Source organism: Daphnia magna, unplaced genomic scaffold (genome assembly GCF_020631705.1).
Source record: "Daphnia magna isolate NIES unplaced genomic scaffold, ASM2063170v1.1 Dm_contigs289, whole genome shotgun sequence".
Classification (NCBI taxonomy): domain Eukaryota; kingdom Metazoa; phylum Arthropoda; class Branchiopoda; order Diplostraca; family Daphniidae; genus Daphnia; species Daphnia magna.
Genome location: NW_025533225.1, coordinates 8422 through 80510, shown reverse-complemented (window position 1 = coordinate 80510; position 72089 = coordinate 8422). Strand labels below are relative to the sequence as shown.

The window sequence follows — 72089 nt, the reverse complement described above, 5'->3', positions numbered from 1 at the left end:
TACTTGTATTCAATGTTAATACACTGTGATACCATGAGTTTTACTTTTATATCAATGTGAATACACCCGTTATACCATGAGTTTTTAATTCTATATGTAAACAGGATCAAATATACTTCTGTATTCAATGTGAAGATACAATGTTATATTATAAGTTTTTACTTCTATATGTTAACAGGATCAAATATACTTGTATTCAATTTGAATATACTGTTATATTATGAGTTTATATTTCTTCATGTAAACAGAATCAAATATACTTGTATTCAATGTGAATACAGTGTTATATTATGAGTTTATACTTCTACATGTAAAAGAATAAAATATTCTTGTATTCAATGTGAATACCCTGTTATACCATGAGTTTTTACTTCTATATGTAAACAGGATCAAATATACTTGTATTCAATGTGAATACACTGTTATATTATGAGTTTATACTTCGACATGTAAACAGAATCAAATATACTTGTATAAAATGTGAATACACTGTTATATTATGAGTTTATACTTCTACATGTAAACAGAATCAAATATACTTGTATTCAATGTGAATACACTGTTATATTATGAGTTTATACTTCTACATGGAAACAGAATCAAATATACTTGTATTCAATGTGAATACACTGTTATACCATGAGTTTTTACTTCTATATGTAAACAGGATCAAATATACTTGTATTCAATGTGAATACACTGTTATATTATGAGTTTATACTTCTACATGTAAACGGAATCAAATATACTTCTATTCAATGTGAATACACTGTTATATCATGAGTTTTTACTTCTATATGTAAACAGGATCAAATATACTTGTATTCAATGTGAAAACACTGTCATACCATGAGTTTTTACTTTTATATGTAAACAGGATCAAATATACTTGTATTCAATGTGAATACACTGTTATATTATGAGTTAATACTTCTACATGTAAACAGAATCAAATATACCTGTATTCAATGTGAATACACTGTGATACCATGAGTTTTAACTTCTATATGTAAACAGGATCAAATATACTTGTATTCAATGTTAATACACTGTGATACCATGAGTTTTTACTTCTATATGTAAACAGGATCAAATATACTTGTATTCAATGTGAAATGTGGCGCACCAGCGCTAAAGAAAAGAGAAGCGGCACCGTGGCAGCGAAGCAGACGAAAAAAAGGACTTGCCGGCGACATTCTAAAAAGTGTAGTCCTGTCTTTTTCGCTGAGCAACAAAAAAAATATAAATTCTTTTTCCATATTCAATCTAAAGTCGTTCTGTGTCTTATTTTCTTTCCGTGAAACAATATTGCGGATTCCCCATCCGTCACATTGGTGCCGAAACCCATTTGACGAACAATTCAGGTGACAAGTGGAAACAGAAGAAAATCTCTCAAGGTATGTCCCACTCTACTTAACGGCAGGCGGCCGTTTTCTTCTGTATGGTATACTGCTACTAGCCACCGAGTTCTCAATCGTAAATTATGAAATTTGTTAAAATCTAAGTGCAATTATCGAAAAAATGCATGAAAATGTCGGTTCCAAAAAATCCATTTTGAGCGGCCATGTGCAATGCGGTACATTTCGAACGTACCTCCACCCGCAAACCAAATTTTACCATTTTTGCAATCGGGCGCTAAAGAAAAGAGAAGTTTTTCAAACCCTGCCTCTTCCACTCTCCTCTTTTCCCCCCTCTCTCTCCTCTCCTCTCTCTCCTCTGCCCTCTGCCTCTTTTTCAAACCCTGCCTCTTCCCACTTAACCTTTGCGTTCCCTTATTCATTCCATTTTTTGTTCTACTGCGATTATGTTTTCCTATTTGTTTAAATTCTAAAAAAAAAAAAAAGTTTTCTTGTTGAAATCATTGAATGAAAAGGTAGTGGTAGGCGTACTAAACTAGAGGTATATAACTATATACCTCTAGTTGAGGTAATCTGCCACGCGGCGTTCTAGTGATCAATGCACTTAATTACAAAGTAACGCATGCTTTAATTTACAAGTTATGAGGTAAGCATCGAACGTGAACTTTTAATCCAATCGAACTAATATTTCCGGAATCGTTATTTTACCAATTACCTATTCGAACAATTTATACGAACTCGAACTTATCGCACTACAATTAATCGAAATTTACTATCTATCGGACAAAACATCAATCCTATTCTTTCGGTACTACTCTTTACAACCAAACTAACGAATCTTTTACTCATTTACAGGTTTTTCGAACAAATCGAAAAACATATTCCCGTCAATTACGTGAGTCCAGCAAACATTCACTGGCCAGTTCGGATAGTTGACACTTTTCCCCAATCTCATTGATTCGTATACTCGCCGGCTGTTACACGAAAGAACTACGCCACCAAACGAAAATTACGCTATCGTATAAGACGAACTCCCAATACTGCTTCATACTCGCTAATTTCCCAGCATGGCCGACGAGGGCCAAGATCACATGGTCGACGCTCAGGCCCTGTTTGCCGCGCGGACGACAGCAAAGCGCAAACACACCAACGCCGTAAAGCGAGCCCGAACTTTAATAGGCAACGCCGCGTCTCGCGCCGACCTCGACGACTTTATGCCAACGCTAACTGATGCCTTCAACGAGCTCGTCGATATACACGAGCGTTTCGTGGCTGCTGCTAACCTTGACACTGAAGAACTGGAGGCCGCCCAAGCGTACTTGCAAAGGATCCAGCAGCTGCATAACACTTGCGTCGAAGCACTCAATCGCGTCCGTCAAGTGAGGGTTGGTCGTCAGGGATGGAATGTATCCAACAGCGGCCATGAACCTAATCGTTCTAATCCACGCGCCGACCAAACGGAATCGCTCAGCAATACCATTCAGTCTTACGATTCCTCAGGTGCTATTCAACAGCCTGAACCGCAAGATACCCCCAGCCATCTAAACGTACCTGATGAGAAATTTGACGCTACTGCTCAATTAACGGCAGCGAAAAAAACGAAAGCTCGATCTCGAGTTCTTGTTGGTCCAGAAAAAGTTCAGCAAGAACGAGAAGTCAAAGATTTGGCGACAAAAAACGAACGAGAACAAGAGGATCTTATGATGCGAATCCGTCGCGAATCGCAACTTCTTGCGGGCCTCGGAGCTGTAGCGTTCGAAGATTACCACTTAACTTCGTCTCCATTGCAAACTTATCAGAACAATCTGCCTAAGGCATTCGTGCCAACAAACCCTAACATCAGCGATATGAGTCATCAAGTTCCTGTTACGCCGCGTCATCATTCATCCTATCGCGAACCAAGGCTAGTAGTAGCTAAGTTTGACGGCGATCCCCGTAGATGGCCGAAATATGCGGCTGGTATTAAAGCCACTCTAGCCGACACAGACTTCGCGGAGTCAGTGAAACTGCTTTCGCTCCAAGAAACTTTGCTAGAGAGTATCCAACGAAGAATGGCACATATCTTCACTGGCGGCTATTCGTTCGAATCAGCGTGGGCTCAGCTCCAAAGCAAATACGGCGACCCAGCCTTCATTATTCAAGCGCATAATCAGTACCTCCTACAGCTTCTACCTTTCAAGAACGGTGACTTTGATTCCCTTTTTCACATGGCAACTGCCGTGCATGACGCCGTTTCGAGCGTAGGCCCTGAACACATCGATTTGTTCACTTACTTCACGGTAGTTGGCTCCCTCCACGTCAAGCTACCGATTAATCTTCATACTGATTGGGGCAAGTATGCCTACGAATTGAGACGAGTTCCATCACTAAAGGACTTTGACAGCTGGATCGACGCAATTGTTGGTGCGGAAGAGCTTCGTGGTGCCAAACTATCTTCGACGGGTAATGCGAACGCAGCAAAACCACCCGCTCCCGGTTCGACAAATAGAAACAACAGCAATCAAAATCAATCGGGCAGCAGCAACTATAACAACCGCAACCCAACTATCCTTGCGCAATCGTTATAGGATGTAGCAGTCTTCCCAGAATGTCTTGCCTGCAAGGAGAATCCAGGCCACAAGCTCGAGATGTGTAACGTTTTCAAACGAATTATTGTCAATGCTCGCGCCGCATTATGCGCCTCCAACAACCACTGCTTCAAATGTCTAATTCGCGGCCATTACACGAAAATGCAGAAGACTAAACGCTGGTTGCAAAGAATGTGGTGGGCCCCACCATTCGTTATTACACGGAGCTGATCGGCAGTTTCCGGAATCATCAACCAATAAAGGTAACAAGCCTCACGTACTTCTCGTTAAATCCATAGATAGCGGTGTACGGCCAGTTTTATTGGGTATTGTTAAACTGTTGGTTGAAACATTTGACTCAGTTCGCACAACCTATGCTGTCCTTGATCCGGGTAGCGAAGCAACCCTCGTAACACGCAACTTGGCAAACTCGCTAAATCTGAAAGGTCCAACTTTGCTCGTTCGCTTCGGTTCGTTCTACGACTCGCTTTTAATCGAATCCAATGTATTAACGTTCAAACTTAGCTCACTGGATGGGAAACAAACCTTGGAGGCGTCCAACGTCTTAGTCGTCCCAAAAATTACTCTGTCCCGGCGTAAAATTGATTGGCCCAGTATCAAAACTAATTGGGAACACTTGTCTGGCCTCGAACTTCCTAGTATCGATTCGTCCAAAGTCGAAGTTTTAATCGGAATGGATTTTCCATCCGCTCATCGAACGCTCCGAGTCGCCTTACCGATCGAAGGTGAAGATGGCCCTACAGCGCACCAGACTTGCTTCGGTTGGGCCGTTGTTGGCAAAATACCTCGATGTCTCGTTACCGGCCCTAGTAAGAAGCGAAGCGTTAATTTAGGTTACGTACAACTCCACTCGTCGGCTTTCGAAGCTTCGGGAAACTCGCAATCAGCAAAGCCATGCAAAAATTCACCCGAGCCTCCAGCTGCTAACTCCATTTCCGACGAAGACGATCAAATGGTAGCCATCATCAATCGGTCTATGACGCGCTTAAAATGTGGTTACCAGATCGAGCTGCCAGTAAAACCGAACCACCCGTTAATTCCCAACAACAGAAGCCAAGCTCTTTTGCGTTTCTATGGACTTGAACGTCGCCTTCTTGACCCGAATATGCGTGGCCTCGCCAAACAAGACGAACAAAAGATAGATAATCTCATCGCTTCCGGCACTGTAGTCCTTGTGGATCGGTCAGAAATCGACAAACCGGCGGGTTTTATTTGGCATTTACCGCATTTCTTCGTCGTAAACAACAACAAACCGGATAAAGAGATTCGAGTCGTTTTCGACTGCGCCGCTCGTTACAAGGGAATATCTCTCAACTGTTTTCTATTGCGTGGACCCCAATCTATTCCTTATCTGGTTGGTATCCTACTTCGAGCGCGCCAGCATTCCGTCGCCCTTTCGGCCGATATTACTTCATTTTACCATCGTATCGGTGTTGACAAAAAACATCAGTCACTTAAACGCTTCGTTTTTCGCAAATTTGGCAGCAATTCTCCGATCCTCACGTACCAGTTCACGACGTTAGTATTTGGTGAAATTTGTGCATCATCTGCCGCCGTTCAAACCTTGCAACGCGCAGCGAACGACAACGTCCGTTTTCCCCACGTTGCCACCAGATTAAAAGACAATTTTTACTCCGATAACTTTTGTGACTCTTTCGAAACTGAGCAGGAGGCTTTAAATTTTGCGAAAGATGTGACGGAATCTCTCGCGTCTGGTGGTTTCGCGTTAACCGGTTTTGCTTCATCTTCCTTGCGAGTTATCAACAGTATACCAGCGCATCTTAGATCGACACCAATAGCGGATCTTAACCCGAACGCCTCGCCGGTTGACTTTATTTTTGGCATGGAGTGGCATCTCATCGACGACTCTTACAGAATCAGGGTAAAGCAAATGCCCGAAGTATCTACAAAGCGGGAATTGCTATCAGCCATTTCCTTGACTTTCGACCCTCTCGGTATTTGCCTTCCAGTGATGTCAGGAGCGAGGCTCCTGTTTCAACATATCCATCGATTAGAGCGCGAGAAGAAAATGCCTCGTGGCTGGGACCACCCATTGCCTGAAGAAGTTCTGGCAAAGTGGAAAGAATGGACGAAAGGACTGAACAAGCTGTCTCTTATGTATGTCAGCCGCTGCTTCCGCCCGACCGAATTTCCTCTCGACAAATCAGTGTTTACGCTAATTATTTTTGCAGACGCCTCATCAGTAGCATACGGAGCCGTCGCTTATCTTCACGTGAAGTACGGAAGCAGAACGCACGTCAGTTTTATTATGGCAAAAGGCCGCCTCGCGCCTCTCACCCCTATTACGATTCCGCGACTCGAGCTAAAAGCCGCCGTCCTGGCCGTTCAAATCTCAGCAATTATCAAGAAGGAGCTTCGGCTCATCATCTCCGCGACGGAGTTTTATTCGGACTCAGAAATAGTGCTACATCAGTTGCGCACCAGCCGCCCTCGTCAAACAGCGTTCGTCACGGCAAAAAGAAATGAAATTCTTGCACACACGTCGGCAGACCATTGGCATTATGTCTGCAGCGAAGACAATCCCGCGGACGCTTGCACACGGGGCGTTGTTCCAAAAGATTTTGGGCCAGACTGTCAATGGATCACCGGACCTAGGTTTTTGTCGGATCCAGCGTTCGTCCCAGTAGCGTTCCATCCGCCTTCCGTTTTTGATGATGATGAGACGGAGCAAGTCGTTAGTGTCGGTCAGCTAAGCGTGGTATAACCATCTCGTACCCGTCGTTTCTCGTAGTATCTAAACTAATTGCTCAAAGTACCCAGCTCAACATCTTGAAACGTGATGTCGCCCAAGCGCTACGGACTGACCCGGATTCCGTCAAGGAACCAACCGCCGATGAGCTTGCTAATGCCTTTCGCCTCTGCCTAGCCATCTCGCAAGAAGAGGCATTTCCGCGCGAGACCGATGCTCTGGCAAAGGGCGCCTCGATTCCCAGAAATTCGACCCTGAAGCGAGTGGGGCCATACATCGACCCCGTCGACGGTTTATTGAAGGTAGACGGGCGGCTTCAACACGCAGAGCTCCCTGCTCGTACTCGTCATCCAATCATCATAGCAGCAGACCACCACCTCTCCAAACTGATAATCGAAGATTGTCATTTCAGAGTCCACCATTCTGGCGTGGAACATACGCTGAGTGTTGTGAGGCAAAATTTTTATCTTCTTCAGGGACGAAGAGCGATCCGCCGAACCCTTGGAAAGTGTGTGAAATGAAGAGTCCTTCATGCGCTGCCACAGGCTCCTCGAATGGCCAGTCTACCGAAAGAACGCCTCCAGGCATTTACCCGCGTATTTACTAACATCGGCTTGGATTGTTTTGGTCTCTTTCAGGTCGTCGTCTGTCGGCGAACTGTTAAAAGATATGGTTTGCTAATAACCTGCCTCTCCACTAGGGCCGTGCACCTAGAGGTACTAGACACAATGGATGCCGACTCTTTTATAATGGCACTGCGCCGCTTCATCTCCCTCCGCGGTCACCCTAAAGTGATATTCAGCGATAATGGCACAAACATCGTCGCGGGAGAAAAGGAGCTGCGAGAAGGAATCAACAACCTAAATTCTGTTCGGGTTACAACTGAGATGATTGACCGAGGGATCGATTGGCGTTTTTCGCCACCGTCAGCACCATCGTTTGGTGGCATTTGGGAGAGACTAATTAGTTCAAGCAAGAAGGCCATGAAGGCCATTCTGGAAAATCGATCCGTCACCGACGAAGTTCTGCGGACAGTTTTCGCAGAAGTCGCGTCCTTGTTGAACTCCCGCCCTCTAACGAACGTCCCGACCGACCTGGCAGAACCAGAGCCTCTCACTCCCTTTCACTTTATCTTGGGCTGTGCAAATCCACACCAGGCCCCTGACTCTGAAAGCGCCTTTGACGGACTCTCAAGAAGAAAATGGAAGCAGGCGCAATTCATTACCGACCAGTTTTGGAGACGCTGGATGCGTGAGTACCTGCCCAGCTTGATTGAAAGGAAGAAGTGGGACAAATCGGTCCGACCGCTCCGTGTCGGCGACAACGTCTTGATAATGGACGAAAACACTCGAAGAGGAGAGTGGCTTACTGGACAGATAACAAAAGTCTTTCCCAGTAGCGATAACGTTATAAGGAAGGCTGCCGTCAAGACCGCTCGATCCGTACTAATCCGCCCCGTTCTTAAATTATGCTACATTTCAGGTCCTCGCCCGCAGGATTGATTCCGCCGGCCGGCCGGACTGTGGCGCACCAGCGCCAAAGAAAAAGAGAAGCGGCACTGTGGCAGCGAAGCAGACGAAAAAAGGACTTGCCGGTGACATTCTAAAAAGTGTAGTCCTGTCTTTTTCGCTGAGAAACAAAAAAAATATAAACTCTTTTTCCATATTCAATCTAAAGTCGTTCTGTGTCTTATTTTCTTTCCGTGAAACAATATTGCGGATTCCCCATCCGTCACATGAAAACACTGTGATACCATGAGTATTAACTTTTAAATCAATGTCAATACACCGTTATACCATGAGTTTTTACTTCTATATGTAAACAGGATCAAATATACATGTATTCAATGTGAATACAATGTTATATTATGAGTTTATACTTCTATATGTAAACAGAATCAAATATACTTGTATTCAATGTGAATACACTGTTATACCAGGAGTTTTTACTTCTATATGTAAACAGGATAAACATACTTGTATTCAATGTGAATACACTGTTATATTATGAGTTTCTACTTCTAAATGTAAACAGAATCAAATATACCTGTATTCAATGTGAAAACACTGTCATACCATGAGTTTTTACTTCTATATGTAAACAGGATCAAATATACTTGTATTCAAAGTGAATACACTGTTATATTATGAGTTTATACTTCTACATGTAAAAAGAATCAAATATACTCGTATTCAATGTGAATACACTGTCATACCGTGAGTTTTTACTTCTATATGTAAACAGGATCAAATATACTTGTATTCAATGTGAATACACTGTTATATTATGAGTTTATACTTCTAAATGTAGACAGAATCAAATATACTTGTATTCGATGTGAATACACTGTTATACCATGAGTTTTTACTTCTATATCAATGTGAATACACTGTTATACCTTGAGTTTTTACTTCTATATATAAACAGGATCAAATATACTTGTATTCAATGTGAATACACTGTTATATTATGAGTTTATACTTCTACATGTAAACAGAATCAAATATACTTGTATTCAATGTGAATACACTGTCATATTATGAGTTTAAACTTCTAAATGTAAAAAGAATCAAATATACTTGTATTCAATGTGAAAACACTGTGATACCATGAGTTTTAACTTCTATATCGATGTGAAAACAATGTTATACCATGAGTTTTTACTTCTATATGTAAACAGGATCAAATATACTTGTATTCAATGTGAATACAATAATATATTATGAGTTTATACTTCTACATGTGAAAAGAATCAAATATAATTGTATTCAATGTGAATACACTGTTATATTATGACTTTATACTTCTACATGTAAACAGAATCAAATATACTTGTATTCAATGTGAATACACTGTTATATTATGAGTTTATACTTCTACATGTAAATAAAATCAAATATACTTGTATTCAATGTGAATAATCTGTTATACCATGAGTTTATACTTCTATATGTAAACAGGATCAAATATACTTGTATTCAATGTGAATACACTGTTATATTATGAGTTTATACTTCTACATGTAAACAGAATCAAATATACTTTTATTCAATGTGAATACACTGTTATACCATTACTTTTTACTTCTATATGCAAACATGATCAAATATACTTGTATTCAATGTGAATACACTGTTATATTATGAGTTTATACTTCTTCATGTAAACACAATCAAAAATACTTGTATTCAATGTGAATAAAGTATTATATTATGAGTTTATACTTCTAAATGTAAACAGAATCAAATATACCTGTATTCAATGTGAATACACTGTGATACCATGAGTTTTAATTTCTATATGTAAACCGGATCAAATATACTTGTATTCAATGTGAATACACTGTGATACCATGAGTTTTTACTTCTTTATGTAAACAGGATAAATATACTTGTATTCAATGTGAATACTGTTATATTATGAGTTTATACTTCTACATGTAAACAGAATCAAATATACTTGTATTCAATGTGAATACACTGTCATACAACGAGTTTTTACTTCTATATCAATGTGAATACACTGTTATACGTTGAGTTTTTACTTCTATATATTAACAGGATCAAATATACTTGTATTCAATGTGAATACACTGTTATATTATGAGTTTATACTTCTACATGTAAACAGAATCAAATATACTTGTATTCAATGTGAATACAATGTCATATTATGAGTTTATACATCTACATGTAAATAGAATCAAATATACTTGTATTCAATGTGAAAACACAGTGATACCATGAGTTTTAACTTCTATATAAATGTGAATACAATGTTATACCGTGAGTTTTTACTTCTATACGTAAGCAGGATCAAATATACTTGTATTCAATGTGAATTCACTGTTATATTATGAGTTTATACTTCTAAATGAAACAGAATCAAATATACTTGTATTCAATGTGAATACACTGTTATACCATGAGTTTTTACTTCTATATTTAAACAGGATCAAATATACTTGTAGTCAATGTGAATATACTGTTACATTATGAGTTTATACTTCTACATGTAAACAGAATCAAATATACTTGTATTCAATGTGAATACACTGTGATATTATGAGTTTTAACTTCTATATCAATGTGAATACAATGTTATACCATAAGTTTTTACTTCTATATGTAAACAGGATCAAATATACTTGTATTCAATGTGAATACAATGTTATATTATGAGTATATACTTCTACATGTAAAAAGAATCAAATATAATTGTATTCAAGGTGAATACACTGTTATATTATGATTTTATACTTCTACATGTAAACAGAATCAAATATACTTGTATTCAATGTAAGTACACTGTGAAACCACGAGTTTTTACTTCTATATGTAAACAGAATCAAATATACTTGTATTCAATGTGAATACACTGTTATATTATGTTTTTATACTTCTACATGTAAACAGAATCAAATATACTTGTATTCAATGTGAATACACTGTTATATTATGAGTTTATACTTCTACATGTAAACAAAATCAAATATACTTGTATTCAATGTGAATAATCTGTTATACCATGAGTTTATACTTCTATATGTAAACAGGATCAAATATACTTGTATTCAATGTGAATACACTGTTATATTATGAGTTTATACTTCTACATGTAAACAGAATCAAATATACTTTTATTCAATGTGAATACACTGTTATACCATTACTTTTTACTTCTATATGCAAACATGATCAAATATACTTGTATTCAATGTGAATACACTGTTATATTATGAGTTTATACTTCTTCATGTAAACACAATCAAAAATACTTGTATTCAATGTGAATAAACTATTATATTATGAGTTTATACTTCTAAATGTAAACAGAATCAAATATACCTGTACTCAATGTGAAAACACTGTGATACCATGAGTTTTAACTTCTATATCAATGTGAAAACAATGTTATACCATGAGTTTTTACTTCTATATGTAAACAGGATCAAATATACTTGTATTCAATGTGAATACAATAATATATTATGAGTTTATACTTCTACATGTGAAAAGAATCAAATATAATTGTATTCAATGTGAATACACTGTTATATTATGACTTTATACTTCTACATGTAAACAGAATCAAATATACTTGTATTCAATGTGAATACACTGTTATATTATGAGTTTATACTTCTACATGTAAATAAAATCAAATATACTTGTATTCAATGTGAATAATCTGTTATACCATGAGTTTATACTTCTATATGTAAACAGGATAAAATATACTTGTATTCAATGTGAATACACTGTTATATTATGAGTTTATACTTCTACATGTAAACAGAATCAAATATACTTTTATTCAATGTGAATACACTGTTATACCATTACTTTTTACTTCTATATGCAAACATGATCAAATATACTTGTATTCAATGTGAATACACTGTTATATTATGAGTTTATACTTCTTCATGTAAACACAATCAAAAATACTTGTATTCAATGTGAATAAACTATTATATTATGAGTTTATACTTCTAAATGTAAACAGAATCAAATATACCTGTATTCAATGTGAATACACTGTGATACCATGAGTTTTAATTTCTATATGTAAACCGGATCAAATATACTTGTCTTCAATGTGAATACACTGTGATACCTTGAGTTTTTACTTCTTTATGTAAACAGGATCAAATATACTTGTGTTCAATGTTAATTCACTGTTATACCATGAGTTATTACTTCTATATGTAAACAGGATCAAATATACTTGTATTCAATATGAATAAAATGTTATATTATGAGTTTTTACTTCTATATGTAAACAGAATCAAATATACTTGTATTCAATGTGAATACACTGTTATACCAGGAGTTTTTACTTCTATATGTAAACAGGATAAATATACTTGTATTCAATGTGAATACTGTTATATTATGAGTTTATACTTCTACATGTAAACAGAATCAAATATACTTGTATTCAATGTGAATACACTGTCATACAACGAGTTTTTACTTCTATATCAATGTGAATACACTGTTATACGTTGAGTTTTTACTTCTATATATTAACAGGATCAAATATACTTGTATTCAATGTGAATACACTGTTATATTATGAGTTTATACTTCTACATGTAAACATAATCAAATATACTTGTATTCAATGTGAATACAATGTCATATTATGAGTTTATACATCTACATGTAAATAGAATCAAATATACTTGTATTCAATGTGAAAACACAGTGATACCATGAGTTTTAACTTCTATATAAATGTGAATACAATGTTATACCGTGAGTTTTTACTTCTATACGTAAGCAGGATCAAATATACTTGTATTCAATGTGAATTCACTGTTATATTATGAGTTTATACTTCTAAATGGAAACAGAATCAAATATACTTGTATTCAATGTGAATACACTGTTATACCATGAGTTTTTACTTCTATATTTAAACAGGATCAAATATACTTGTAGTCAATGTGAATATACTGTTACATTATGAGTTTATACTTCTACATGTAAACAGAATCAAATATACTTGTATTCAATGTGAATACACTGTGATATTATGAGTTTTAACTTCTATATCAATGTGAATACAATGTTATACCATAAGTTTTTACTTCTATATGTAAACAGGATCAAATATACTTGTATTCAATGTGAATACAATGTTATATTATGAGTATATACTTCTACATGTAAAAAGAATCAAATATATTTGTATTCAAGGTGAATACACTGTTATATTATGATTTTATACTTCTACATGTAAACAGAATCAAATATACTTGTATTCAATGTAAGTACACTGTGAAACCACGAGTTTTTACTTCTATATGTAAACAGGATCAAATATACTTGTATTCAATGTGAATACAATGTTATATTATGAGTTTTTACTTCTATATGTAAACAGAATCAAATATACTTGTATTCAATGTGAATACACTGTTATATTATGTTTTATATCTTCTACATGTAAACAGAATCAAATATACTTGTATTCAATGTGAATACACTGTTATATTATGAGTTTATACTTCTACATGTAAACAGAATCAAATATACTTGTATTCAATGTGAATACACTGTTATACCATGAGTTTTTACTTCTATATTTAAACAGGATCAAATATACTTGTAGTCAATGTGAATATACTGTTACATTATGAGTTTATACTTCTACATGTAAACAGAATCAAATATACTTGTATTCAATGTGAATACACTGTGATATTATGAGTTTTAACTTCTATATCAATGTGAATACAATGTTATACCATAAGTTTTTACTTCTATATGTAAACAGGATCAAATATACTTGTATTCAATGTGAATACAATGTTATATTATGAGTATATACTTCTACATGTAAAAAGAATCAAATATAATTGTATTCAAGGTGAATACACTGTTATATTATGATTTTATACTTCTACATGTAAACAGAATCAAATATACTTGTATTCAATGTAAGTACACTGTGAAACCACGAGTTTTTACTTCTATATGTAAACAGGATCAAATATACTTGTATTCAATGTGAATACAATGTTATATTATGAGTTTTACTACCTATATGTAAACAGAATCAAATATACTTGTATTCAATGTGAATACACTGTTATATTATGTTTTTATACTTCTACATGTAAACAGAATCAAATATACTTGTATTCAATGTGAATACACTGTTGTATTATGAGTTTATACTTCTACATGTAAACAGAATCAAATATACTTCTATTCAATGTGAATACACTGTCATACCATGAGTTTTTACTTCTATATCAATGTGAATACACTGTTATACGTTGAGTTTTTAGTTCTATATATTAACAGGATCAAATATATTTGTATTCCATGTGAATACACTGTTATATTATGAGTTTATACTTCTATATGTAAACAGAATAAAATATACTTGTATTCAATGTGAATACACTGTCATATTATGAGTTTATACATCTACATGTAAATAGAATCAAATATACTTGTATTCAATGTGAAAACACAGTGATACCATGAGTTTTAACTTCTATATAAATGTGAATACAATGTTATACCGTGAGTTTTTACTTCTATACGTAAGCAGGATCAAATATACTTGTATTCAATGTGAATTCACTGTTATATTATGAGTTTATACTTCTAAATGGAAACAGAATCAAATATACTTGTATTCAATGTGAATACACTGTTATACCATGAGTTTTTACTTCTATATTTAAACAGGATCAAATATACTTGTAGTCAATGTGAATATACTGTTACATTATGAGTTTATACTTCTACATGTAAACAGAATCAAATATACTTGTATTCAATGTGAATACACTGTGATATTATGAGTTTTAACTTCTATATCAATGTGAATACAATGTTATACCATAAGTTTTTACTTCTATATGTAAACAGGATCAAATATACTTGTATTCAATGTGAATACAATGTTATATTATGAGTATATACTTCTACATGTAAAAAGAATCAAATATAATTGTATTCAAGGTGAATACACTGTTATATTATGATTTTATACTTCTACATGTAAACAGAATCAAATATACTTGTATTCAATGTAAGTACACTGTGAAACCACGAGTTTTTACTTCTATATGTAAACAGAATCAAATATACTTGTATTCAATGTGAATACACTGTTATATTATGTTTTTATACTTCTACATGTAAACAGAATCAAATATACTTGTATTCAATGTGAATACACTGTTATATTATGAGTTTATACTTCTACATGTAAACAAAATCAAATATACTTGTATTCAATGTGAATAATCTGTTATACCATGAGTTTATACTTCTATATGTAAACAGGATCAAATATACTTGTATTCAATGTGAATACACTGTTATATTATGAGTTTATACTTCTACATGTAAACAGAATCAAATATACTTTTATTCAATGTGAATACACTGTTATACCATTACTTTTTACTTCTATATAAAAACATGATCAAATATACTTGTATTCAATGTGAATACACTGTTATATTATGAGTTTATACTTCTTCATGTAAACACAATCAAAAATACTTGTATTCAATGTGAATAAACTATTATATTATGAGTTTATACTTCTAAATGTAAACAGAATCAAATATACCTGTATTCAATGTGAATACACTGTGATACCATGAGTTTTAATTTCTATATGTAAACCGGATCAAATATACTTGTATTCAATGTGAATACACTGTGATACCATGAGTTTTTACTTCTTTATGTAAACAGGATCAAATATACTTGTGTTCAATGTTAATTCACTGTTATACCATGAGTTATTACTTCTATATGTAAACAGGATCAAATATACTTGTAATCAATATGAATAAAATGTTATATTATGAGTTTTTACTTCTATATGTAAACAGAATCAAATATACTTGTATTCAATGTGAATACACTGTTATACCAGGAGTTTTTACTTCTATATGTAAACAGGATAAATATACTTGTATTCAATGTGAATACTGTTATATTATGAGTTTATACTTCTACATGTAAACAGAATCAAATATACTTGTATTCAATGTGAATACACTGTCATACAACGAGTTTTTACTTCTATATCAATGTGAATACACTGTTATACGTTGAGTTTTTACTTCTATATATTAACAGGATCAAATATACTTGTATTCAATGTGAATACACTGTTATATTATGAGTTTATACTTCTACATGTAAACAGAATCAAATATACTTGTATTCAATGTGAATACAATGTCATATTATGAGTTTATACATCTACATGTAAATAGAATCAAATATACTTGTATTCAATGTGAAAACACAGTGATACCATGAGTTTTAACTTCTATATAAATGTGAATACAATGTTATACCGTGAGTTTTTACTTCTATACGTAAGCAGGATCAAATATACTTGTATTCAATGTAAGTACACTGTGAAACCACGAGTTTTTACTTTTATATGTAAACAGGATCAAATATACTTGTATTCAATGTGAATACAATGTTATATTATGTGTTTTTACTTCTATATGTAAACAGAATCAAATATACTTGTATTCAATGTGAATACACTGTTATATTATGTTTTTATACTTCTACATGTAAACAGAATCAAATATACTTGTATTCAATGTGAATACACTGTTATATTATGAGTTTATACTTCTACATGTAAACAAAATCAAATATACTTGTATTCAATGTGAATAATCTGTTATACCATGAGTTTATACTTCTATATGTAAACAGGATCAAATATACTTGTATTCAATGTGAATACACTGTTATATTATGAGTTTATACTTCTACATGTAAACAGAATCAAATATACTTTTATTCAATGTGAATACACTGTTATACCATTACTTTTTACTTCTATATAAAAACATGATCAAATATACTTGTATTCAATGTGAATACACTGTTATATTATGAGTTTATACTTCTTCATGTAAACACAATCAAAAATACTTGTATTCAATGTGAATAAACTATTATATTATGAGTTTATACTTCTAAATGTAAACAGAATCAAATATACCTGTATTCAATGTGAATACACTGTGATACCATGAGTTTTAATTTCTATATGTAAACCGGATCAAATATACTTGTATTCAATGTGAATACACTGTGATACCATGAGTTTTTACTTCTTTATGTAAACAGGATCAAATATACTTGTGTTCAATGTTAATTCACTGTTATACCATGAGTTATTACTTCTATATGTAAACAGGATCAAATATACTTGTAATCAATATGAATAAAATGTTATATTATGAGTTTTTACTTCTATATGTAAACAGAATCAAATATACTTGTATTCAATGTGAATACACTGTTATACCAGGAGTTTTTACTTCTATATGTAAACAGGATAAATATACTTGTATTCAATGTGAATACTGTTATATTATGAGTTTATACTTCTACATGTAAACAGAATCAAATATACTTGTATTCAATGTGAATACACTGTCATACAACGAGTTTTTACTTCTATATCAATGTGAATACACTGTTATACGTTGAGTTTTTACTTCTATATATTAACAGGATCAAATATACTTGTATTCAATGTGAATACACTGTTATATTATGAGTTTATACTTCTACATGTAAACAGAATCAAATATACTTGTATTCAATGTGAATACAATGTCATATTATGAGTTTATACATCTACATGTAAATAGAATCAAATATACTTGTATTCAATGTGAAAACACAGTGATACCATGAGTTTTAACTTCTATATAAATGTGAATACAATGTTATACCGTGAGTTTTTACTTCTATACGTAAGCAGGATCAAATATACTTGTATTCAATGTGAATTCACTGTTATATTATGAGTTTATACTTCTAAATGGAAACAGAATCAAATATACTTGTATTCAATGTGAATACACTGTTATACCATGAGTTTTTACTTCTATATTTAAACAGGATCAAATATACTTGTAGTCAATGTGAATATACTGTTACATTATGAGTTTATACTTCTACATGTAAACAGAATCAAATATACTTGTATTCAATGTGAATACACTGTGATATTATGAGTTTTAACTTCTATATCAATGTGAATACAATGTTATACCATAAGTTTTTACTTCTATATGTAAACAGGATCAAATATACTTGTATTCAATGTGAATACAATGTTATATTATGAGTATATACTTCTACATGTAAAAAGAATCAAATATAATTGTATTCAAGGTGAATACACTGTTATATTATGATTTTATACTTCTACATGTAAACAGAATCAAATATACTTGTATTCAATGTAAGTACACTGTGAAACCACGAGTTTTTACTTCTATATGTAAACAGGATCAAATATACTTGTATTCAATGTGAATACAATGTTATATTATGAGTTTTTACTTCTATATGTAAACAGAATCAAATATACTTGTATTCAATGTGAATACACTGTTATATTATGTTTTTATACTTCTACATGTAAACAGAATCAAATATACTTGTATTCAATGTGAATACACTGTTATATTATGAGTTTATACTTCTACATGTAAACAGAATCAAATATACTTGTATTCAATGTGAATACACTGTTATACCATGAGTTTTTACTTCTATATTTAAACAGGATCAAATATACTTGTAGTCAATGTGAATATACTGTTACATTATGAGTTTATACTTCTACATGTAAACAGAATCAAATATACTTGTATTCAATGTGAATACACTGTGATATTATGAGTTTTAACTTCTATATCAATGTGAATACAATGTTATACCATAAGTTTTTACTTCTATATGTAAACAGGATCAAATATACTTGTATTCAATGTGAATACAATGTTATATTATGAGTATATACTTCTACATGTAAAAAGAATCAAATATAATTGTATTCAAGGTGAATACACTGTTATATTATGATTTTATACTTCTACATGTAAACAGAATCAAATATACTTGTATTCAATGTAAGTACACTGTGAAACCACGAGTTTTTACTTCTATATGTAAACAGGATCAAATATACTTGTATTCAATGTGAATACAATGTTATATTATGAGTTTTACTCCTATATGTAAACAGAATCAAATATACTTGTATTCAATGTGAATACACTGTTATATTATGTTTTTATACTTCTACATGTAAACAGAATCAAATATACTTGTATTCAATGTGAATACACTGTTGTATTATGAGTTTATACTTCTACATGTAAACAGAATCAAATATACTTCTATTCAATGTGAATACACTGTCATACCATGAGTTTTTACTTCTATAGCAATGTGAATACACTGTTATACGTTGAGTTTTTAGTTCTATATATTAACAGGATCAAATATATTTGTATTCCATGTGAATACACTGTTATATTATGAGTTTATACTTCTATATGTAAACAGAATAAAATATACTTGTATTCAATGTGAATACACTGTCATATTATGAGTTTATACTTCTACATGTAAATAGAATCAAATATACTTGTATTCAATGTGAAAACACTGTGATACCATCAGTTTTAACTTCTATATAAATGTGAATTCAATGTTATACCATGAGTTTATACTTCTACATGTAAACAGAATCAAATATACTTGTATTCAATGTGAATACACTGTTATATTTTGAGTTTATACTTCTACATCTAAACAGCAAATATACTTGTATTCAATGTGAATACCCTGTTATATTATGAGTTTATACTTCTACATGTAAACAGAATCAAATATACTTGTATTCAATGTGAATACACTGTTATACCATGAGTTTTTACTACTATATGTAAACAGCATCAAATATTCTTGTATTCAATGTGAATACACTGTTATATTATGAGTTTATACTTCTACATGTAAACAGAATCAAATATACTTGTATTCAATGTGAATACACTGTTATACCATGAGTTTTTACTTCTATTTGTAAACAGGATCAAATATACTTGTATTCAATGTGAATACACTGTTATATTATGAGTTTATACTTCTACATGTAAACAGAATCAAATATACTTGTATTCAATGTGAATACACTGTTATACCATGAGTTTTTACTTCTATATGTAAACAGGATCAAATATACTTGTAGTCAATGTGAATATACTGTTACATTATGAGTTTATACTTCTAAATGTAAACAGAATCAAATATACTTGTATTCAATGTGAATACACTGTGATATTATGAGTTTTAACTTCTATATCAATGTGAATACAATGTTATACCATATGTTTTTACTTCTATATGTAAACAGGATCAAATATACTTGTATTCAATGTGAATACACTGTTATATTATGAGTTTATACTTCTACATGTAAACAGAATCAAATATTCTTGTATTCAATGTGAATACACTGTTATACCATGAGTTTTTACTTCTACATGTAAACAGGATCAAATATACTTGTATTCAATGTGAATACACTGTTATATTATGAGTTTATACTTCTACATGTAAACAGAATCAAATATACTTGTATTCAATGTGAATATACTGTGATATTATGAGTTTTAACTTCTATATCAATGTGAATACAATGTTATACCATAAGTTTTTACTTCTATATGTAAACAGGATCAAATATACTTGTATTCAATGTGAATACAATGTTATATTATGAGTATATACTTCTACATGTAAAAAGAATCAAATATAATTGTATTCAAGGTGAATACACTGTTATATTATGATTTTATACTTCTACATGTAAACAGAATCAAATATACTTGTATTCAATGTAAGTACACTGTGAAACCACGAGTTTTTACTTCTATATGTAAACAGGATCAAATATACTTGTATTCAATGTGAATACAATGTTATATTATGAGTTTTTACTTCTATATGTAAACAGAATCAAATATACTTGTATTCAATGTGAATACACTGTTATATTATGTTTTTATACTTCTACATGTAAACAGAATCAAATATACTTGTATTCAATGTGAATACACTGTTGTATTATGAGTTTATACTTCTACATGTAAACAGAATCAAATATACTTCTATTCAATGTGAATACACTGTCATACCATGAGTTTTTACTTCTATATCAATGTGAATACACTGTTATACGTTGAGTTTTTAGTTCTATATATTAACAGGATCAAATATATTTGTATTCCATGTGAATACACTGTTATATTATGAGTTTATACTTCTATATGTAAACAGAATAAAATATACTTGTATTCAATGTGAATACACTGTCATATTATGAGTTTATACTTCTACATGTAAATAGAATCAAATATACTTGTATTCAATGTGAAAACACTGTGATACACTGAGTTTTAACTTCTATATAAATGTGAATTCAATGTTATACCATGAGTTTATACTTCTACATGTAAACAGAATCAAATATACTTGTATTCAATGTGAATACACTGTTATATTTTGAGTTTATACTTCTACATCTAAACAGCAAATATACTTGTATTCAATGTGAATACCCTGTTATATTATGAGTTTATACTTCTACATGTAAACAGAATCAAATATACTTGTATTCAATGTGAATACACTGTTATACCATGAGTTTTTACTTCTATATGTAAACAGCATCAAATATTCTTGTATTCAATGTGAATACACTGTTATATTATGAGTTTATACTTCTACATGTAAACAGAATCAAATATACTTGTATTCAATGTGAATACACTGTTATACCATGAGTTTTTACTTCTATTTGTAAACAGGATCAAATATACTTGTATTCAATGTGAATACACTGTTATATTATGAGTTTATACTTCTACATGTAAACAGAATCAAATATACTTGTATTCAATGTGAATACACTGTTATACCATGAGTTTTTACTTCTATATGTAAACAGGATCAAATATACTTGTAGTCAATGTGAATATACTGTTACATTATGAGTTTATACTTCTAAATGTAAACAGAATCAAATATACTTGTATTCAATGTGAATACACTGTGATATTATGAGTTTTAACTTCTATATCAATGTGAATACAATGTTATACCATATGTTTTTACTTCTATATGTAAACAGGATCAAATATACTTGTATTCAATGTGAATACACTGTTATATTATGAGTTTATACTTCTACATGTAAACAGAATCAAATATTCTTGTATTCAATGTGAATACACTGTTATACCATGAGTTTTTACTTCTACATGTAAACAGGATCAAATATACTTGTATTCAATAAGAATACACTGTTATATTATGAGTTTATACTTCTACATGCAAACAGAATCAAATATACTTGTATTCAATGTGAATACACTGTTATACCATGAGTTTTTACTTCTACATGTAAACAGAATCAAATATACTTGTATTCAATGTGAATACACTGTTATATTATGAGTTTATACTTCTTAAGGTAAACAGAATCAAATATACTTGTATTCAATGTGAATATACTGTTATACCATGAGTTTTTACTTCTATATGTAATCAGGATCAAATATACTTGTATTCAATGTGAATACACTGTTATATTATGAGTTTATACTTCTACATGTAAACAGAATCAAATATACTTGTATTCAATGTGAATATACTGTGATACCATGAGTTTTAACTTCTATATCAATGTGAATACACTCTTATAACATGAGTTTTTTTCTATATGTAAACAGGATCAAATATACTTGTATTCATTGTAAATACAATTTTATATTATGAGTTTATACTTCTACATGTAAACAGAATCAAATATACTTGTATTCAATGTGAATCCACTGTTATATTATGAGTTTATACTTCTACATTTAAACAGAATTAAATATACTTGTATTCAATGTGAATACACTGTTATATTATGAGTTTATACTTCTATATGTAAACTGCAGGGAATATACTTGTATTCAATGTGAATACACTGTTATACCATGAATTTTTACTTCTATATGTAAACTGCATGGAATATACTTGTATTCAAAGTGAATACACTGTTATACCATGAGTTTTTACTTCTATATGTAAACAGGGTCAAATATACTTGTATTCAATGTGAATACACTGTTATATTATGAGTTTATACTTCTACATGTAAACAGAATCAAATATTCTTGTATTCAATGTGAATACACTGTTATACCATGAGTTTTTACTTCTACATGTAAACAGGATCAAATATACTTGTATTTAATGTGAATACACTGTTATATTATGAGTTTATACTTCTACATGTAAACAGAATCAAATATACTTGTATTCAATGTGAATATACTGTGATATTATGAGTTTTAACTTCTATATCAATGTGAATACACTTTTATACCATGAGATTTTTTCTATATGTAAATAGGATCAAATATACTTGTATTCAATGTAAATAAAATGTTATATTATAAGTTTATACTTCTACATGTAAACAGAATCAAATATACTTGTATTCAATGTGAATACACTGTTATATTATGAGTTTATACTTCTTAAGGTAAACAGAATCAAATATACTTGTATTCAATGTGAATATACTGTTATACCATGAGTTTTTACTTCTATATGTAATCAGGATCAAATATACTTGTATTCAATGTGAATACACTGTTATATTATGAGTTTATACTTCTACATGTAAACAGAATCAAATATACTTGTATTCAATGTGAATATACTGTGATACCATGAGTTTTAACTTCTATATCAATGTGAATACACTCTTATACCATGAGTTTTTTTCTATATGAAACAGGATCAAATATACTTGTATTCATTGTAAATACAATTTTATATTATGAGTTTATACTTCTACATGTAAACAGAATCAAATATACTTGTATTCAATGTGAATCCACTGTTATATTATGAGTTTATACTTCTACATTTAAACAGAATTAAATATACTTGTATTCAATGTGAATACACTGTTATATTATGAGTTTATACTTCTACATGTAAACAGAATCAAAAATACTTGTATTCAATGTGAATACACTGATATACCATGAGTTAATACTTCTACATGTAAACAGAATCAAATATACTTGTATTCAATGTGAATGCACTGTTATACCATGAGTTTTTGCTTCTATATGTAAACAGGATCAAATATACTTGTATTAAATGTGAATACACTGTTATATTATGAGTTTATACTTCTAAATGTAAACAGAATCAAATATACTTGTATTCAATGTGAATACACTGTTATACCATGAGTTTTTACTTCTATGTGTAAACAGGAACAAATATACTTGTATTCAATGTGAATACACTGTTATATTATGAGTTTATACTTCTACATATAAACAGAATCAAATATACTTGTATTCAATGTGAATACACTGTTATATTATGAGTTTACACTTCTACATGTAAACAAAATCAAATATACTTGTATTCAATGCGAATACACTGTTATACCATGTGTTTTGACTTCTATATGTAAACAGGATCAAATATACTTGTATTTAATGTGAATACACTGTTATATTATGAGTTTATACTTCTACATGTAAACAGAATCAAATATACTTGAATTCAATGTGAATACACTGTTATATTATGAGTATATATTTCTACATGTAAACAGAATCAAATATACTTGTATTCAATGTGAATACACTGTTATGCCATGAGTTTTTACTTCTATATGTAAACAGGATCAAAAATACTTGTATTCAATGTGAAATCACTGTTATATCATGAGTTTATACTTCTACATGTAAACAGAATCAAATATACTTGTATTCAATGTGAATATACTGTGATACCATGAGTTTTAACTTCTATATCATTGTGAATACACTGTTATACCATGAGTTTTTTTCTATATGTAAACAGGATCAAATATACTTGTATTCAATGTAAATACAATTTTATATTATGAGTTTATACTTCTACATGTAAACAGAATCAAATATACTTGTATTCAATGTAAATACACTGTTATATTATGAGTTTATACTTCTACATGTAAACAGAATCAAATATACTTGTATTCAATTTGAATACACTGTTATATTATGATTTTTTACTTATATATGTCAACAGGATCAAATATACTTGTATTCAATGTGAATACACTGTGATACCATGAGTTTTTACTTCAATATGTAAACCGGATCAAATATACTAGTATTCAATGTGAATACACTGTTATTTTTTGAGTTTATACTTCTAAATGTAAACAGAATCAAACTTACTTGTATTCAATGTGAATACACTGTTATATCATGAGTTTTTAATTCTATATGTAAACAGGATCAAATAAACATGTATTCAATGTGAATACACTGTTATACCATGAGTTTTTACTTCTATATGTAAACAGGATCAAAAATACTTGTATTCAATGTCAATACACTGTTATATTATGAGTTTATACTTCTACATGTAAACAGAATCTAATATACTTGTATTCAATGTGAATAAAGTGTTATACCATGAGTTTTTACTTTTATATGTTAACAGGATCAAATAAACTTGTATTCAATGTGAATACACTGTTATATTATGAGTTTATACTTCTACATGTAAACAGAATCAAATATACTTGTATTCAATGTGAATACAGTGTTATACCATGAGTTTTTACTCCTATATGTAAACAGAATCAAATATACTTGTATTTAATGTGAATACACTGTGATTCCATGAGTTTTTCCTTCTATATGTAAACAGGATCAAATATAATTGTATTTAATGTGAATACACTGTTATATTATGAGTTTATACTTCTACATGTAAACAGAATCAAATATAATTGTATTCAATGTGAATACAATGTTATATTATGAGTTTATACGTCTACATGTAACCAGAATCAAATATACTTGTATTCAATGTGAATACACTGTGATACCATGAGTTTTTACTTCTATATGTAAAAAGGATCAAAAATACTTGTATTCAATGTGAATACACTGTATTATTATGAGTTTATTCTTCTACATGTAAACAGAATCAAATATACTTGTATTCAATGTGAATACACTGTTATACCATGGGTTTTTACTTCTATATGTAAACAGGATCAAATATACTTGTATTCAATATGAATACACTGTTATATTATGAGTTTTTACTTCTACATGTAAGCAGAATCAAATATACTTGTATTCAATGTGAATACACTGTTATACCATGAGTTTTTACTCCTTTATGTAAACAAGATCAAATATACATGTATTCAATAAGAATACACTGTTATATTATGAGTTTATACTTCTACATGCAAACAGAATCAAATATACTTGTATTCAATGTGAATACACTGTTATACCATGAGTTTTTACTCCTATATGTAAACAGGATCAAATATACTTGTATTCAATGTGAAAACACTGTTATATTATGAGTTTATACTTCTACATGTAAACAGGATCAAATATACTTGTATTCAATGTGAATACACTGTTATATTATGAGTTTATACTTATACATGTAAACAGAATCAAATATACTTGTATTTAATGTGAATACACTGTTATACCATGAGTTTTTACTTCTATATGTAAACAGAATCAAATATACTTGTATTCAATGTGAATACACTGTTATATTATGAGTTTTTACTTCTACATGTAAACAGAATCAAATATACTTGTATTCAATGTAAATACACTGTTATACCATGAGTTTTTACTTCTCTATTTATGTGAAAACACTGTTATACCATGAGTTTTTACTTCTATATGTAAACAGGATCAAATATACTTGTATTCAATGTGAATACACTGTTATAATATCAGTTTATACTTCTACATGTAAACAGAATCAAATATACTTGTATTCAATGTGAATACACTGTTATACCATGAGTTTTTACTTTTATATGTAAACAGGATCAAATATACTTGTATTCAATGTGAATACACTGTTATTTTATGTGTTTATACTTCTACATGTAAACAGAATCAAATATACTTGTATTCAATTTGAATACACTGTTATATTATGAGTTTTTACTTATATATGTCAACAGGATCAAATATACTTGTATTCAATGTGAATACACTGTGATACCATGAGTTTTTACTTCAATATGTAAACAGGATCAAATATACTTGTATTCAATGTGAATACACTGTTATACCATGAGTTTTTACTTCTATATGTAAACAGGATCAAAAATACTTGTATTCAATGTGAATACACTGTTATATTATGAGTTTATACTTCTACATGTAAACAGAATCTAATATACTTGTATTCAATGTGAATAAAGTGTTATACCATGAGTTTTTACTTTTATATGTAAACAGGATCAAATAAACTTGTATTCAATGTGAATACACTGTTATATTATGAGTTTATACTTCTACATGTAAACAGAATCAAATATAATTGTATTCAATGTGAATACAATGTTATATTATGAGTTTATACGTCTACATGTAACCAGAATCAAATATACTTGTATTCAATGTGAATACACTGTGATACCATGAGTTTTTACTTCTATATGTAAAAAGGATCAAAAATACTTGTATTAAATGTGAATACACTGTATTATTATGAGTTTATACTTCTACATGTAAACAGAATCAAATATACTTGTATTCAATGTGAATACACTGTTATACCATGGGTTTTTACTTCTATATGTAAACAGGATCAAATATACTTGAATTCAATATGAATACACTGTTATTTTATGAGTTTTTACTTCTACATGTAAGCAGAATCAAATATACTTGTATTCAATGTGAATACACTGTTATACCATGAGTTTTTACTCCTTTATGTAAATAAGATCAAATATACATGTATTCAATGTGAATACACTGTTATATTATGAGTTTATACTTCTACATGTAAACAGAATCAAGTATACTTGTATTCAATGTGAATACACTGTTATATTATGAGTTTATACTTATACATGTAAACAGAATCAAATATACTTGTATTCAATGTGAATACACTGTTATACCATGAGTTTTTACTTCTATATGTAAACAGGATCAAATATACTTGTATTCAATGTGAATACACTGTTATATTATGAGTTTATACTTCTACATGTAAACAGAATCAAATATACTTGTATTCAATGTAAATACACTGTTATACCATGAGTTTTTACATCTATATTAATGTGAAAACACTGTTATACCATGAGTTTTTACTTCTATATGTAAACAGGATCAAATATACTTGTATTCAATGTAAATACAATGTTATATTATGAGTTTATACTTCTACATGTAAACAATATCAAATATACTTGTATTCAATTTGAATACACTGTTATATTATGAGTTTTTACCTCTAAATGTAAACAGAATCAAACTTACTTGTATTCAATGTGAATACACTGTTATATCATGAGTTTTTAATTCTATATGTAAACAGGATAAAAAATACTTGTATTCAATGTGAATACACTCTTTTATTATGAGTTTATACTTCTACATGTAAACAGAATCAAATATACTTGTATTCAATGTGAATACACTGTTATACCATGAGTTTTTACTTCTATATGTAAAAAGGATCAAATATACTTGTATTCAATGTGAATACACTGTTATATTATGAGTTTATACTTCTACATGTAAACAGAATCAAATATACTTGTATTCAAGATAAATACACTGTTATACCATGAGTTTTTACTTCTATATTAATGTCAAAACACTGTTATACCATGAGTTTTTACTTCTATATGTAAACAGGATCAAATATACTTGTATTCAATGTAAATACAATGTTGTATTATGAGTTTATACTTCTACATGTAAACAATATCAAATATACTTGTATTCAATTTGAATACACTGTTATATTATGAGTTTTTACTTATATATGTCAACAGGATCAAATATACTTGTATTCAATGTGAATACACTGTGATACCATGAGTTTTTACTTCAATATGTAAACAGGATCAAATATACTAGTATTCAATGTGAATACACTGTTATTTTATGAGTTTTTACTTCTAAATGTAAACAGAATCAAACTTACTTGTATTCAATGTGAATACACTGTTATATCATGAGTTTTTAATTCTATATGTAAACAGGATAAAAAATACTTGTATTCAATGTGAATACACTCTTTTATTAAGAGTTTATACTTCTACATGTAAACAGAATCAAATATACTTGTATTCAATGTGAATACACTGTTATACCATGAGTTTTTACTCCTATATGTAAACAGGATCAAATATACTTGTATTCAATGTGAATACACTGTTATATTATGAGTTTATACTTCTACATGTAAACAGAATCAAATATACTTGTATTCAATGTGAATACACTGTTATATTATGAGTTTAAACTTCTACATGTAAACAGAATCAAATATACTTGTATTCAATGTAAATACACTGTTATATTATGAGTTTATACTTCTACATGTAAACAGAATCAAATATACTTGTATTCAATGTGAATACACTGTTATATTATAAGTTTATACTTCTACATGTAAACAGAATCAAATATACATGTATTCAATGTGAATACACTGTTATACTGTAAAGAATCGATATCTTAACTTACAAAAAACCTTGAGAGTTCAACTTCTCAGGATAACACTTGTTATTGTCACAAAACAATACAGGAAGTTAACTCGAGAAAGACCCCTACTCGTGACCCTTAATCAGATTGCCCATCTAGCTAGTCTAGAATATTCCCCTACTTGCCACTAGGGCAAGGTTACCGCTTTCTTTAGTTGACCGCTAGAAAACGCTTCACTTGACCTCCAAGAAATTGCCACTCTGAGAGGTAATAAATACGAATAACGAAGAAGAAACAGGGAGACTCTTTGACAGACTGTTCCCCACTTAACGTGTACTAGTGTGTTATTCCTTTCATCAAACCAACCATTCTTCTGTCCTGTTCTTTCATCATCGTACATCCTTCCTCCCCGTGTGTTGTAGCAGAAAAATGCGGTAAATACAAAACTCGAATTAAAATCTAACTTCTTCGTTAATAGTCTACGCAGTCACATGCGGAAAACTATTACACTGGTGGCAGCGATCTATCTGAACTTGCATGCTATATTATCCTTCAAACGTATTGTATTTCACAAATCACGTCAGGTGTGGTCTCCAATGTATTGGATGTAAAAATTCACAGCCAACGACGTTTATGTATTTTTGTCTCCAGAACCCTCGTGTGGTGGGTACCGAATGAACAAGGTTTACCGCTCCTTGTGTCATCTCGAAGCGGCTTTCGAAAGGTTTAGCGACCGTAGTAACACGGCGTGAATCTTGTCAGTCGGATAGGGATTGGCTAACGAGTAATTTTCTGGCTTTCAGAAAAATGCGTACGGGACAATCGACAGACTTTCTTTTGACTATGTTAAACGAAAGCAGAAGAAAATAACCCTCCATTATATAAAGCTGGGGGAATATTGTGCACTACACATTTGTATAGCAGTTTTGTTGACCCACAGCCAACTCTGCCATTTTTTCTCGAAGATTTTTTTCCCGATTGATAACAGTTTTGTTGATTCACAACCGACACTGCCAATCTTTTTCAACTTTTTTTTTACAATGGATAGCATTTTTTTATAGCCACAGGTAACTCTGGCCTTTTTATAATTTATATATATATATATATAAATGCAATGCTGTTCAGACCAAGAACTTGAACGGTTAAAGTCTCAATTTTTTTGTTTTATAATTTTGAATCAGCAGCGTTGGTCCAAGTAACATGACCAAGGCCCAGATAAGCAAATAAAAAAAAAAAAAAAAGCAATCTTTTTTCGCAAACAAATCAAAAGGGGGAATACAACGCCTCTTTAAGAGGGCTTCACGAATCTCTAATTACAATCGTTAAACAAAACCTGAATCATTTTTAGCAAAAAGAAAGTATAAAACTAAGGCAAAAGGACGGTCAACCGACGGCCATTTTTTAGTGGAATGTCATAAACCCTTAAAGAGAAATTAGGTACAACAGCCTTTCTAAAAAACATAGGGAAAACAGTTTTGAATACATTATCTCCTAAACAATTTAAGCGAACACCAAAAGTAAAAGAAACAAAACCAGAAGAGGCAGAAAATAGCGAGTCGGAAGACTATCAAACAGGCAGTTCAGAAACAGAATACGAAACCGAAGAAGAATTGCCAGGAAAAGACGAACAACCGACAGACGACACACGTTGGGAAAATTCAAAAGGGAAAGCATTAAGGCGAACACCTCCCCCTACAGAGAGACTTTACCTGCAGCTATCTGAGGTTGAAGAGAAAGAGATTGAAAAGTCAGAATCAGAAGAAGATCTACCTGAAATAGACGAGGAAGATAAAGATCGGGCAGAATTAAAGAAACCGAAAAGAAAGGCACGCAAAGTACATATTAAGGGACAGCCACCAACTCGCTGGAGTAGTCGTAACAAACATAAAGCTCAAGTGCATCAAGAAGAAGAGAGTAAGCAGACCCAAAAAACTACAGAGAGCAACGAAACAGAAGGGAGAGAAGAAAAAAATTCATCAACAGAAGAGGAGAACGAAAGCGAGAACCCTAGTGGTAGTGAGAACGAAGAAAAAGATAACGAAAATCTCGCGTCAACAGAGGAGGAGGACGAAAAACCAGTCCGTCGACCAGGGAAAGAAAAAAGCGCAAAAGAAAAAGAAATAAAAACAGAGAGAAACAAGCCGATAGCCCCCAGCTATCACAAACAGTTAGACCAATCCATCCAGACAGGGAAGAAACCCTTGGTAGGGGAAACACCGAGAATGGATTATCAAAGTCACTACGATCACATGTATCGTTGCATGAAAGCGGGAGGGGCGTCAAAGGAAGAAGCGCACATGGGCGCCAAAGCCGCAGCAAAACAGATAGTGAAATCAATGAACGAAATTAAGGAAGAGCAAAAAAAAAAAAACAAGCGAGAAATCTTGCCCAATAGATACAAGTCAAAGCTATTATTTAAGCCAAAAGCTATTAACAAAATAATAATTAAATAATTAATAAAATTAAATAATAAACAAACAAACGGTTTCCCTCCTTGCTCAAGTGCCAGCTTTTAATGGATTAGGTTCGACGAAATTTGAGGACTGGATCAAACATTTTGATGCAGTCATGAATACTTCAGAGTTTGAAGAAGGCAGGAAAATAAAGTTGCTATGCTCCAAACTTTTTGGTTCGGCGACCGACTGCGTAACGACTTTCCAGTTGCGCTATCCAAGAGAGGCAAAGGATTTCTCAAAAATAAAACAATGCCTACAAGAACGGTACCATGGAGGAGACAGTAGAAAAATCTATTTGACCGAATATAACAATTGTATTCGCAACCCTGGAGAATCAATTAGGGATTATGCTTGTCGCCTACAAAAACTTTTTTCGTTTGCTTACCCGACGAAAGAGGGTAAATGGGTAGACCTCGAAATGAGAGAACAGCTGAAAATGGACAAATTTTTGGGGGATTAAAACCCAATCTTCGAGAACGGATGAGCTTCAAAGAATTTAAAAATTAAGATAGTTTGATAAAAGCCAAGGAAAATTGCGCGGCTGTATTGAACGAAGCTAAATTAGAAAGACAAAACGTAGAATTCATTAATGCAGTCGCATCAAACTCAAATGCCATCTCTTCAAGCGAAACAAAAGGGAAATTGTCAGAACTAGAAACAACGTTAAAAAACAATCAAAAATTAATGAGTGAATTGATGCAACAAAACCAAGAAACCGCTAAACTATTGAATAAAGTCGTACAAGCACAGACCCAAACGAATTTTCGCTCACAACTTGCTTTTCAGCCCCAAACCGCTTTTCAGCCTCAATCCGTTTTTCAGTCCCAAACCGGTTTCCAGCCCCAGCCAGTATTCCAAGCTCAAGCTGTTCTCCCAGCTCGGTCCATCCCGCAATCCCAACAACCACAGAACTGCGTTAGTCAGTTCGAACAAAACCCCCAAGGATCTCAACAACAAAATTCGGGAAGTCTATTCGGACAAAGACAACTACAGTGCCGGTCCACTTATACGACCACTTGGTGCAGCGGTCGTATAACCGGATGGTCGCATGACTGGTCGGACGCTATAGTAGTGATTAGCAGGTGACGACTGATTTAAATTTGATATGATGCGATATCGTTTGGCTTGTCTCAGTACAAAAGCGTATGAAATATAATAAATGTAGGCTCAAATAAAATAGAAACAAGACTAGAAAAAATACGCCTAGCATTAAGAGTCTTGTTACGCGGATATCCCTTTCTTTTACTTTTCCCATTCTTCCCAAGTACAATAGCGATGCGTTCTGATCCACTTACAACAGAACACTGGCTGACGTAATGCAGTTTTGTTAAAAAAAGTCCAGCCCTCTCACCTTAATGAAAGTCAATAGTCATTTTAAAAAATAGACCTCGAAAAGGGATTAAAATAATGCAACTGTCGGTACATTTAGCGGCATAAAAGTTTGAACAGGGGCTGTTCGCGCCAAAAAGTGGTGCAAGCAGAAGGGTGGTCGTATAACCGGGTTGGTCGTATGAGTAGGCGGTCGTATAAGTGGACCGGCACTGTATCCCAAAGTGACCGAAATACCCAAGCGGGTTGGAACCCGCCAGGCCCAAAATACTATGCATATTGCAAAACGAACACACATCTTACAGCGATGTGTAGTTGGGGCCCCGGGGGTCCTAGATGTTTTAAATGCAAACAAAATGGGCATGTGCAGCGTGAATGTCCAGACTCGCAACCGAAACATAATCAAACATACGGTCCACTCCTACAAAATAATGCAGGTCAATTGAACCCGTTTGACCAGGGAAACTAAAAACCACCTTTTGCAATGTTGGGAACAAAGGTGGGCCTTGTCCAAAGCCCCTACAAAATGTTAATGAGGTCAGAGAAAGTAGAAAAAATAAAATACCCCGACTAAAGCTACAAGTCGGTGACGTAAATTTTTTTGCTCTTTTGGATAGTGGTGCGGGTAGAAGCTTAATAAAAACGGAAATTTTGCAACGAATCGGAAATCAAATCAAAAACTTTAGTACTGATGCCCCGGTAGAACTCTTCGGTGTAGACAACACTAGACTTAGAACAAGAGGTACAGTTACCCTCGAGATGAATGTATTAGGCGATGATCTTCTGCAGGAGTTCATTGTCGTAGATAGAATCGATGAAGATTGTATCTTGGGTTTAGACGCGCTCTACGAGCACAAATTTATTATAGATGGGAGTGAGAGAACAATATACCGTGTCAAAGAAACAAAGGAAGACACGGCCTCTGCGCCAGCCATAATTACAAAAAACAGGATCACGATCAAGCTCTTTAGTGCCACTGTCGTTGAATCCGATGGGGAAGGCGGGAAACTTCCACAGAATATTACATGTTATTTAGAAAGAGGGCCGGGAGTACACAGTGGGTTACGAGTGGACCCCTTCGTCTGCAGTGTTAACGATTTAACAGTTTTTTCCGTAGTTTTAATTAACGAAACCAATGAACTAATCACTGTTCCAAAATTTCAAGTCATTGGAAGAATAGTATTTGAAAGAACAAAAAAGAAAACATCAATTTTTGTGAGACAGAAGAACAATCTCCTGTCGATGTAGATTTCAGCGAAAACTTACCCTTAACAATAGCAGAAGCAGATCGAACTTCTTTGGTCGAATTTTTAAAAACTAATATTACAATGTTTGCATCTAAAGCGGACGAATTAGGAAAAACAGGACTAGTTAAACACCACATTAACACGGAAGGACAAGGGCCCATTCGATTAAGACCCTATCGGATTCACAACAACAATAAAAAGGAATTAGAAAGTATTTTGCAATAGTTATTAGTTAATAAAATAATAAAGCCGTCCATGTCTCCATGGGCCGCACCTGTAGTTTCAGTTAAAAAGAAAAGCGGGGGATCAGATTGTGCATAGATTACAGAAAACTAAACCAGATAACAAAAAAAGACTCGTTTCCGCTGCCAAGAATCGATGACGTTCTTGACTTACTTCACGGACAACAGTACTTTAGCACACTTGTATTAGCGTCAGGGTACTGGCAAATTGAAATGGATGACAGTTCCAAGGAAAAAACTGCTTTTATAGTAGATAACAACTTGTATGAGAGGAACCGGCTAGCATTCGGATTGACGAACGCGCCGGGGACATTCCAACGTCTAATGAACTTTGTGTTACGCTCAGTGATTGGCGAAATCTGTTTAGTCTATCTAGATGATATAATAGTTTTCTCGAAAACCAAGGAGGAGCATCTTCTCAACTTGGAGAGAATCTTTGACCTTTTAAAAGAAGCTAATCTTAAACTTGGCCTATCTAAATGTAAATTTATGTGTGAATCTGTGCAGTATTTGGGACATGTCATCTCAGCAAGTGGAATCACTCCTGATCCCGAGAAAATTGAGCGACTAAAAAATTATGACAGGCCGAAAACAGTAGTGGAAACCCAATCATTCTTAGGACTTGCATCTTATTACAGACGGTTTATAAAAAATTTTGCAGATATAGTCCACCCGCTAATCGAGCTTACAAAAAAAACAAAGAACAGAGTTAACAAGAAAGGGGAGAAAGTACCAGTAACATGTAAGGAAGAAAGTAAAAGCAGTAATTTTGAATGGGGAGAAGAGGAGCAAAAAGCCTTTGAGACACTACGCGAATGTCTCATAACGCCGCCTATTGTTGCATTCCCTGATTTAAAAAAAAAAATTTTAATTTTTACCGATGCCAGTAACTACGGTATTGGAGCGGTCCTAAGCCAAATTCAGAATGATCAAGAAGTGGTCATTGCGTATTCTAGTAGACATCTAAACAATGCCGAACGTAACTATTCAGCAATAGAGCGCGAGGCATTAGCAATCGTTTATGGGATAAAAAGATATCGTCACTACATACAGGATGAAATGTTCGAGATCGTTAGTGATCACAGACCACTCCAATGGCTGGAATCTCACAAGGATGAGAATAGTCGGTTGGGAAGATGGTCGATTGCGTTATCTGCAGCAAAATACAGGATTAGATATAAACCTGGGAAAGAACACAACAACGCTGATTTCTTCTCTCGAATTCGCGTTGTAGCAATCGAAGAACGTTCGGATTTTACAAAAAATTGATAGAAGAGCAGAAGAAAGACGAGCTGTGCGCAAAGATAATAAACTATTTGAATGAAGGAACCCTATCAGAAATGGATGAATTAGAAAACCCTGATTGGGTGAAAGAAATAGGAACTTTTCGAATCGACAGCGGAGTACTGAGAAGGGATTTCTATCCTGCCTCAAAGAAAAGAAGAAAATATGTATAGGAGCAAACCGTTGTGCCCTATTCCCTGAGAAAGAGTGTAGTTAAAGAATACCATGATTCTCTGTTAGCGGGACATCTAGCGTTTCTACGCACATACTTTAGAGTTAGGGACAAATTCTATTGGCCAGACATGTTAAAAGATATAAAAAACTATTGCAAATCGTGTGAAGTTTGTGCATTACAAAGACGCGTAGTAACCAGAGCTTTTCTGAATCCTCTTGAAATAGCGACGGCCCCATTTGAAGTTATAGGCATGGATTTTCTAGGGCCAATCAAACCCGAATCCTTGAACGGAAATAAATATGTACTGGTAATGACTGATGCTTTTTCAAAATGGACAGAGGTCGTAGCGTTGCCAAACCAAACGGCCGAAACGACTTGCCGGGTCCTGATGGACAAGATTTTACTGTATCACGGCCCACCCAAAATTATCATTACTGATAGGGGCTCCAATTTTACCTCCCAATTATTCAACAGTTTGTGTAAAGAATTGAAAACGAAACATAAGACTACGACAGCCTATCATCCCCAATCGAATGGTATGACAGAGCGCTTCAACAAAACTGTAGTAGAAATGATTCGTAAATATATAGATGATGGTTACGAACATTGGGAGGAAGTATTGGGACCAATGGCATCAGCCTACAGGAATTCAGTCCACTCTTCTACAATGGAGAGCCCCTATTTTTTAATAATGGCAAAAGATCCAAACATGGTCATTGATCGATTTTTATTCCCAGAAACAGAATTGATCACTCTGCAGGATTACAAAAGCCAAACAATGAAACGCTTAAGAGAAGGTTTTGCACTAGCTAGACAGAATTTGTTAGATGCCAGGGTTCGACAAAAAATTGAATATGACAAAAGAGCAAAAGAAAACAACTTTCAACTAGGAGACAGAGTACTACTAGACGTAAGAGTGACTAAGTTAGGCACGAGCAAAAAGCTCAATCCTAGATATCAAGGCCCATACAGAATTTCTAAAGTCCACTCAAACGGAACTGTAGAAATACGTTCCTACAATGGCGCGAGAACTCAACTCACCCATGTAAATCGGTTAAAGGCGCTAACTGAATGTATGGTATGGCGTGATGAGGAATGTGTCGACTTTGAAGATCTAAGAACCATTGGGTTTAGAGTAACAAGGCCAGATGACGATTCCAACAATAACAGGTCAGACGAAGAACCGGAAGAAGAATCTGACGAAGATGAGACAGAAAATTTTGGTTTCGAGAATGAGAATGGCCTAATCACGGCAAACCCCGAAACAGGTCAACAACCAGGAACCTTTGGCTACGGCAACCCCTTTTAGAAATTGAAGTCCCTAACGAGATCTGGTACGACCCAAAAAAATTCGGAACGAAGAAACTAATAACGCACCGAAAGATATAGAGATACAAGTGCAATCAAACGGTACCAAGCGAGAAAAAAGGTCACGAGTCGCGACCCGTCTTCCCGAAAAATTTAGAGATTTTGACATGAGAACATAAAATTTCTTTATAATTAAAGCTATCACTATTGGAACTTACTTTTCGTGGGAGTTCTGGAAAGGTTGGATTAGAATGGTGAACAGCGTCTGAACTAGTTCTACAGAACAAAAGTTTTTATACGAAGTTCGTGAAGGTCGAACTACAAAAGGGCTGAAACGTTTGAAGGGTATGTCCGTTCGTTAGACGTCCAAGGAGAAATTACATAGAAAAGATGGGCGTATAAAAATGTGTGTTACGTAATAACAAAGGGTAGGTAAAAAACAAAATTACCCTCCAAATTAAAAAAAAAAGAAAAAAACCCTTATGTATTCTTGCACACCACAGCCGAGTTCGTCAACGAAGAATCTAGCGTGACAAATTTCGTTCAAATGAGTTGAAGCGTGCGGGAGTTTTTAAGAAATCCCGAAAATTTGAAATTAGCGCCCAAAACAACGATGAAGCCCCTTCCCACTAGTAGTAGAAATCTGCCCCTTGATTTAAAAAAAGTGTAAAATAAAAAAAAAAAAGCACATCATGTATTCTTTTGCACCCCACAGCCGAATTCGTCAACAACGAACCTAGCGTGACTAATTTCGTTCAAATCAGATGAAGCATGCGGGAGTTTTTTCAGAAATCCCGAAAACTTGAATTTTGCGCGTGGGAGTATGATGAAGCCTCGACCCACTAGGAGTAGAAATCCAATCACTTATAATGATAATAATAAAGTTGTGTGTTTATTATATTTACACTCCACAGCGTTTCGTGAAAAACGAACGTAACGTGGGAGATTAGCGTGAAAAAATGTGTGTTATAACCTTTTCTCTTATACCACAACCAGTTCGTAATTTTTTTTCTCTCTCTCTATTCTTAGTTATTTTTTGATAGTACTCTTCACCTGTCTACAAACAGCATGGGCGATGAACGCCACGATATGCGACTGTAGCCAGGCAAAGATGAAAGGATTCTTGAATTTCGGCGACGAAAATTGCCAGATTATAGAAGTTCCATCCCCTCCAAAAGCTGTTGTATATACCCTCTTGTCTCACTTACCAGAAGTTAAGCGATTTCCGGGATATATGTGTAGTGTTTGGTATGCCCATCGTACATTAAGCACAGATTTCTTTGGGTGGCACACACATAGTCAAAGCAAATGGCCAGTAGTGGCCACCCCAGAAATGTGCCACGAAATGAAGGAATTCAGGAAATGTGGGAATCAAGCGATAAATCCAGCGGGAGCACGGAAATTTACTTACGACTTGTATCCTTTCATGCAACCATTATGGATAAGAACCATAAAACAGTCGATGCTAAACTGCAAAATTGAGGAAGTAGCTTTAGAAACCGAATGCGACAATTGTACAATTAACTCGCCGTTAGGAACACTTTCGGGCAGCTTAAACGGAACGGCCACCGTTAACTTTATCACCCTAATCTGGGACAATTCGTATAAAGAAAAGAAAGACTGTGAGCTTAAGTTAGTAAGAAGCGGGGAAGGATTACTTTACAAAACGAATGAGGCCGAAATCAAACGATTACAAGACAAACACAGCCAAACAGATTTTTTGATCAACACAACCATGCTAGCGTACTGCGGAAAACGACAGTTTCAAAGTGTTATGGGAATGGAAAAAATTTTGATAGCAATTAACATGGCACCGCCTACAGGGGAGTTCGAAAAATTCGATGCAAATGCGACGATAGAGAACGAGAATAAAACCAGCGGGAATACTACTAAGGCACAGATCAAACAAGTGGCCTCTACGTTAAAAGCAGAAATAGAAGCAGCAGCCCATGTCCAGTACACCAGAGACATAGCACTGGACTACGAAAATAGACTAGCACGAGAAATTCGGCGATTGCAATGCGAAAACAGGAAAATGAATCATCACAGTGTTATAGTAAGCGCACAGTATAATGGCTGGTTAGCAGCTGCCCACATGCAACTCCCAAGATGTTCGAAATTAGTAGCTAACGGTGCCCAAGCTTCAATCTTGCAATGTAGGGAGCAAAATGTTACCTTCCAAACTGAATTTACGAAATGTGGCCCCCAACCACGTTATCTTAATTTTACAATAGCAGTCGAAGGTTGGGAACTCGTGCCCTTCACCGACTGATATTGGTATTCAAATTTTGTAAATTTTAACGGGAAAACTCACGCCTACAAAAATGGGGAATGGATTCCAATATTTGCCAACATCCAAGTTCAAGGGAGAAAACTAATTGAAACGGAGAAATTCGAAGCCGACAACACTTTAGCAACCCTTCTGCAAATGCATCCAGCAATTCAAAATAGCCCTTTGAGTCATGCGTCGGTGATGGCTGACATCCTTGCCACCATTCACGAACATCATTCAGAGGACAACACAAAAGAACTTCTCACTTCCAATGTCTTAATTCACCATAGCGATGCCCCCACGTAGATTTTGTAGCAAAAATGGGAGGGTGGATAACAAATTATGGAGCCATTTCAGGCTTCGGGATGATTTCAGTATTCGCCGTTAGATTTTGTGGTATCGGATTCCTCCTACTCAAAGCCTTCCCAATTATGCCAAAAATATTCCAACTAAACTGCTTCAGCAAAACACCAGCAGCAATTACTGCAACAGCCACACCACCGCCGATTCAAATCATTATGCCTCCTACCAGCAGTTCATATTCAACCAAATCCACAGCCTCAGAACGACAAACAGAGCCCCCACGCAGAAAGAAGAGGCAGCGAAACCGCCAACGCCCTAATCAACCTGAAACCGAATCCTTCCTCCAAGAAAATCAAGCCAACCCTCCCAGACGAGCTTGATGACTTACAATAATAAATACAATAATTTCGCCGCTGTGTACCTATAATCAATGTGCTCCAATTTGTTTACTTTCCTTAAAACCCTCTTCTAGACTCAATAGCATAATTTCTGGTGTCGGATTGTCCACTTTTCAAACCATGTTCCATTTTTTCGTCTCCTAAGAAGAAACGGGTCGTCAAAGGAAGTTACAAGGGAGAATGTAAAAGAGATCAAACGTATACGCACCCCCCAAAAAACAAAAACAAAACAAAAAAGCACTGTAATAATACTCACGAAGGATATGCCGACTGAATGGTTCAACTCGGGAGCACGACAAATAGACGAAGTCTAATCCAGGAAACTGAAACGTCGTACCCGTGTCATCAGCGTAGGATTCACACATCATTCGATGAAATTAAAATACAGAAGCTGGGACTGATTGTTGCGGGACGCAACAAAAGAGGAGGGGGGTGATGTAAAGAATCGATATCTTAACTTACAAAGAACCTTGAGAGTTCAACTTCTCAGGATAAAACTTGTTATGGTCACAAAACAATACAGGAAGTTAACTCGAGAAAGACCCCTACTCGTGACCCTTAATCTGATTGCCCATCTAGCTAGTCTAGAATATTCCCCTACTTGTCCCTAGGGCAAGGTTACCGCTTTCTTTAGTTGACCGCTAGAAAACGCTTCACTTGACCTCCAAGAAAATGCCACTCTGAGAGGTAATAAATACGACTAACGAAGAAGAAACAGGGAGACTCTTTGACAGACTGTTCCCCACTTAACGTGTACTAGTGTGTTATTCCTTTCATCAAACCAACCATTCTTCTGTCCTGTTCTTTCATCATCGTACAGCCTTCCTCCCCGTATGTTGTAGCAGAGAAATGCGGTAAATACAAAATTCAAATTAAAATCTAACTTCTTCGTTAATAGTCTACGCAGTCACATGCGGAAAACTATTACAATACCATGAGTTTTTACTTCTATATGTAAACAGGATCAAATATACTTGTATTCAATGTGAATACACTGTTATATTATGACTTTATACTTCTACATGTAAACAGAATCAAATATACTTGTATTCAATGTGAATACAGTGTTATACCATGAGTTTTTACTCCTATATGTAAACAGAATCAAATATACTTGTATTTAATGTGAATACACTGTGATACCATGAGTTTTAATTTCTATATGTAAACAGGATAAAATAAACATGTATTAAATGTGAATACAATGTTATACCATGAGGTTTTACTTCTATATGTAAACAGGATCAAATATACTTGTATTTAATGTGAATACACTGTTATATTATGAGTTTATACTTCTACATGTAAACAGATTCAAATATAATTGTATTCAATGTGAATACAATGTTATATTATGAGTTTATACGTCTACATGTAAACAGAATCAAATATACTTGTATTCAATGTGAATACACTGTGATACCATGAGTGTTTACTTCTATATGTCAACAGGATCAAAAATACTTGTATTCAATGTGAATACACTGTTTTATTATGAGTTTATACTTCTACATGTAAACAGAATCAAATATACTTGTATTCAATGTGAATACACTGTTATACCATGAATTCTTACTTCTATATGTAAACAGGATCAAATATACTTGTATTCAATGTGAATACACTGTTATATTATGAGTTTATACTTCTACATGTAAACAGAATCAAATATACTTGTATTCAATGTGAATACAATGTTATATTATGAGTTTATACGTCTACATGTAAACAGAATCAAATATACTTGTATTCAATGTGAATACACTATGATACCATGAGTTTTTACTTCTATATGTAAACAGGATCAAAAATACTTGTATTTAATGTGAATACACTGTTTTATTATGAGTTTATTCTTCTACATGTAAACAGAATCAAATATACTTGTATTCAATGTGAATAGACTGTTATACCAAGAGTTTTTACTTATTTATGTAAATAGGATCAAATATACTTGTATTCAATGTGAATACACTGTTATATTATGAGTTTATACTTCTACATGTAAACAGAATCAAATATACTTGTATTCAATGTGAATACACTGTTATACCATGAGTTTTTACTTGTATATTTAAACAGGATCAAATATACTTGTATTAAATGTGAATACACTGTTATATTATGAGTTTATACTTCTACTTGTAAACAGAATCAAATATACTTGTATTCAATGTGAATACACTGTTATACCATGAGTTTTTACTCATTTATGTAAATAGGATCAAATATACTTGCATTCAATGTGAATACACTGATATATTATGAGTTTATACTTCTACATGTAAACTGAATCAAATATACTTGTACTCAATGTGAATACACTGTTATACCATGAGTATTTACTCCTATATGTAAAAAGGATCAAATATACTTGTATTCAATGTGAATACACTGTTATATTATGAGTTTATACTTCTACATGTAAACAGAATCAAATATACTTGTATTTAATGTGAATACACTGTTATATTATGAGTGTATACTTCTACATGTAAACAGAATCAAATATACTTGTATTAAATGTAAATACACTATTATATTTTGAGTTTATACTTCTACATGTAAACAGAATCAAATATAGTTGTATTCTATGTGAATACACTGTTATATTATAAGTTTTTACTTCTACATGTAAACAGAATCAAATATACATGTATTCAATGTGAATACACTGTTATATTATGAGTTTATACTTCTACATGTAAACTGAATGAAATATACCTGTATTCAATGTGAATACAAAGTGATACCATGAGTTTTAACTTCTATATGTAAACAGGATCAAATATACTTGTATTCAATGTGAATACACTGTTATATTATGAGTTTATACTTCTACATGTAAACAGAATCAAATATACTTGTATTCAATGTGAATACACTGTTATACCATGAGTTTTTACTTCTATACGTAAACAGGATCAAATATACTTGTATTCAATGTGAATACACTGTTATATTATGAGTTTATACTTCTACCTGTAAACAGAATCAAATATACTTGTATTTAATGTGAATACACTGTTATATTATGAGTTTATACTTCTACATGTAAACAGAATCAAATATACTTGTATTCAATGTTAATACACTGTTATATTATTATAATTTTATACTTCTACATGTAAACAGAATCAAATTTACCTGTATTCAAAGTGAATACACTGTGATAACATGAGTTTTAACTTCTATATGTAAACAGGATCAAAAATACTTGTATTCAATGTGAATACACAGTGATACCATGAGTTTTTACTTCTATATGTAAACAGGATCAAATATACTTGTATTCAATGTGAATACACTGTTATATTATGAGTTTATACTTCAACATGTAAACAGAATCAAATATACTTGTATTCAATGTGAATACACTGTGATACCATAAGTTTTTACTTCTATATGTAAACAGTATCAAATATACTTTTATTCAATGTGAATACACTGTTATATTATGAGATTATACTTCTAAATGTAAAAAGAATCAATTATACTTGTATTCAATGTAAATACACTGTTATACCATGAATTTTTATTTTTATATGTAAATAGCATCAAATATACCTGTATTCAATGTGAATACACTGTTATATTATGAGTTTATACTTCTACATGTAAACAGAATCAAATATACTTGTATTCAATGTGAATAAACTGTAATACCAAGAAATTTTACTTCTATATATAAAAAGGATCAAATATACTTGTATTCAATGTGAATATACTGTTATATTATGAGTTTATACTTCTACATGTAAACAGAATCAAATATACTTGTATTCAATGTGAATACACTGTTATACCATGAATTTTTACTTCTATATGTAAACAGGATCAAATATACTTGTATTCAATGTGAACACACTGTTATATTATGAGTTTATACTTCTACATGTAAACAGAATCAAATATACTTGTATTTAATGTGAATATACTGTTATACCATGAGTTTTTATTTCTATATGTAAACCGGATCAAATATACTTGTATTCAATGGGAATACACTGTTATATTATGAGTTTATACTTCTACATGTAAACAGAATCAAATAAACTTGTATTCAATGTGAATACACTGTTATACCATGAGTTTTTACTTCTATATGTAAACAGGATCAAATATACTTGTATTCAATGTCAATACACTGTTATATTATGAGTTTATATTTCTACATGTAAACAGAATCAAATATACTTGTATTCAATGTGAATACACTGTTATATTATGAGTTTATACTTCTACAAGTAAACAGAATCAAATTTACCTGTATTCAATGTGAATACACTGTGATACCATGAGTTTTAACTTCTATATGTAAACAGGATCAAATATACTTGTATTCAATGTGAATACACTGTTATACAATGAGTTTTTACTTCTATATGTAAACAGGATCAAATATACTTGTATTCAATGTGAATACACTGTTATATTATGAGTTTATTCTTCTACATGTAAACAGAATCAAATATACTTGTATTCAATGTGAATACACTGTGATACCATGAGTTTTTACTTCTATATGTAAACAGGATCAAATATACTTTTATTCAATGTGAATACACTGTTATATTATGAGATTTTACTTCTACATGTAAAAAGAATCAATTATACTTGTATTCAATGTGAATACACTGTTATACCATGAATTTTTATTTTTATATGTTAAAAGCATCAAATATACCTGTATTCAATGTGAATACACTGTTATATTATGAGTTTATACTTCTACATGTAAAGAGAATCAAATATACTTGTATTCAATGTGAATACACTGTTATACCATGAAATTTTACTTCTATATGTAAACAGGATCAAATAAACTTGTATTCAATGTGAATACACTGTTATATTATGAGTTTATACTTCTACATGTAAACAGAATCAAATATACTTGTATTCAATGTGAATACACTGTTATATTATGAGTTTATATTTCTACATGTAAACAGGATCAAATATACTTGTATTCAATGTGAATACACTGTGATACCATGAGTTTTAACTTCTATATGTAAACAGGATCAAATATACTTGTATTCAATGTGAATACACTGTTATAATACGAGTTTATACTTCTACATGTAAACAGAATCAAATATACTTGTATTCAATATTAATACACTGTTATATTATTATAATTTTATACTTCTACATGTAAACAGAATCAAATATACCTGTATTCAATGTGAATACACTGTGATACCATGAGTTTTAACTTCTATATGTAAACAGGATCAAATATACTTGTATTCAATGTGAATACACTGTTATATTATGAGATTATACTTCTACATGTAAACAGAATCAAATATAATTGTATTCAATGTGAATACACTGTTATACCATGAATTTTTATTTTTATATGTAAATAGCATCAAATATACCTGTATTCAATGTGAATACAATGTTATATTATGAGTTTATACTTCTACATGTAAACAGAATAAATATACTTGTATTCAATGTGAATACACTGTTATACCATGAGTTTTTACTTCTATATGTAAACAGGATCAAATATACTTGTATTCAATGTGAATACACTGTTATATTATGAGTTTATACTTCTACATGTAAACAGAATCAAATATACCTGTATTCAATGTGAATACACTGTGATACCATGAGTTTTAACTTCTATAGGTAAACAGGATCAAATATACTTTTATTCAATGTGAATACACTGTTATATTATGAGTTTATACTTCTACATGTAAACAAAATCAAATATACTTGTATTCAATGTGAATACACTGTTATATTATGAGTTTATACTTCTACATGTAAACAGAATCAAATATACTTGTATTCAATATCAATACACTGTTATATTATTATAATTTTATACTTCTACATGTAAACAGAATCAAATATACCTGTATTCAATGTGAATACACTGTGATACCATGAGTTTTAACTTCTATATGTAAACAGGATCAAATATACTTGTATTCAATGTGAATACACTGTTATATTATGAGTTTATACTTCTACATGTAAACAGAATCAAATATACTTGTATTCATTGTGAATACAATGTGATACCATGAGTTTTTACTTCTATATGTAAACAGGATCAAATATACTTTTATTCAATGTGAAAACACTGTTATATTATGAGATTTTACTTCTACATGTAAAAAGAATCAATTATACTTGTATTCAATGTGAATACACTGTTATACCATGAATTTTTATTTTTATATGTTAATAGCATCAAATATACCTGTATTCAATGTGAATACACTGTTATATTATGAGTTTATACTTCTTCATGTAAAGAGAATCAAATATACTTGTATTCAATGTGAATACACTGTTATACCATGAAATTTTACTTCTATATGTAAACAGGATCAAATAAACTTGTATTCAATGTGAATACACTGTTATATTATGAGTTTATACTTCTACATGTAAACAGAATCAAATATACTTGTATTCAATGTGAATACACTGTTATATTATGAGTTTATTCTTCTACATGTAAACAGAATCAAATATACTTGTATTCAATGTGAATACACTGTGATACCATGAGTTTTAACTTCTATATGTAAACAGGATCAAATATACTTGTATTCAATGTGAATACACTGTTATATTATGAGATTATACTTCTACATGTAAACAGAATCAAATATAATTGTATTCAATGTGAATACACTGTTATACCATGAATTTTTATTTTTATATGTAAATAGCATCAAATATACCTGTATTCAATGTGAATACAATGTTATATTATGATTTTATACTTCTACATGTAAACAGAATCAAATATACTTGTATTCAATGTGAATACACTGTTATACCATGAGTTTTTACTTCTATATGTAAACAGGATCAAATATACTTGTATGCAATGTGAATACACTGTTATATTATGAGTTTATATTTCTACATGTAAACAGAATCAAATATACTTGTATTCAATGTGAATACACTGTTATATTATGAGTTTATACTTCTACATGTAAACAGAATCAAATATACCTGTATTCAATGTGAATACACTGTGATACTATGAGTTTTAACTTCTATATGTAAACAGGATCAAATATACTTGTATTCAATGTGAATACACTGTTATACAATGAGTTTTTACTTCTATATGTAAACAGGATCAAATATACTTGTATTCAATGTGAATACACTGTTATATTATGAGTTTATTCTTCTACATGTAAACAGAATCAAATATACTTGTATTCAATGTGAATACACTGTGATACCATGAGTTTTTACTTCTATATGTAAACAGGATCAAATATACTTTTATTCAATGTGAATACACTGTTATATTATGAGATTTTACTTCTACATGTAAAAAGAATCAATTATACTTGTATTCAATGTGAATACACTGTTATACCATGAATTTTTATTTTTATATGTTAAAAGCATCAAATATATCTGTATTTAATGTGAATACACTGTTATATTATGAGTTTATACTTCTACATGTAAAGAGAATCAAATATACTTGTATTCAATGTGAATACACTGTTATACCATGAAATTTTACTTCTATATGTAAACAGGATCAAATAAACTTGTATTCAATGTGAATACACTGTTATATTATGAGTTTATACTTCTACATGTAAACAGAATCAAATATACTTGTATTCAATGTGAATACACTGTTATATTATGAGTTTATATTTCTACATGTAAACAGGATCAAATATACTTGTATTCAATGTGAATACACTGTGATACCATGAGTTTTAACTTCTATATGTAAACAGGATCAAATATACTTGTATTCAATGTGAATACACTGTTATATTATGAGTTTATACTTCTACATGTAAACAGAATCAAATATACTTGTATTCAATATTAATACACTGTTATATTATTAGAATTTTATACTTCTACATGTAAACAGAATCAAATATACCTGTATTCAATGTGAATACACTGTGATACCATGAGTTTTAACTTCTATATGTAAACAGGATCAAATATACTTGTATTCAATGTGAATACACTGTTATATTATGAGATTATACTTCTACATGTAAACAGAATCAAATATAATTGTATTCAATGTGAATACACTGTTATACCATGAATTTTTATTTTTATATGTAAATAGCATCAAATATACCTGTATTCAATGTGAATACAATGTTATATTATGAGTTTATACTTCTACATGTAAACAGAATCAAATATACTTGTATTCAATGTGAATACACTGTTATACCATGAGTTTTTACTTCTATATGTAAACAGGATCAAATATACTTGTATTCAATGTGAATACACTGTTATATTATGAGTTTATACTTCTACATGTAAACAGAATCAAATATACCTGTATTCAATGTGAATACACTGTGATACCATGAGTTTTAACTTCTATAGGTAAACAGGATCAAATATACTTTTATTCAATGTGAATACACTGTTATATTATGAGTTTATACTTCTACATGTAAACAAAATCAAATATACTTGTATTCAATGTGAATACACTGTTATATTATGAGTTTATACTTCTACATGTAAACAGAATCAAATATACTTGTATTCAATATCAATACACTGTTATATTATTATAATTTTATACTTCTACATGTAAACAGAATCAAATATACCTGTATTCAATGTGAATACACTGTGATACCATGACTTTTAACTTCTATATGTAAACAGGATCAAATATACTTGTATTCAATGTGAATACACTGTTATATTATGAGTTTATACTTCTACATGTAAACAGAATCAAATATACTTGTATTCATTGTGAATACAATGTGATACCATGAGTTTTTACTTCTATATGTAAACAGGATCAAATATACTTTTATTCAATGTGAATACACTGTTATATTATGAGATTTTACTTCTACATGTAAAAAGAATCAATTATACTTGTATTCAATGTGAATACACTGTTATACCATGAATTTTTATTTTTATATGTTAATAGCATCAAATATACCTGTATTCAATGTGAATACACTGTTATATTATGAGTTTATACTTCTTCATGTAAAGAGAATCAAATATACTTGTATTCAATGTGAATACACTGTTATACCATGAAATTTTACTTCTATATGTAAACAGGATCAAATAAACTTTTATTCAATGTGAATACACTGTTATATTATGAGTTTATACTTCTACATGTAAACAGAATCAAATATACTTGTATTCAATGTGAATACACTGTTATATTATGAGTTTATTCTTCTACATGTAAACAGAATCAAATATACTTGTATTCAATGTGAATACACTGTGATACCATGAGTTTTAACTTCTATATGTAAACAGGATCAAATATACTTGTATTCAATGTGAATACACTGTTATATTATGAGATTATACTTCTACATGTAAACAGAATCAAATATAATTGTATTCAATGTGAATACACTGTTATACCATGAATTTTTATTTTTATATGTAAATAGCATCAAATATACCTGTATTCAATGTGAATACAATGTTATATTATGAGTTTATACTTCTACATGTAAACAGAATCAAATATACTTGTATTCAATGTGAATACACTGTTATACCATGAGTTTTTACTTCTATATGTAAACAGGATCAAATATACTTGTATGCAATGTGAATACACTGTTATATTATGAGTTTATATTTCTACATGTAAACAGAATCAAATATACTTGTATTCAATGTGAATACACTGTTATATTATGAGTTTATACTTCTACATGTAAACAGAATCAAATATACCTGTATTCAATGTGAATACACTGTGATACTATGAGTTTTAACTTCTATATGTAAACAGGATCAAATATACTTGTATTCAATGTGAATACACTGTTATACCATGAGTTTTTACTTCTATATGTAAACAGGATCAAATATACTTGTATTCAATGTGAATACACTGTTATATTATGAGTTTATACTTCTACATGTAAACATAATCAAATATACTTGTATTCAATGTGAATACACTGTGATACCATGAGTTTTTACTTCTATATGTAAACAGGATCAAATATACTTTTATTCAATGTGAATACACTGTTATATTATGAGATTATACTTCTACATGTAAAAAGAATCAATTATACTTGTATTCAATGTGAATACACTGTTATATTATGAGTTTATACTTCTACATGTAAACAGAATCAAATATACTTGTATTCAATATTAATACACTGTTATATTATTATAATTTTATACTTCTACATGTAAACAGAATCAAATATACCTGTATTCAATGTGAATACACTGTGATACCATGAGTTTTAACTTCTATATGTAAACAGGATCAAATATACTTGTATTCAATGTGAATACACTGTGATACCATGAGTTTTAACTTCCATATGTAAACAGGATCAAATATACTTGTATTCAATGTGAATACACTGTTATATTATGAGTTTATACTTCTACATGTAAACAGAATCAAATATACTTGTATTCAATATTAATACACTGTTATATTATTAAAATTTTATACTTCTACATGTAAACAGAATCAAATATACCTGTATTCAATGTGAATACACTGTGATACCATGAGTTTTAACTTCTACATGTAAACAGGATCAAATATACTTGTATTTAATGTGAATACACTGTTATATTATGAGATTATACTTCTACATGTAAACAGAATCAAATATACTTGTATTCAATGTGAATACACTGTGATACCATGAGTTTTTACTTCTATATGTAAACAGGATCAAATGTACTTTTATTCAATGTGAATACACTGTTATACCATGAGTTTTTACTTCTATATGTAAACAGGATCAAATATACTTGTATTCAATGTGAATACACTGTTATATTATGAGATTATACTTCTACATGTAAAAAGAATCAATTATACTTGTATTCAATGTGAATACACTGTTATACCATGAATTTTTATTTTTATATGATAATAGCATCAAATATACCTGTATTCAATGTGAATACACTGTTATATTATGAGTTTGTACTTCTACATGTAAACAGAATCAAATATACTTGTATTCAATGTGAATACACTGTTATACCATGAACTTTTACTTCTATCTGTAAACAGGATCAAATATACTTGTATTCAATGTGAATACACTGTTATATTATGAGTTTATACTTCTACATGTAAACAGAATCAAATATACTGGTATTCAATGTGAATACACTGTTATATTATGAGTTTATACTTCTACATGTAAACAGAATCAAATAAACTTGTATTCAATGTGAATACACTGTTATACCATGAGTTTTTACTTCTATATGTAAACAGGATCAAATATACTTGTATTCAATGTGAATACACTGTTATATTATGAGTTTATATTTCTACATGTAAACAGAATCAAAAATACTTGTATTTAATGTGAATACACTGTTATATTATGAGTTTATACTTCTACATGTAAACAGAATCAAATATACCTGTATTCAATGTGAATACACTGTGATACCATGAGTTTTATCTTCTATATGTAAACAGGATCAAATATACTTGTATTCAATGTGAATACACTGTTATACCATGAAATTTTACTTCTATTTGTAAACAGGATCAAATAAACTTGTATTCAATGTGAATACACTGTTATATTATGAGTTTACACTTCTACATGTAAACAGAATCAAATATACTTGTATTCAATGTGAATACACTGTTATATTATTAGTTTATACTTCTACATGTAAACAGAATCAAATATACCTGTATTCAATGTGAATACACTGTGATACCATGAGTTTTAACTTCTATATGTAAACAGGATCAAATATACTTGTATTCAATGTGAATACACTGTGATACCATGAGTTTTAACTTCTATATGTAAACAGGATCAAATATACTTGTATTCAATGTGAATACACTGCTATATTATGAGTTTATACTTCTACATGTAAACAGAATCAAATATACTTGTATTCAATGTGAATACACTGTTATACCATGAGTTTTTACTTCTATATGTAAACCGGATCAAATATACTTGTATTCAATGTGAATACACTGTTATACAATGAGTTTTTACTTCTATATGTAAACAGGATCAAATATACTTGTATTCAATGTCAATACACTGTGATACCATGAGTTTTAACTTCTATATGTAAACAGGATCAAATATACTTGTATTCAGTGTGAATACATAGTGATACCATGAGTTTTTACTTCTCTATGTAAACAGGATCAAATATACTTGTATTCAATGTGAATACACTGTTATATTATGAGTTTATACTTCTACATGTAAACAGAATCAAATATACTTGTATTCAATGTTAATACACTGTTATATAATTATAATTTTATACTTCTACATGTAAACAGAATCAAATTTACCTGTATTCAATGTGAATACACTGTGATACCATGAGTTTTAACTTGTATATGTAAACAGGATCAAATATACTTGTATTCAATGTGAATACACTGTGATACCATGAGTTTTAACTTCTATATGTAAACAGGATCAAATATACTTGTATTCAATGTGAATACACTGCTATATTATGAGTTTATACTTCTACATGTAAACAGAATCAAATATACTTGTATTCAATGTGAATACACTGTGATACCATGAGTTTTTACTTCTATATGTAAACAGGATCAAATATACTTGTATTCAATGGGAATACACTGTTATATTATGAGTTTATACTTCTACATGTAAACATAATCAAATATACTTGTATTCAATGTGAATATACTGTTATACCATGAGTTTTTACTTCTATATGTAAACAGGATCAAATATACTTTTATTCAATGTGAATACACTGTTATATTATGAGTTTATATTTCTACATGTAAACAGAATCAAATATACTTGTATTCAATGTGAAAACACTGTTATACCATGAGTTTTTACTTCTATATGTAAACAGGATCAAATATACTTGTATTCAATGTGAATACACTGTTATACCATGAGTTTTTACTTCTATCTGTAAACAGGATCAAATATACTTGTTTTCAATGTGAATACACTGTTATACCATGAAATTTTACTTCTATTTGTAAACAGGATCAAATAAACTTGTATTCAATGTGAATACACTGTTATATTATGAGTTTATACTTCTACATGTAAACAGAATCAAATATACTTGTATTCAATGTGAATACACTGTTATATTATTAGTTTATACTTCTACATGTAAACAGAATCAAATATACCTGTATTCAATGTGAATACACTGTGATACCATGAGTTTTAACTTCTATATGTAAACAGGATCAAATATACTTGTATTCAATGTGAATACACTGTGATACCATGAGTTTTAACTTCTATATGTAAACAGGATCAAATATACTTGTATTCAATGTGAATACACTGCTATATTATGAGTTTATACTTCTACATGTAAACAGAATCAAATATACTTGTATTCAAAGTGAATACACTGTTATACCATGAGTTTTTACTTCTATATGTAAACCGGATCAAATATACTTGTATTCAATGTGAATACACTGTTATACAATGAGTTTTTACTTCTATATGTAAACAGGATCAAATATACTTGTATTCAATGTCAATACACTGTGATACCATGAGTTTTAACTTCTATATGTAAACAGGATCAAATATACTTGTATTCAGTGTGAATACATAGTGATACCATGAGTTTTTACTTCTCTATGTAAACAGGATCAAATATACTTGTATTCAATGTGAATACACTGTTATATTATGAGTTTATACTTCTACATGTAAACAGAATCAAATATACTTGTATTCAATGTTAATACACTGTTATATAATTATAATTTTATACTTCTACATGTAAACAGAATCAAATTTACCTGTATTCAATGTGAATACACTGTGATACCATGAGTTTTAACTTGTATATGTAAACAGGATCAAATATACTTGTATTCAATGTGAATACACTGTGATACCATGAGTTTTAACTTCTATATGTAAACAGGATCAAATATACTTGTATTCAATGTGAATACACTGCTATATTATGAGTTTATACTTCTACATGTAAACAGAATCAAATATACTTGTATTCAATGTGAATACACTTTGATACCATGAGTTTTTACTTCTATATGTAAACAGGATCAAATATACTTGTATTCAATGGGAATACACTGTTATATTATGAGTTTATACTTCTACATGTAAACATAATCAAATATACTTGTATTCAATGTGAATACACTGTTATACCATGAGTTTTTACTTCTATATGTAAACAGGATCAAATATACTTTTATTCAATGTGAATACACTGTTATATTATGAGTTTATATTTCTACATGTAAACAGAATCAAATATACTTGTATTCAATGTGAAAACACTGTTATACCATGAGTTTTTACTTCTATATGTAAACAGGATCAAATATACTTGTATTCAATGTGAATACACTGTTATACCATGAGTTTTTACTTCTATCTGTAAACAGGATCAAATATACTTTTATTCAATGTGAATACACTGTTATACCATGAGTTTTTAATTCTATATGTAAACAGGATCAAATATACTTGTATTCAATGTGAATACACTGCTATATTATGAGATTATACTTCTACATGTAAAAAGAATCAATTATAATTGTATTCAATGTGAATACACTGTTATACCATGAATTTTTATTTTTATATGTAAATGGCATCAAATATACCTGTATTCAATGTGAATACACTGTTATATTATGAGTTTTTGCTTCTAAATGTAAACATAATCAAATATACTTGTATTCAATGTGAATACACTGTGATACCATGAGTTTTTACTTCTATATGTAAACAGGATCAAATATACTTTTATTCAATGTGAATACACTGTTATATTATGAGTTATACTTCTACATGTAAAAAGAATCAATTATACTTGTATTCAATGTGAATACACTGTTATACCATGAATTTTTATTTTTATATGTAAATAGCATCAAATATACCTGTATTCAATGTGAATACACTGTTATATTATGAGTTTATACTTCTACATGTAAACAGAATCAAATATACTTGTATTCAATGTGAATACACTGTTATACCATGAAATTTTACTTCTATATGTAAACAGGATCAAATATACTTGTATTCAATGTGAATATACTGTTATATTATGAGTTTATATTTCTACATGTTAACAGAAACAAATATACTTGTATTCAATGTGAATACACTGTTATACCATGAGTTTTTACTTCTATATGTAAACAGGATCTAATATACTTGTATTCAATGTGAATACACTGTTATATTATGAGTTTATACTTCTACATGTAAACAGGATGAAATATACTTGTATTCAATTTGAATACACTGTTATACCATGAATTTCTACTTCTATATGTAAACAGGATCAAATATACTTGTATTCAATGTGAATACACTGTTATATTATGAGTTTATACTTCTACATGTAAACAGAATCAAATATACTTGCATTCAATGTGAATGCACTGTTATACCATGAGTTTTGACTTCTATATGTAAACATGATCAAATATACTTGTATTCAATGTGAATACACTGTTATATTATGAGTTTATACTTCTAAATGTAAACATAATCAAATATACTTGTATTCAATGTGAATACACTGTGATACCATGAGTTTTTACTTCTATATGTAAACAGGATCAAATATACTTTTATTCAATGTGAATACACTGTTATATTATGAGTTTATACTTCTACATGTAAAAAGAATCAATTATACTTGTATTCAATGTGAATACACTGTTATACCATGAGTTTTTACTTCTATATGTAAACAGGATCAAATATACTTGTATTCAATGTGAATACACTGTTATATTATGAGTTTATACTTCTACATGTAAACAGAATCAAATATACTTGTATTCAATGTGAATACACTGTTATACCATGAAATTTTACTTCTATATGTAAACAGGATCAAATATACTTGTATTCAATGTGAATATACTGTTATATTATGAGTTTATATTTCTACATGTTAACAGAAACAAATATACTTGTATTCAATGTGAATACACTGTTATACCATGAGTTTTTACTTCTATATGTAAACAGGATCTAATATACTTGTATTCAATGTGAATACACTGTTATATTATGAGTTTATACTTCTACATGTAAACAGGATCAAATATACTTGTATTCAATTTGAATACACTGTTATACCATGAATTTCTACTTCTATATGTAAACAGGATCAAATATACTTGTATTCAATGTGAATACACTGTTATATTATGAGTTTATACTTCTACATGTAAACAGAATCAAATATACTTGCATTCAATGTGAATGCACTGTTATACCATGAGTTTTGACTTCTATATGTAAACATGATCAAATATACTTGTATTCAATGTGAATACACTGTTATATTATGAGTTTATACTTCTACATGTAAACAGAATCAAATATACCTGTATTCAATGTGAATACACTGTGATACCATGAGTTTTTACTTCTATATGTAAACAGGATCAAATATACTTGTATTCAATGTGAATACACTGTTATATTATGAGTTTATACTTCTAAATGTAAACATAATCAAATATACTTGTATTCAATGTGAATACACTGTGATACCATGAGTTTTTACTTCTATATGTAAACAGGATCAAATATACTTTTATTCAATGTGAATACACTGTTATATTATAAGATATACTTCTACATGTAAAAAGAATCAATTATACTTGTATTCAATGTGAATACACTGTTATACCATGAGTTTTTACTTCTATATGTAAACAGGATCAAATATACTTGTATTCAATGGGAATACACTGTTATATTATGAGTTTATACTTCTACATGTAAACAGAATCAAATATACTTGTGTTCAATGTGAAAACACTGTTATACCATGAGTTTTTACTTCTATATGTAAACAGGATCAAATATACTTGTATTCAATGTGAATACACTGTTATATTATGAGTTTATATTTCTACATGTAAACAGAATCAAATATACTTGTATTCAATGTGAATACACTGTTATCCCATGAATTCCTACTTCTATATGTAAACAGGATCAAATATACTTGTATTCAATGTGAATACACTGTTATATTATGAGTTTATACTTCTACATGTAAACAGAATCAAATATACTTGTATTCAATGTGAATACAATGTTATACCATGAGTTTTTACTTCTATATGTAAACAGGATCAAATATAGTTGTATTCAATGGGAATACTCTGTTATATTATGAGTTAATACTTCTACATGTAAACAGAATCAAATATACTTCTATTCAATGTGAATAAAATGTTATACCATGAGTTTTTACTTCTATATGTAAACAGGATCAAATAAACTTGTATTCAATGTGAATACACTGTTATATTATGAGTTTAGACTTCTACATGTAAAAAGAATCAAATATACTTGTATTCAATGTGAATACACTGTTATATTATAGTTTATACTTCTACATGTAAACAGAATCAAATATACCTGTATTCAATGTGAATACACTGTGATACCATGAGTTTTAACTTCTATATGAAAACAGGATCAAATAAACTTGTATTCAATGTGAATACACTGTGATACCATGAGTTTTAACTTCTATATGAAAACAGGATCAAATATACTTGTATTCAATGTAAATACACTGTTATATTATGAGTTTATACTTCTACATGTAAACAGAATCAAATATACTTGTATTCAATGTGAATACACTGTTATACCATGAGTATTTACTTTTATATGTAAACAGGATCAAATATAATTGTAACCAATGTGAATACACTGTTATATTATGAGTTTATACTTCTACATGTATACAGAATCAAATATACTTGTATTCAATGTGAATACAATGTTATACCATGAGTTTTTACTTCTATATGTAAACAGGATCAAATATAGTTGTATTCAATGGGAATACACTGTTATATTATGAGTTTATACTTCTACATGTAAACATAATCAAATATTCTTGTATTCAATGTGAATACACTGTTATACCATGAGTTTTTACTTCTATATGTAAACAGGATCAAATATACTTTTATTCAATGTGAATACACTGTTATATTATGAGTTTATATTTCTACATGTAAACAGAATCAAATTTACTTCTATTCAATGTGAATACACTGTTATACCATGAGTTTTTACTTCTATATGTAAACAGGATCAAATAAACTTGTATTCAATGTGAATACACTGTTATATTATGAGTTTAGACTTCTACATGTAAACAGAATCAAATATACTTGTATTCAATGTGAATACACTGTTATATTATAGTTTATACTTCTCCATGTAACCAGAATCAAATATACCTGTATTCAATGTGAATACACTGTGATACCATGAGTTTTAACTTCTATATGTAAACAGAATCAAATATACTTGTATTCAATGTGAATACATTGTGATACCATGAGTTTTAACTTCTATATGTAAACAGGATCAAATATACTTGTATTCAATGTGAATACACTGTTATACCATGAATCTTTACTTCTATATGTAAACAGGATCAAATATACTTGTTTTCAATGTGAAAACACTGTTATATTATGAGATTATACTTCTACATGTAAAAAGAATCAATTATACTTGTATTCAATGTGAATACACTGTTATACCATGAATTTTAATTTTTATATGTAAATAGCATCAAATATACCTGTATTCAATGTGAATACACTGTTATATTATGAGTTTATACTTCTACATGTAAACAGAATCAAATATACTTGTATTCAATGTGAATACACTGTTATACCACGAATTTTTACTTCTATATGTAAAAAGGATCAAATATACTTGTATTCAATGTGAATACACTGTTATATTATGAGTTTATACTTCTACATGTAAACAGAATCAAATATACTTGTATTCAATGTGAATACACTGTTATACCATGAATTTCTACTTCTATGTGTAAACAGGATCAAATATACTTGTATTCAATGTGAATACACTGTTATATTATGAGTTTATACTTCTACATGTAAACAGAATAAAATATACTTGTATTCAATGTGAATACAATGTTATACCATGAGTTTTTACTTCTATATGTAAACAGGATCAAATATAGTTGTATTCAATGGGAATACACTGTTATATTATGAGTTTATACTTCTACATGTAAACATAATCAAATATTCTTGTATTCAATGTGAATACACTGTTATACCATGAGTTTTTACTTCTATATGTAAACAGGATCAAATATTCTTTTATTCAATGTGAATACACTGTTATATTATGAGTTTATATTTCTACATGTAAACAGAATAAAATATACTTCTATTCAATGTGAATACACTGTTATACCATGAGTTTTTACTTCTATATGTAAACAGGATCAAATAAACTTGTATTCAATGTGAATACACTGTTATATTATGAGTTTAGACTTCTACATGTAAACAGAATCAAATATACTTGTATTCAATGTGAATACACTGTTATATTATAGTTTATACTTCTCCATGTAAACAGAATCAAATATACCTGTATTCAATGTGAATACACTGTGATACCATGAGTTTTAACTTCTATATGTAAACAGGATCAAATATACTTGTATTCAATGTGAATACACTGTTATATTATGAGTTTATATTTCTACATGTAAACAGGATTATATATACTTGTATTCAATGTGAATACACTGTTATATTATGAGTTTATATTTCTACATGTAAACAGAATAAATATACTTGTATTCAATGTGAATACAATGTTATACCATGAGTTTTTACTTCTATATGTAAACAGGATCAAATATAGTTGTATTCAATGTGAATGCACTGTTATACTAGAGTTTTTACTTCTATATGTAAACAGAATCAAATATACTTGTATTCAATGTGAATACACTGTTATACCACGAGTTTTTACTTCTATATGTAAACAGGATCAAATATACTTGTATTCAATGTGAATACACTGTTATATTATGATTTTACATTTCTACATGTAAACAGAATCAAATACACTTGTATTCAATGTGAATACACTGTTATACTATGAGTTTATACTTCTACATGTAACCAGAATCAAATAAACCTGTATTCAATGTGAATACACTGTGATACCATGAGTTTTAACTTCTATATGTAAACAGGATCAAATATACTTGTATTCAATGTGAATACACTGTTATACCATGAGTTTTTACTTCTATATGTAAACAGGATCAAATATACTTGTATTCAATGTGAATACACTGCTATATTATGAGTTTATACTTCTAAATGTAAACAGAATCAAATATACTTGTATTCAATGTGAATACACTGTGATACCATGAGTTTTTACTTCTATATGTAAACAGGATCAAATATACTTTTATTCAATGTGAATACATTGTTATATTATGAGATTATACTTCTACATGTAAAAAGAATCAATTATACTTGTATTCAATGTGAATACACTGTTATACCATGAATTTTTATTTTTATATGTTAATAGCATCAAATATACCTGTATTCAAAGTGAATACATTGTTATATTATGAGTTTATACTTCTACATGTAAACAGCATCAAATATACTTGTATTCAATGTGAATACAATGTTATACCATGAGTTTTTACTTCTATATGTAAACAGGATCAAATATACTTGTATTCAATGTGAATACACTGTTATATTATGAGTTTATATTTCTACATGTAAAAAGAATCAAATATACTTGTATTCAATGTGAATACACTGTTATATCATGAATTTCTACTTCTATATGTAAACAGGATCAAATATACTTGTATTCAATGTGAATACACTGTTATATTATGAGTTTATACTTCTACATATAAACAGAATCAAATATATTTGTATTCAATGTGAATACAATGTTATACCATGAGTTTTTACTTCTATATGTAAACAGGATCAAATATAGTTGTATTCAATGGGAATACACTGTTATATTATGAGTTTATACTTCTACATGTAAACATAATCAAATATTCTTGTATTCAATGTGTATACACTGTTATACCATGAATTTTTACTTCTATATGTAAACAGGATCAAATATACTTGTATTCAATATGAATACACTGTTATATTATGAGTTTAGACTTCTACATGTAAACAGAATCAAATATACTTGTATTCAATGTGAATACACTGTTATACCATGAGTTTTTACTTCTATATGTAAACAGGATCAAATATCATTGTATTCAATGGAAATACAGTGTTATATTATGAGTTTATACTTCTACATGTAAACATAATCAAATATACTTGTATGCAATATGAATACACTGTTATACCATGAGTTTTTACTTCTATATGTAAACAGGATAAAATATACTTTTATTTAATGTGAATACACTGTTATATTATGAGTATATATTTCTACATGTAAACAGAATCAAATATACTTGTATTCAATGTGAATACACTGTGATACCACGAGTTTTAACTTCTATATGTAAACAGAATCAAATATACTTGTATTCAATGTGAATACACTCTTATAATATGAGTTTATATTTCTACATGTAAACCGAATCAAATATACTTGTATTCAATGTGAATACACTGTTATACCATGAGTTTATACTTCTACATGTAAACAGAATCAAATATACCTGTATTCAATGTGAATACACTGTGATACCATGAGTTTTTACTTCTATATGTAAACAGGATCAAATATACTTGTATTCAATTTGAATACACTGTTATATTATGAGTTTATACTTCTACATGTAGACAGAATCAAATATACTTGTATTCAATGTGAATACTCTGTTATACCATTAGTTTTTACTCCTATATGTAAACAGAATCAAATATATTTGTATTCAATGTGAATACACTGTTATATTATGAGTTTATACTTCTACATGTAAACAGAATCAAATATACTTGTATTCAATGTGAATACACTGTTATACCATGAGTTTTTACTCCTATATGTAAACAGGATCAAATATACTTGTATTCAATGTGAATACACTGTTATATTATGAGTTTATACTTCTACATGTAAACAGAATCAAATATACTTGTATTCAAAGTGAATACACTGTTATAGTATGAGTTTATACTTCTACATGTAAACAGAATCAAATGTACTTGTATTCAATGTAAATACACTGTTACATTATGAGTTTATACTTCTACATGTAAACAGAATCAAATATCCTTGTATTCAATGTGAATACACTGTTATATTATAAGTTTATAATTCTACATGTAAACAGAATCAAATATACATGTATTCAATGTGAATACACTGTTATACCATGAGTTTTTACTTCTATATTTTAACAGGATCAAATATACTTGTATTCAATGTGAATACACTGTTATATTATGAGTTTATACTTCTACATGTAAACAGAATCAAATTTACTTGTATTTAATGTGAATACACTCTGATACCATGAGTTTTAATTTCTATATGAAAACAGGATCAAATAAACTTGTATTCAATGTGAATACACTGTTATACCATGAGTTTTTTCTTCTAAATTTAAACAGGATCAAATATACTTGTATTCAATGTGAATACAATGTTATACCATGATTTTTTATTTCTATATGTAAACAGGATCAAATATAGTTGTATTCAATGGGAATACACTGTTATATTATGAGTTTATACTTCTACATGTAAACATAATCAAATATTCTTGTATTCAATGTGAATACACTGTTATACCATGAGTTTTTACTTCTATATGTAAACAGAATCAAATATACTTGTATTCAATATGAATACACTGTTATATTATGAGTTTAGACTTCTACATGTAAACAGAATCAAATATACTTGTATTCAATGTGAATACACTGTTATACACATGAGTTTTTACTTCTATATGTAAACAGAATCAAATATACTTGTATTCAATGTAAATACACTCTTATAATATGAGTTTATATTTCTACATGTAAATAGAATCAAATATACTTGTATTCAATGTGAATACACTGTTATACCATAAGTTTATACTTCTACATGTAAACAGAATCAAATATACCTGTATTCAATGTGAATACACTGTGATACCATGAGTTTTTACTTCTATATGTAAACAGGATCAAATATACTTGTATTCAATTTGAATACACTGTTATATTATGAGTTTATACTTCTACATGTAGACAGAATCAAATATACTTGTATTCAATGTGAATACTCTAGTTATACCATTAGTTTTTACTCCTATATGTAAACAGAATCAAATATATTTGTATTCAATGTGAATACACTGTTATATTATGAGTTTATACTTCTACATGTAAACAGAATCAAATTTACTTGTATTTAATGTGAATACACTGTGATACCATGAGTTTTAATTTCTATATGAAAACAGGATCAAATAAACTTGTATTCAATGTGAATACACTGTTATACCATGAGTTTTTCTTCTAAATTTAAACAGGATCAAGTATACTTGTATTCAAAGTGAATACACTGTTATATTATGAGTTTATACTTCTACATGTAAACAGAATCAAATATACTTGTATTCAATGTGAATACACTGTTATACCATGAGTTTTTACTTGTAGATGTAAAAAGCATCAAATATACTTGTATTCAATGTGAATACACTGTTATATTATGAGTTTATACTTCTACATGTAAACAGAATCAAATATACTTGTATTCAAAGTGAATACACTGTTATATTATGAGTTTATACTTCTACTTGTAAACAGAATCAAATATACTTGTATTCAATGTAAATACACTGTTATATTATGAGTTTATACTTCTACATGTAAACAGAATCAAATATACTTGTATTCAATGTGAATACACTGTTATATCTATGAGTTTATAATTCTACATGTAAACAGAATCAAATATACTTGTATTCAATGTGAATTCACTGTTATACCACGAGTTTTTACTTCTATATGTAAACAGGATCAAATATACTTGTATTCAATATGAATACACTGTTATATTATGAGTTTATACTTCTACATGTAAACAGAATCAAATATACTTGTATTCAATGTGAATACACTGTTATATTATGAGTTAATAATTCTACATGTAAACAGAATCAAATATACTTGTATTCAATGTGAATTCACTGTTATACCACGAGTTTTCACTTCTATATGTAAACAGGATCAAATATACTTGTATTCAATATGAATACACTGTTATATTATGAGTTTATACTTCTACATGTAAACAGAATCAAATATACTTGTATTCAATGTGAATACACTGTTATACCATGAGTTTTTACTTGTATATGTAAAAAAGGATCCAATATACTTGTATTCAATGTGAATACACTGTTATATTATGAGTTTATACTTCTACATGTAAACAAAATCAAATATACTTGTATTCAATATGAATACACTGTTATACCATGAGTATTTACTCCTATCTGTAAACAGGATCAAATATACTTGTATTCAATGTGAATACACTGTTATATTATGAGTTTGTACTTCTACATGTAAACATAATCAAATATACTTGTATTCAATGTAAATACACTGTTATATTATGAGTTTATACTTCTACAGGTAAACAGAATCAAATATCCTTGTATTCAATGTGAATACACTGTTATATTATCAGTTTATGCTTCTACATGTAAACAGAATCAAATATACCTGTATTCAATGTGAATACACTGTGATAACATGAGTTTTTACTTCTATATGTAAACAGGATCAAATATACTTGTATTCAATGTGAATACACTGTTATACCATGAGTTTTTACTTTATTTAACAGTTTTTACTTCTATGTAAACAGGATCAAATATAATTGTATTCAATGTGAATACACTGTTATATTATGAGTTTATACTTCTACATGTAAACAGGATCAAATATACTTGTATTTAATGTGAATCCATTGCTATACCTTGAGTTTTTACTTCTATGTAAACAGGACCAAATATACTTGTATTCAATGTGAATACACTGTTATACCATGAGTTTTTACTTCAAAATTAAAAAAGGATCAAATAAAATACTTGTATTCAAAGTGAATACACTGTTATATTATGAGTTTATACTTCTACATGTAAACAGAATCAAATATACTTGTATTCAATGTGAATACACTGTGATACCATGAGTTTTTACTTCTATATGTAAACAGGATCAAATATACTTGTATTCAATGTGAATACACTGTTATACTATGAGTTTATACTTCTACATGTAAACAGAAGCAAATATACTTGCTTATTCAATGTGAATACACTGTTATACCATGAGTTTTACTACTTCTATATGTAAACAGGATCAAATACTTGTACTTGTATTCAATGTAAATACACTGTAATACTATGAGTTTTTACTTCTATATGTAAACAGGATCAAATATACCTGTATTCAATGTGAATAAACTGTAATACCATAAGTTTTTACTTCTATGTGTAAACAGGATCAAATATACTTGTATTCAATGTGAATACACTGTTTTATTATGTATTTATACTTCTACATGTAAACAGAATCAAATATACTTGTATTCAATGTGAATACACTTTTATACCATGAGTTTTTACTTCTATATGTAAACAGGATCAAATATACTTGTATTCAATGTGAATACACTGTTATATTATGAATTTATACTTCTACATGTAAACAGAATCAAATATACTTGTATTCAATGTGAATACACTGTTATACCATGAGTTTTTACTTCTATATGTAAACAGGATCAAATATACTTGTATTCAATGTGAATACACTGTTATATTATGATTTTATACTTCTACATGTAAACAGAATCAAATATACTTGTATTCAATGTGAATACACTGTTATACCATGAGTTTTTACTTCTATATGTAAACAGGATCAAATATACTTGTATTCAATGTGAATACACTGTTATATTATGAGTTTATACTTCTACATGTAAACAGAATCAAATATACTTGTATTCAATGTGAATACACTGTTATACCATGAGTTTTTACTTCTATATGTAAAGAGGATCAAATATACTTGTATTCAATGTGAATACACTGTTATACTATGATTTTATACTTCTACATGTAAACAGAATCAAATATACTTGTATTCAATGTGAATACACTGTTATACCATGAGTTTTTACTTCTATATGTAAACAGGATCAAATATACTTGTATTCAATGTGAATACACTGTTATATTATGAGTTTATACTTCTACATGTAAACAGAATCAAATATACTTGTATTCAATGTGAATACACTGTTATACCATGAGTTTTTACTTCTATATGTAAACAGGATCAAATATACTTGTATTCAATGTGAATACACTGTTATATTATATTATGAGTTTTTACTTCTACATGTAAACAGGATCGAATATACTTGTATTTAATGTGAATACACTGTTATACCATGAGTTTTTACTTCTATATGTAAACAGGACCAAATATACTTGTATTCAATGTGAATACACTGTTATATTATGAGTTTTTACTTCTACATGTAAACAGAATCAAATATACTTGTATTCAATGTGAATACACTGTTATACCATGAGTTTTTACTTCTATATGTAAACAGGATCAAATATACTTGTATTCAATGTGAATACACTGTTATACCATGAGTTTTTACTTCTACATGTAAACAGGATCAAATATACTTGTATTCAATGTGAATACACTGTTATACTATGAGTTTATACTTCTACATGTAAACAGAATCAAATATACTTGTATTCAATGTGAATACACTGTTATACCATGAGTTTTTACTTCTATATGTAAACAGGATCAAATATACTTGTATTCAATGTGAATACACTGTTATACTATGAGTTTTTACTTCTACATGTAAACAGCATCAAATATACTTGTATTCAATGTGAATACACTGTTATACCATGAGTTTTTACTTCTATATGTAAACAGGATGGAATATACTTGTATTCAATGTGAATACACTGTTATACCATGAGTTTTTACTTCTATATGTAAACAGGATCAAATATACTTGTATTCAATGTGAATACACTGTTATACCATGAGTTTTTAATTCTACATGTAAACAGGATCAAATATACTTGTATTCAATGTGAATACACTGTTATATTATGAGTTTTTACTTCTACATGTAAACAGAATCAAATATACTTGCATTCAATGTGAATACACTGTTATACCATGAGTTTTTACTTCTATATGTAAACAGGATCAAATATACTTGTATTCAATGTGAATACACTGTTATACTATGAGTTTATACTTCTACATGTAAACAGAATCAAATATACTTGTATTCAATGTGAATACACTGTTATACCATGAGTTTTTACTTCTATATGTAAACAGGATCAAATATACTTGTATTCAATGTGAATACACTGTTATACCATGAGTTTTTACTTCTATATGTAAACAGGATCAAATATACTTGTATTCAATGTGAATACACTGTTATACTATGAGTTTATACTTCTATATGTAAACAGAATCAAATATACTTGTATTCAATGTGAATACACTGTTATACCATGAGTTTTTACTTCTATATGTAAACAGCATCAAATATACTTGTATTCAATGTGAATACACTGTTATACTATGAGTTTTTACTTCTATATGTAAACAGCATCAAATATACTTGTATTCAATGTGAATACACTGTTATACCATGAGTTTTTTTACTTCTATATGTAAACAGGATCAAATATACTTGTATTCAATGTGAATACACTGTTATACCATGAGTTTATACTTCTACATGTAAACAGCATCAAATATACTTGTATTCAATGTGAATACACTGTTATACCATGAGTTTTTACTTCTATATGTAAACAGCATCAAATATACTTGTATTCAATGTGAATACACTGTTATACCATGAGTTTTTACTTCTATATGTAAACAGGATCAAATATAATTGTATTCAATGTGAATACACTGTGATATTATGAGTTTTTACTTCTACATGTAAACAGCATCAAATATACTTGTATTCAATGTGAATACACTGTGATACCATGAGTTTTTACTTCTATATGTAAACAGCATCAAATATACTTGTATTCAATGTGAATACACTGTTATACCATGAGTTTTTACTTCTATATGTAAACAGCATCAAATATACTTGTATTCAATGTGAATACACTGTTATACCATGAGTTTTTACTTCTATATGTAAACAGCATCAAATATACTTGTATTCAATGTGAATACACTGTTATACCATGAGTTTTTACTTCTATATGTAAACAGCATCAAATATACTTGTATTCAATGTGAATACACTGTTATACCATGAGTTTTTACTTCTATATGTAAACAGCATCAAATATACTTGTATTCAATGTGAATACACTGTTATACTATGAGTTTTTACTTCTACATGTAAACAGCATCAAATATACTTGTATTCAATGTGAATACACTGTTATACCATGAGTTTTTACTTCTATATGTAAACAGGATCAAATATACTTGTATTCAATGTGAATACACTGTTATACCATGAGTTTTTACTTCTACATGTAAACAGCATCAAATATACTTGTATTCAATGTGAATACACTGTTATACCATGAGTTTTTACTTCTATATGTAAACAGGATCAAATATACTTGTATTCAATGTGAATACACTGTTATACTATGAGTTTTTACTTCTATATGTAAACAGCATCAAATATACTTGTATTCAATGTGAATACACTGTTATACCATGAGTTTTTACTTCTATATGTAAACAGCATCAAATATACTTGTATTCAATGTGAATACACTGTTATACCATGAGTTTTTACTTATATGTAAACAGCATCAAATATACTTGTATTCAATGTGAATACACTGTTATACCATGAGTTTTTACTTCTATATGTAAACAGCATCAAATATACTTGTATTCAATGTGAATACACTGTTATACCATGAGTTTTTACTTCTATAGTAAAACAGCATCAAATATACTTGTATTCAATGTGAATACACTGTTATACCATGAGTTTTTACTTCTATATGATAAACAGGATGGAATATACTTGTATTCAATGTGAATACACTGTTATACCATGAGTTTTTACTTCTATATATGTAAACAGCATCAAATATACTTGTATTCAATGTGAATACACTGTTATACTATGAGTTTATACTTCTACATGTAAACAGCATGAAATATACTTGTATTCAATGTGAATACACTGTTATACCATGAGTTTTTACTTCTATATGTAAACAGCATCAAATATACTTGTATTCAATGTGAATACACTGTTATACCATGAGTTTTTACTTCTATATGTAAACTCAGATACAAATATACTTGTATTCAATGTGAATACACTGTTATACCATGAGTTTTTACTTCTATATGTAAACAGGATCAAATATACTTGTATTCAATGTGAATACACTGTTATACTATGAGTTTTTACTTCTATATGTATACAGCATCAAATATACTTGTATTCAATGTGAATACACTGTTATACCATGAGTTTAACTTCTATATGTAAACAGGATCAATTATACTTGTATTCAATGTGAATACACTGTTATACCATGAGTTTTTACTTCTATATGTAAACAGCATCAAATATACTTGTATTCAATGTGAATACACTGTTATACCATGAGTTTTTACTTCTATATGTAAACAGCATCAAATATACTTGTATTCAATGTGAATACACTGTTATACCATGAGTTTTTACTTCTATATGTAAACAGCATCAAATATACTTGTATTCAATGTGAATACACTGTTATACTATGAGTTTTTACTTCTATATGTAAACAGCATCAAATATACTTGTATTCAATGTGAATACACTGTTATACCATGAGTTTTTACTTCTATATGTAAACAGCATCAAATATACTTGTATTCAATGTGAATACACTGTTATACCATGAGTTTTTACTTCTATATGTAAACAGGATCAAATATACTTGTATTCAATGTGAATACACTGTTATACCATGAGTTTTTACTTCTATATGTAAACAGGATCAAATATACTTGTATTCAATGTGAATACACTGTTATACCATGAGTTTTATACTTCTACATGTAAACAGCATCAAATATACTTGTATTCAATGTGAATACACTGTTATACCATGAGTTTTTACTTCTATATGTAAACAGCATCAAATATACTTGTATTCAATGTGAATACACTGTTATACCATGAGTTTTTACTTCTATATGTAAACAGCATCAAATATACTTGTATTCAATGTGAATACACTGTTATACCATGAGTTTTTACTTCTATATGTAAACAGCATCAAATATACTTGTATTCAATGTGAATACACTGTTATACCATGAGTTTTTACTTCTATATGTAAACAGCATCAAATATACTTGTATTCAATGTGAATACACTGTTATACCATGAGTTTTTACTTCTATATGTAAACAGCATCAAATATACTTGTATTCAATGTGAATACACTGTTATACCATGAGTTTTTACTTCTATATGTAAACAGCATCAAATATACTTGTATTCAATGTGAATACACTGTTATACCATGAGTTTTTACTTCTATATGTAAACAGCATGAAATATACTTGTATTCAATGTGAATACACTGTTATACCATGAGTTTTTACTTCTATATGTAAACAGCATCAAATATACTTGTATTCAATGTGAATACACTGTTATACCATGAGTTTTTACTTCTATATGTAAACAGCATCAAATATACTTGTATTCAATGTGAATACACTGTTATACCATGAGTTTTTACTTCTATATGTAAACAGCATCAAATATACTTGTATTCAATGTGAATACACTGTTATACCATGAGTTTTTACTTCTATATGTAAACAGCATGAAATATACTTGTATTCAATGTGAATACACTGTTATACCATGAGTTTTTACTTCTATATGTAAACAGCATGAAATATACTTGTATTCAATGTGAATACACTGTTATACCATGAGTTTTTACTTCTATATGTAAACAGCATCAAATATACTTGTATTCAATGTGAATACACTGTTATACCATGAGTTTTTACTTCTATATGTAAACAGCATCAAATATACTTGTATTCAATGTGAATACACTGTTATACCATGAGTTTTTACTTCTATATGTAAACAGCATCAAATATACTTGTATTCAATGTGAATACACTGTTATACCATGAGTTTTTACTTCATATGTAAACAGCATCAAATATACTTGTATTCAATGTGAATACACTGTTATACCATGAGTTTTTACTTCTATATGTAAACAGCATCAAATATACTTGTATTCAATGTGAATACACTGTTATACCATGAGTTTTTACTTCTATATGTAAACAGCATCAAATATACTTGTATTCAATGTGAATACACTGTTATACCATGAGTTTTTACTTCTATATGTAAACAGCATCAAATATACTTGTATTCAATGTGAATACACTGTTATACCATGAGTTTTTACTTCTATATGTAAACAGCATGAAATATACTTGTATTCAATGTGAATACACTGTTATACCATGAGGTTTACATTTCTATATGTAAACAGCATCAAATATACTTGTATTCAATGTGAATACACTGTTATA

At 30.0% G+C, this 72089-nt stretch overlaps 5 protein-coding genes across 5 annotated transcripts; all 5 read left to right on the top strand.

Moving 5' to 3' along the window:
- Window positions 1-2425: 2425 nt before the first annotated feature.
- LOC123468107 lies at window positions 2426-3925 on the top strand. The gene has a single exon (XM_045167765.1). It carries the CDS (start codon window positions 2426-2428, stop codon window positions 3923-3925), a length of 1500 nt encoding a protein of 499 aa, XP_045023700.1.
- Window positions 3926-3945: 20 nt separating this feature from the next.
- LOC116925000 lies at window positions 3946-8158 on the top strand. The gene is made up of 4 exons (XM_045167764.1): window positions 3946-3989; window positions 4094-6651; window positions 6699-6958; window positions 7295-8158. Exons 1-4 carry the CDS (start codon window positions 3946-3948, stop codon window positions 8156-8158), a joined length of 3726 nt encoding a protein of 1241 aa, XP_045023699.1.
- Window positions 8159-30974: 22816 nt separating this feature from the next.
- Window positions 30975-33107, top strand: LOC116935296. The gene is given in 4 exon segments (XM_045167763.1): window positions 30975-31931; window positions 31933-32472; window positions 32475-32759; window positions 32868-33107. Coding segments are annotated over 4 exon segments (2022 nt in total).
- Window positions 33108-33531: 424 nt separating this feature from the next.
- Window positions 33532-34598, top strand: LOC123468106. Its single transcript, XM_045167762.1, has 2 exons — window positions 33532-33751; window positions 34009-34598. The coding sequence occupies exons 1-2, from the start codon at window positions 33532-33534 to the stop codon at window positions 34596-34598; spliced, it is 810 nt and encodes a 269-aa protein (XP_045023697.1).
- A 4353-nt stretch (window positions 34599-38951) lies between these two features.
- Window positions 38952-40561, top strand: LOC123468105. The gene is given in 3 exon segments (XM_045167761.1): window positions 38952-39717; window positions 39967-40181; window positions 40184-40561. Coding segments are annotated over 3 exon segments (1359 nt in total).
- Window positions 40562-72089: the final 31528 nt, after the last annotated feature.

Coding starts and splice junctions, on each gene's coding strand:
- LOC116925000 (XM_045167764.1), top strand. CDS start 3,946: ATGTCTTGCCTGCAAGGAGAATCCAGGCCACAAGCTCGAGATGT. Junction 3,990..4,093: donor AGGCCACAAGCTCGAGATGT/GTAACGTTTTCA, acceptor ACGAAAATGCAG/AAGACTAAACGCTGGTTGCA. Junction 6,959..7,294: donor CCGTCGACGGTTTATTGAAG/GTAGACGGGCGG, acceptor GGTCTCTTTCAG/GTCGTCGTCTGTCGGCGAAC.
- LOC123468106 (XM_045167762.1), top strand. CDS start 33,532: ATGAGTAGGCGGTCGTATAAGTGGACCGGCACTGTATCCCAAAGTGAC. Junction 33,752..34,008: donor AGACTCGCAACCGAAACATA/ATCAAACATACG, acceptor AAATTTTGCAAC/GAATCGGAAATCAAATCAAA.
- LOC123468107 (XM_045167765.1), top strand. CDS start 2,426: ATGGCCGACGAGGGCCAAGATCACATGGTCGACGCTCAGGCCCTGTTT.